At 39.3% G+C, this 60,948-nt stretch overlaps 4 protein-coding genes and 1 long non-coding RNA gene across 7 annotated transcripts; 2 read left to right on the forward strand and 3 right to left on the reverse strand.

The window, feature by feature from the left end:
- Positions 1-14,451: 14,451 nt before the first annotated feature.
- On the reverse strand, positions 14,452-15,800 carry LOC5578618. Of its 2 annotated transcripts, XR_002499987.1 has the most exons (3): positions 15,549-15,563; positions 14,887-15,390; positions 14,452-14,817 (listed from the first exon to the last, which is right to left on the reverse strand). It is a non-coding gene; the product is annotated as an uncharacterized LOC5578618 (long non-coding RNA). The 2 variants fall into 2 exon arrangements; XR_002499986.1 differs by having other exon boundaries at positions 14,887-15,800.
- Positions 15,801-22,247: 6,447 nt separating this feature from the next.
- On the reverse strand, positions 22,248-22,910 carry LOC5578619. The gene is made up of 2 exons (XM_001656984.2): positions 22,591-22,910; positions 22,248-22,524 (listed from the first exon to the last, which is right to left on the reverse strand). Exons 1-2 carry the CDS (start codon positions 22,861-22,863, stop codon positions 22,312-22,314), a joined length of 486 nt encoding a protein of 161 aa, XP_001657034.2. The 5' UTR covers positions 22,864-22,910; the 3' UTR covers positions 22,248-22,311.
- A 15,013-nt stretch (positions 22,911-37,923) lies between these two features.
- On the forward strand, positions 37,924-39,021 carry LOC5578605. Its single transcript, XM_001656983.2, has 2 exons — positions 37,924-38,297; positions 38,362-39,021. The coding sequence occupies exon 2, from the start codon at positions 38,396-38,398 to the stop codon at positions 38,918-38,920; it is 525 nt and encodes a 174-aa protein (XP_001657033.2). The 5' UTR covers positions 37,924-38,297; positions 38,362-38,395; the 3' UTR covers positions 38,921-39,021.
- Positions 39,022-46,182: 7,161 nt separating this feature from the next.
- Positions 46,183-58,997, forward strand: LOC5578604. 2 transcript variants are annotated; one of them, XM_021842232.1, is made up of 3 exons: positions 46,183-46,552; positions 46,610-46,918; positions 58,397-58,997. In XM_021842232.1, exons 1-3 carry the CDS (start codon positions 46,413-46,415, stop codon positions 58,926-58,928), a joined length of 981 nt encoding a protein of 326 aa, XP_021697924.1. In that variant the 5' UTR covers positions 46,183-46,412; the 3' UTR covers positions 58,929-58,997. The 2 variants fall into 2 exon arrangements, with proteins under 2 accessions (XP_021697924.1, XP_021697923.1); XM_021842231.1 differs by lacking the exons at positions 46,183-46,552; positions 46,610-46,918 and adding an exon at positions 57,653-58,023 and having other exon boundaries at positions 58,088-58,997.
- LOC110676001 lies at positions 54,390-55,734 on the reverse strand. The gene is made up of 2 exons (XM_021842233.1): positions 55,364-55,734; positions 54,390-55,299 (listed from the first exon to the last, which is right to left on the reverse strand). Exons 1-2 carry the CDS (start codon positions 55,501-55,503, stop codon positions 54,459-54,461), a joined length of 981 nt encoding a protein of 326 aa, XP_021697925.1. The 5' UTR covers positions 55,504-55,734; the 3' UTR covers positions 54,390-54,458.
- Positions 58,998-60,948: the final 1,951 nt, after the last annotated feature.

The raw sequence follows: 60,948 nt of genomic DNA on the forward strand, positions 1-60,948 counted from the left end.
CCCACCCCGTGAACCTGCATGATGTCCTAGGGCTCCTTGAACACGTTCAGGTTCACTGCTCTCCACGATGTCCAGAACCGCTAACTTAACCGTAGGTCTCCTGAAGACTCCGGATGTAGTGCGCACCAGCGCTTGCCGAACTCGTCCATCTCTTCCGGAAATAGCCTTTTCAATGCGTCCACGGACCCACTGGTTACGTGCAGTTCCACCTACCATCAATACCAGATCCCCAACTTTCAGGTCTCGTGTTTCCGCAAACCATTTGGTGCGACGAGCGATAACTGGGGCATACTCCTTCACCCATCTGCGCCAGAAGTCGTCGCAAATCGATTGCGCCAGCTTCCAATTACTTCGTAGAGCCCCTCGCTGTGGTATTGGCTTGGATGGCAGGATCTTCAAACCGCTCGAATTACCCAACAAAAAGTGGTTGGGTGTGAGTGATTCTTGATCGGCCGACTCAAGAGGAATATAGGTGAGAGGTCTTGAATTTATGGTGAACTCTGCCTCGACCAAGATAGTTTCCAGGGTTTCATCGTCCGGTTTTCGAGGGGCATCTGCAACTGCTCCAATGGCAACCTTTACCGATCGTACAAGTCGTTCCCAGGCACCACCCATGTGGGGCGCGGCTGGGGGAATGAACAGCCACTTTGTCTGGGCACTCGTAAAGGTCGTAGCTAAGGCTTTGTTAATTTTGCGCTGTCCCTCTAAGTCTCTACTTGCTCCCTGGAAACACGTCCCATTGTCACTGTAGATTTCAGCTGGAGGACCACGCCAAGCAACAAATCTGCGAACCGCCATAATGCACGATTCGGTGGATAGACTATACACCAGCTCGATATGCACCGCACGAATTGTGAGACAGGTGAATACTGCAACCCAGCGTTTCACTTGGCTCCTTCCAACCCTGACAAAAACTGGACCAAAGTAATCGACTCCAACATATGTAAATGGTCGAACAAACGCTTGAAGACGAGCCGGTGGGAGCCATAGGCGGTGGCTTTGGGTACGCTTTCTTCACACGACACAAGGCACATTCTCTGGACACTTTCTCAACGAGACTTCGGAGCTTTGCAATTTCAAGCCTCTGCCTTACCTCGTTCACAACGGTTTCCCTGTTAGCATGCCGAAAACGACGATGATACCAATCGACGATTAGCTTGGTAATTGGATGTTGGCGGGGTAATACAGCGGGATATTTGGCTTCAAATGGTGCGAATACTGCAGCGCCAATTCGGCTACGCATCCGAAGGATCCCTCGGTCGTCGAGATATGGCCATGCTTTGAAAATTGGACTGGACTTGGAAACGCAAGCATGTCGCGATTCCGGTGATCCTTGAGTAGAAGAAAGAATCGTGTACTCCTCTGGAAAGCTTTCCAACTGGGCAACTTTCCACAAGGTTTCCTCAGCCCGCTTTAAGTCGTTTTTATTCAGTAAACCTAACGGCAGACTTTCATCAGAACGCTTGCGAAGTAGTTTGTCAATGAAACGTAGGACGTAAGCCGCTGTTCGTAGCATCTTCTCGTATCTACTGAATCTTGTCGCATCGATCAAAGAAACTGCTGACCAATGCGTATGAACGGGTCGGAGCTCCTCCTGAGTAGAAATGTTCCGCCGACGTTCAGGCCAATGCTCTTCACCTTGATGCAGGAACGCTGGGCCACAGAACCATGAAGATTCGGCTTGTAATTCGGGGCCTTTGCCCCACTTTGTGGCTCTGTCTGCAACATTGATTTTTGTCGGGACCCATCTCCATTCTTGAGGGTCGCTCAAGGTCAAAATTTCCCCCACTCGTACAGCAACAAACTTCTGGAATCGTCGATGGTCTGACAAGATCCACGCTAGTACCGTAGTCGAATCGGTCCACAAATATCTCTGATGCACTGGAAATTCATGATTGTTCAGAACGAATTGAAGATATTGAGCACCTAGAACTGCAGCTTTTAGTTCCAACCGTGGAATCGAAAGAGTTTTCAGAGGAGCTACTTTGCTTTTAGAGCCGATTAGGGCTACCTCAACACAATCTGCCTTTATCAGACGGAAGTATACAACGCAGCAGTATGCAGTTTCGCTGGCATCAACGAAGACATGGGCTTCCAATCGATTTTCGGTACTGACATACGGCGTAGAGAAGTAACATCGAGGTATCCTTAGTTTGTCCAGCTGATCAAAACAGTTTACCCACTGTCGCCATTGTTTAAAGAGATTTTCATTGATCCGGTCGTCCCAGCCTGTGCCGGAAGCCCAAACTCCTTGGATGAGAACCTTTCCGTGTATGAGGAAGAATGAAATAAGGCCCAGCGGGTCAAAGAGGCTCATTACCACCTTAAGTATCTCCCGCTTCGTAGGAATATGGCTTTCCTCGAGGACAAGTTGCAGACCTGCATTTATGTTCACCGTGTAAGTGAAACAATCCACGCTGGGTATCCACTTCATCCCTAATACTGATTCCATATTTTCACTTCTCTGCAACGCCAGATCTTTCGTCATATCACCCGATACTTCGCCGATACCTTGAAGTACTTCTCCGGAATTAGAGAGGAAGTTCCTAAGTTCAAATCCGCCTCTAGAGTGGACCAGTTTCACCTCTTTCACGACCTCTACAGCTTCCTGGACTGTCTTGAAGCTGTCCAGGTAATCGTCCACATAGTGATGCCTCGTAACCGCAGTCGCGGCCCGTGGGTACTGAATGGACAGCTCTTCGGCATTGAGATTTTTGACGAACTGAGCTGATACGGGTGAACATGTGGATCCAAATGTCGCAACGTCCATCACAAATATTTGGATTTCATCGGATGGCCTATCCCGCCACAGAAAACACTGGGAGAGACGGTCTTGTTCCCTGATTTTGATTTGGTGGAACATCTCTCGGATGTCTCCACACACCGCCACCGGAAATTGACGGAAGGAGCTAAGCACGGCGACCAACGGAGTCAGTAAGTCAGGCCCCTTCAGTAGCTTGGAATTCAACGAGACGGAACCCACTGTTGCTTTAGCATCCCAAATTAGTCGTACCTTTTGCTTCCTGGGATGTTGTACAACTCCCAAAGGGAGAAACCATAGACGGCTGCGGTTAACGGAGTCCAGTTCTGCTTGAGTTGCTTTATGTGCGTAGCCTTTTTTCTCGTAGTCGTGAATTTGCTGTCGCACTTGATCTCCGAGCCATGGTTCCTTCGCGAACTTCTTCTCCAAACCTACGAGTCGTCTAGCAGCCATTGGGTAACTATCAGGAAACTCTGGATTGTCCGTCCGCCATAGGAGGCCTGTCTCAAAACTATCGCCAGTTCGTCGTGTTGTCTTTTCTAATATCATCTTCGCTCGTTTGTCCTCCTCAGAAACTAGATTTTCGCTGCGATTGGTGATTCCGTCGTTCTCTATCGTGAAATAATCACGCAACTGCGCATTCAGTAGATGATCTGCAGTGGAGGATTCGGCAGTGTGAAAGTTTACGATCGCTGCATTACTGCTCCTTTCACCGGTACATCCATATACGGTCCAACCCAGTCGACACTTCGCTGCTATTGGGTCATACGAACTACCTTCACGGAGTTTCAAAGGTACTCCTAAGCGAAGATTATCCAATCCTATTAGAAGTTTTGGTTGGATGGTTTCATAGCTATCCATTGGAAGCCCTCTGAGATGAAGGAAACGCTGTGCCAATTCTCCGTAGTCAAGTCGCTGGCTGGGCAGGAACAAACAGCTTACGGTCCTGGCATTTCGAAGATCGAACTTCCCTGAACCACTTTTTCCTGATATTCCCAAACTAACTTCCTGGGACTTGGATTCATTCCGCTTCACGTTGCCCGTCCACTGAAGAGTTAACGCCTTTACGGGACCTTTCACTCCTAGCTGCTTTGCGACGTTGTCTTCGAGTAGTGTTATTTCCGACCCTTCGTCGATAAAGGCGAACACGGAAACGCTTCTTCCTTCGTTGTATAAAATGACGGGTAGTATACGGAAGAGAGCTTTCGGAGAAGACGAGTGACTGGATGAGCAGTTGGCATGATGTGTCGGTGAAGGAGAATGCAGAAGAGTGTGATGCTTTAGGCGGCATCCTTCCACTGCGCAACCTTGCCATGATTTGCACGGCCATTTGCCATGGCTGTTCAAGCATGTCCTGCACAAACCCTTCTTTTGGACAGTCTTCCAACGCTCGTCGGCGTTCAACTCCATGAACTGAGGGCAATCGGCAGCTCTGTGACCCTCGCGAGTACAGACGCCACACACTTTTGTCGGTTTCCGATGTTGCTCTGTCAGATTCGGCTGTTTATCTCCTTGGCGGTCACCTTGGGAATGTGCATGTATACCTGCATTCTCCCGCATTTTATGTTTCTCGCTTTTATACGGCTTATCATGCAGTGGAAGCTCGAAGCTTACTGCGCTCGCTGCTGTTAGTTGCTTCTCCATGAAAAGCCCAAAAGTTTCCAGGTCCGCCAACGGATGTTGACTCTTGAAGGAAGCCCACTCCATTTTCATAGAGCCTGGAAGTTTATCAACCAGTTCCTGCATCATCATCGGATTTGAGAGATGTTGTTGCAGTTGCGCCGCCCGCAGATGATCGACGAAGTTCCCTACTGCCAATCCAAACTCGATCACCGTTTCTAGTTTGTCTTGTCTAGGACCCGGTGTGCGGCGAACCTTTTCTAACAGGGATTTGAGTAGCAGTTCCGGACGGCCGTAGCGAATTCTAAGTGTCTCGATGGCGTGAGGTACACTCTCTGGCAGTAGCAGTTTGCTGCAAACTGACTCTTTTGCGTGTACCGAGAGACACTGCTGTAGACGAATCAAATTTTCTGCATTCGTGTAACCACAAGCAGCCGTAGACTGTTCATAGCTACTAATGAACATTGGCCAGTCCATCGGGTTTCCGTCAAACCTGGGCAACTGTTTCCCAACTACCTGCCGGGCTGCAATCTGCTGCGATTGAAGAACGGTCGGCTCCGCAACCATTGTTGTCTGCTGAATCGGAACTTGCGGTGGTACAAACATCTGCCCTCGAGGGTTGGTCTGCCAATCTACTTGAGGATTGGCGACACCATGAAATTCTGGTGGATAAGCTTGACGATTTGGCACAGGGATCTCAGCGTGGTGCTGAATTGGCTGCTCGAACACTCTTTGAGATTGAGTTGCATCCATCCGAAAACAATTATCGTACTGTTGTTGTGGAAGGGGCTGGCATAACTGCGGCCGACCGGTTGTTTGATGCAATTGCCGATTTGGCAGCGGTTGATGTTGATGAACTAACGTTTGGATACGCTGTAACGGTAACCCATCCTCCGATTGGGATTGATGCAGTTGCTGCGCCATAGTGAAGTTCTCCTTCATGCTCTGCTGGGGACGAGGCTGAGAACTCGAAACGTACTGGTGAAATGGCTGCACAACAATTTCAGAACAAGCTTGTTGAAGTTTGATAGGTCCTCTCTTCTTCTCAAGGACCGATTGCGTGGCGAGTTGAGCAGCCCTATGTAGCGGAGGTGCCAGCTGGTATGGTAACGGGTCGTGGAAACCAGTAGGATGAAGGCCATTATTGCTTTCTCGCTCCTTCACCATCTTTCCCATCGAACTTCCGTTGGACTTTTGATCCGCCAGCCAACTTTTTACCTGGTCTTACAATTTTTGGTGAACCTTTGTAATGTCGAATCACTGTTTCCGCTCTTGTTTTACCGTCACTTCAAAGATCGTGCTGTATGTATAGAGTAGTTTTAAGGTTATAATATGGTTTTAATTGCTAAACGATTGTACTCACGATTAGTTTCAACTAGACTTATTCGTCTTCGAAGTTATTAGGTGACAAATGGTGGGCTTTAGGTTTAACTACACGTACACCTAGTTTAAGATCCAATTAATTAAACTAATTCATTTTCAACCGCATGATATGTTACCTGTGCACGTATAATTTATAATTTATAAGGCAATCAACAAATTATTTATAGTCAACAACTTTTACGCCCAGAGAGAAATCCAACATTTAAGTTCAAATATAAATTCACTTAGTTTTTTAGAATCTTTAGTAACTAATTGTATGCCACGATTTCAATTGTACTTTCTACATGCGAGAGCAATTCAATCCTTTTCGTTTTTGTTTACACCCGATTTTTTGGATATCGTTGTGATCGTTTGTAGTGTCGTTGTGCGGTCTTCGCGATGATCGTTTTCTACATCGACTGTAGAACGGGGGGTCTCATCGTGACAACGACTTTTGGCCAGCTAGATTCGTCAAACACCCCTTAGTGCGACGAGGTGAGGATGTAACACGGTAAAAAATAGGCACCATGCTATCAATAGTTCTGCACTTGGATTTGCACTACTGTTGAATCTTGACAAAATCAAGGTAACAGCACTTGAATTCAACGTTGCATGTTTTGATTTGAAATAAAAAAAAGTTAAAATAAACATTTCCGCCTGACCCAGATTTGAACCATCAACCTTCGGAGTACAAGTCCAGTGTCTTACCTCGACACTAACTCGCATCTGTTGAAATGGATAGAATTGATCTCAATCACTATCTACATCGAGCTGTCAATGTTTGCTCTCATACAAAAGACATGATGTTCAAAATCAACGACTTTTCACTTCAGAGTCTAGTTCTAGAGACAGTAGAGCAAATCCAAAGTTGAAACTCTTCAAATCATGGTGATTTGTGTTTTGAATTGAGTCAAGTGATCAATCTATTCAATCGAACGTGCTGATTTTTTACCGTGAAGTAATAGATCGTTTTACGCTTCTCAAAAATCACTTGAAACCGGAAAATTTCACCACCACCCACCAAACGCAAACGATTCAGACAAAAGCATGAATCCTAGAGCGAGAGAAGTCAATTTGCGCGAGAGACAAAACGTGAACCAACCGCGGCAACTCGCGGTGAGTGTGCCGTTGTATATTCATCATAATTTATTATGCTAATTTTGAGCAGGCCCGGAGAATACAAATGACTTCTTTTTATCGCGACGCGGGCTTATCAGGGCGACAGTTAATTCTCTCTGTATGGCAGTCAAATGATGTCAGTCTTGAGTCAGTCTGCTGGAACGGTTGGTCTTTATGGCGCTCAAGACATTGAGAATACTGTTCCTATAGGGCTGACTCGACGCTTGGGCGAGCAATTGCCGCGAATAAAATAGAAGCAACAAAGTAATTTCTACCCCCTATCCGGATAGGCTGCTGCCGCGTGGGTGGAAGTGCAATAAAAGATTTCTAATTGCTGAACTGTTTTGAGATAAGAGTTATTGGTAAAAATCAAAACGAATTTTGGCATAGAATACTACGTGGTACTACTTTTACTTTCCTAACAGAGATAGAGCTCAATATTCCGCTTAGTATTTAGGGGACCTAACAAAACGGGGAGAAACATTGATGAGAATGCCTCTCCTAGTAGACCCAGAACGTCCAGCTATTCAGCAAGACCAAGCTGAGGATCATGGGTTCAACCGCCACCGGTTGAGGATCTTTTCGGGTTGAAAATTCTCTCGACTATCCATAGGACATAGAGTATCTTCGTAACTGCCACACCTTATACTCATTCAAATATGGTAGATTGGCAAAGAAAGTGCTTAGTTAATAACCATGGAAGTGCACATAAGAACACTAAGCTGAAAAGCAGGCTCTGCCCCTATTGGGACGTAACGCCAGAAATCAGAAGAAGGCTCTTCTAGCAAGAAGCTTGAATTAAAATTTCCCGCTGGAATACTTTTAATGCATAAATGGTGCTTCTCTTTCGGGTCTTCAAGATGTTTCATTAGTGCCAGCTTACTTAGATTAGTTCAATCCTAGGACCGCCTTATATGGAAAAAGGCTGAAAAATAAACAAACCTGTACTAAAGCCAATTGTTGCAAAGACGTGGAAGGATAACTTTCGAATTAGGTCAAAAACTAAATATCCTCGCTTTTTAAAAGCCAATCACTTTAAATGTATTTTTTTTTTAATTTGCGCATCTGGAAAACCTAATGTTACCCCATATCAGCTGTAGAATGGGATGTTGAAAGATGAAAAACAGTTCAAGTTAAATTTAGAGCATCTTCTAAATATGATATTTCCCTAGCATTTCATCAAAATATGGTTGGTGCACATTTCTCTAAAAAGTTAAAATAAAATGTTCAAATTCACATGCATTCTTCAGAACTTCATCCAAGTTTTCACATCAGTTATTACAGTTATTGCTCCGATCACTCATAGACAGTTTATTTCAGGAATTCTTCCGATTTCATCAAATATTTTTTTTTTAAACGTCTTGTAGGACATTATTCAGAGATTGTAAGTTTATTACCAAGATATCTAGTAATTTATCAAGAAAATTCTAAGAAATTCTTTATCAACTATACTGCCGTTATACGCATAATTGTCCCATGTTCCAAAATGTGCAATCGAGAAAAACGTGTTTAAAGATTTTAACACATCTAGGCCTCGTATTGACCAGGTGTGTGGTAAATTAAATGAAAATCTTCACAATAGTATAAAGAATAGCGTCTTCATTAGAGTCAAGAGTTTGTATTATAGAAATAAAGTAAATTTAGCTACAAAATTCAAAGTGGGACTGTTATGCCTATAAATGCAGGGTTTTTGGTGAATTTCTACGCATAACAGTCCCACTGATAGTAGTGACCAATGATGTGGTAAGCATACTGCTGTAGATGACCGTTCATACGTATAGATTGTATCGAATGCAGAGGCTGTATATCCTCAAGACAATGTTAAGGCACCTAATGACGGCTCAAGTGACATGTGCCAAACGGAGCCACGTGTGGGGAAGTGAAGAAATACGATTTTATAGTTTAGGATGGAAAGCTAAGTTTTCTGTATGTGTGATAATGAGACAGTTAATGAGTTAGTGAAAAAAGAGTGGATGAGTTATTTAGAGAGTTTATAAGATGTTATGAACTCATATATCGACTCTTCCAGCTGCAGGCTAGACAGAAACTCATCTGCAAAGTCAAGGTAAAGGTTATTCTGCGGAGTAAATATTTAACTCAAAATTCACGAAACAAACCTTCACACGATTTGACATTTCTTTGGACTGGTTTGGCAAAATCTTGATATTCGATACATCGCAAATTAAGCTTCAGAACCACCAACATATTTGCCACTTGCACCGAAAAACCAATAATCCGGAATAACCCAGTATGTGGCCAGGTCATCCAAAACCTCTTAAACTATTCTTCTTTTGACTTTTTCTTGACTTTATCAAGTTTGATAAGTCGCAAGATAGGTCTCAGAACCGCCAATATAATAGCCACCTCCTCTGGAGAACAGGGTATCCAAAACAACCTGCTATCCAAGAACCTTTGAATTACCTTCTTTAGCCTGGATTTGGGAATTTATGTAGTTTGTTGTTGCCAGCTATGTTTCAGAACCGACGGTTTAGAAGCCATTTCCCCCAGAGAATCGGTATTCGGAACAACCCAGCATGTGGCCAAGTCATCCAAAAACGGTCGAACTGTTTTTATTTAGACTTGGTTTGCTAAATCATGAAGTTAATTAGTCGCAAGCCATGGACTCGAAATTAAAGTGGTTACATTTGCTTCAAGTGGTATTATTTCACTACTCCCTGTGATAAATCCAAAATAACGGTAAATTTTTAATCGATGACCGCGATTCCAAACACTAGAAGAATTTTGTGATCGACCCTGAAAATTCAACTGAAATTCCTTGAAAAACGGATGGGAAATAAAATTTTGATATTGAAAATTTCAATCAAATCTGACGTCAGGCTCGCATGAATGATGAATGCATCCCGATAATACAAACACATAAAACAGGTTGTGTTCCACATGGAATGTAAAGCCAACGTAAGAAGGTGTTCAAAACGATTTTCCCGAACACCAGCTAATTCAAAACTGCCTACTGACTATTTTGTTCTGGATCAGCGCAGCGAATTGTATAGTGTGACAGTTATGTGTAGAAATACAGTAGTGGGACAGTTATGCGTGGAAATTCAACAATGGGACAAATTGACTTGGCTTGCTTTTCATTGAGTTTCCGAACAAAGTTAATTTTCGGTGTGTGTTTTCTAAAACTATACGTAAAAATAAACTGTTTGATGACAAAAAGTCAAAATGCACAAAAAGTAACATGGGACAATTATGCGTATAACGGCAGTATATAGAAGTTCTTTCAGAGATCCTTGTAAACATTCATCAAGGTATACTTTTATCTCACACAAGTTGCATCTGAGATTACACTAGTATTTTCTTTCGATATTTATTGCTCCAAAAAAATTTGAATGATTTTCTCGTCATCTCCCTAGAGACATCCCTGTATCCATCCTGTTCTATGAAGGATTCTTTAAGTAATTTAAAAAAAATGGAATTTATGTCTTCTAAAAAATGGAATTGAATGTCTTCTAAACGAGAGTGTTCACACTTAATTTAGAATGCCGAATCTCAGCTAATTTTAACCGAGATCCGCACAGCTGAGTAGTCGGCAAACAAATTTCCTGGGATCTCAGGAAATTAAAGCCGAGTATCAGTTAATCATGCTTTGTTGCTAAGCAACCGGACAATTTGTTAGCTGAGTCTCGGTTAAAATCAGAAAACCGAGATTCGCACAGCCGAGCGCGTGAAAAAAATTTAAGTGTGTTCGAGGAAGTCCTAAAGAAATCATTGGAATATTTATTTGGAAAATATGAAATTTCATTGAAAAATGTCTGAAACGATCTTCGGAGGGATTCTGGATGGAATCTCCGAAGTTATTTCTGTGTACAATTCCAATTTGAGTTCAAGATATTGAACGATTTTTTTGGAAGGATTACTTAGGAATTTTTCTTATCTTTATAATCGAGACTTTCATCCGGAGGCTGGTTCGTCTCCACTTCAGATCATTAAATGATTAAATTTTGATAATCATTTTCTTTTTCTTGGAAAATAAATTAAAATCACCAATATTTTTTCATATTTTCCTATGTTGTTCACACGTTTAAGGACATTTGGGAAAGAATCCATGTCATGGCAGTCACAATGGCTACCTTACCCATACATACACTTCCCCCCAGCGATTCATGTTTTTCGCCTATTACTTCACTTACCTGCATTTGATCGTCACCATAATGCTAATGGAGATCCAGAATTTTGTTAGCTTTCCAATGAGATAACATTATTTATTGATTTGATTATAATTTGCACAAACCGTGCTCTTACTTAACAAGCGGAACGAAATTTTTCCCTGTGGTTTACTTTGGAATGAAGGAATGAAGGACACTTTTCATTGATTTTTTCCACTTACACTACACGAAGCTTCTCCAGGTCAATTTACTTTTACTTCACGCACAACAAACTACACAAACAAGCAAGTTTCCTGTGAAAATAATTTGGAATTTGGTAAAACGGTGCCAAAAACAATTACTCGATCACAAATTTCACTTTTTTTTTATTTTTCTAATTATAGTCGCCAGCCTACTGTTTCAGTGCTGCCAATGTTGTTAATTAGAACATTCTACATCAATTCAAATGTTTCAGTAGTAACGTGAAATCTTGTGAAATACCAATTTTACTGGAACAAGCTAAATTTCTGATAACAAATTGTTCGTATAGTTTGAATCTGAACATGAACACCTTGATGGTAGCTCATCGCTTAGTCAGTTCTTACAACAGTTCGTATTCATGGTGATATTTGTAGATTACCTACTGCATCTTGGTTATGTTTTCTTTGACCATGGTGGTATTCGGTACGACTTATTTTTTATTAAAATCGAGTAAGTTAGTGTATTATTCCTTAAAGTAGGCCCGTGCAGAGTGATATGAGAATGGTGAAGGTTGGGAGTTTCTTTAGGTAGGCACCTAAGCGCCGTAATAGTTCATTGCGAAAACTGTACTGGCAACCATGTACCATTTCACTAATACCTGTCCATAAGAGCATACCACTACATTTGTACGAAAATTTGTGGATCCAACGGAGTTTCACCTTAAAACAAAATAGATAGTTTTTTTTAAGGGAAAAATACATCGAAATTTATCGTAAGATATTTATTTTTTTCAAAGATGCCTATCTTTGAAAAGGAATTTTTAGTCATCTAAAATTAAATATTCGTCAATCGTTTATGTATTTTGGAGAATTTCTCAAACCTGGAATTATTTTTTAACCCTGAGAAAACCTGGAACTATCAGGGAATTTAATTTCTGTACATGAGTAGAGACCCTGCTTCGTACTTCTTCACTGAAGGATTTTATTTCAATCACAGGCCGTGATAGTTCTATAATTCACGCAATTTTCTGAAATTTCCTCGACGAGCGCGTAAAATTGAGAATGTAAACACAGTTCAATCCGTCGTAGGTACTGAGAAAAAAGCCTGTGCTTGATGCTCGGCGTAAAAAACGATTCCTTTGATTGTATTGTTTTCGCTGCACTGTGAGCAAATGTCATGATTGTTCGGTCAAAAGGAATTGTTTTTATATGTTCAAGCTGATTTTTGATAGCGTACAATGAGTTTTAAAAGGAAAATGATATATTTTATCATGCTGAAGGAATGGAGGGACCCCAAGATCTATGTATTCCAGAAATACATTTTATAATAGCGTTGATATGTTATATTTTGACCATTCACTACATCACAGTGAGCTGTGAGTTGCGAGACGAATCTGAAAACTGATTACGACAGAAATGAAAATGATACGACGAATTGAGAATACGGCAAGATGCAATGTCATTGTATTATTTCCAAAAAGATAATTAAGATTTATCAAAGTCATATTGTACGGCGTCATGCACAAATTACGTCACGCTCCAAGGAGGGGGGGGGGGGAGCCAAGCGTGACAAGCCTTACAAAGTTATCGAAGGACTCATACAAAAAACGTGACAAAGGGGGGGAGGGGTCGAAAAAGTCGAAATTTAGCGTGACATAATTTGTGTACCATCCCTACAATGTGAAAGCCGTTTTGGGAAAGAATTGTTTGTATCAGCATCATTCACTGCAATACTGAGAAAATGGTAGGTTCTCACTGATCAAAGCATAACCCAACAAACATTTTTGCTGAATAAAAGTTCAACAAATCACTGTTAAGCTTATTTCAATTTAATAAGCTATTGTCCAGCTACTAATGTTACTTGGGAATACAATGGATACTAGCACATCACCCTACTTGGTTTAAAAATATAAAACATAGCACATTCGCATTTTCAAATGAATTTTTCAAAAATATCGAAAAAATCTGATGAATGTTAACCCGGATTACGGTACCATCAAAGCACCAGTAGTAGCTCATACCCCTATTTCTACTCACTCGTGTAAATCTTTTGGTCTAAAATTATCAATAATTTCATTCCAATGTTTCAACATTGTATATTCTATGTAACACATTAATACTATACCAAGCTTCAGAATTAAGGGGGGTCCGTAGCTTTGAGGTTACGCTTTCGCTTCATAAGCGGAAGGTCATGGATTCAATTCCCAGCCCCTCCACACAAAAACCCGTCCAGCCACCAGAAGACACCGCACGGAGGAGCGTGCTTTGGGGAGCACATTCATCCTCCGTCAGTATCAGATGGTGACTGAGACAAACTGACCCTCTTCGCAGGCAGCTAGCCTCACTAACAGCAGAGCTCTCTCCTACCTGCTCGGTGTGAGAGTGAAAGAGTAGGAGAGAGTGAAAGTTGATGTAAATATAGATAAGTTAAAAATAGATCTGTATCGATAAAGAAGCTACAGATCAACTAATTTCGGCACAGTAGTGGCCACGAGCACGGAGTGCCTTAATAAAAAAAAAAAAAAAAAAAAAAAAAAAAAAAAAAAAAAAAAAAAAAAAAAAAAAAAAAAAAAAAGCTTCAGAATCATTTTCAAAATTTTATTTTGAATCATCTGCAGAGCTATTGTTGGTATTACAACAGCCATACCAATATGGCATACAACATGGCTGGCCTGAAAATTTGTTTGCAGATGAAAAGCTTTTTCTTAAGACAAAGTTTCCTGAGGTAACTCAATTGAGTCTGTTGCGAAAATATTGACCAACATAGGTCCCATAATGCTGCTTTCAGGAACACCACTGCCTATATTCTCACAACAGTCCCATGTTTATAGGATTTTCTGTAAACATGGGACCTTTATGCGCATTATGGGCAGACCAGCTCTTTCAGACTTGAAACCTGTAGTGTACGATTTGACAGATAATTTTGCATTGTTGGAAAATTGAAAGCTTTTAATTTTGCAATCAATCCTTCATGCCAAAAACTGTCGAATGCATGTGATGTGGAACTGTGAACTTTACACGAAATAACTCCGGCCGTCGGAAAAAAAATTGTCTACTTGTGCCAGCATACGATACAAGAAAAAAATCACAACAAAAGTATTACGGTGTCGTTTTGATTTAATCTTCCCTTTTTCCGAACATTTTTTTTAGAATGACCTTTTTATACCAATTTGTTGATTTCAATCTATTCCAGGTACTGCATATGATGGAGGTTGTTTTAAAATAATCATTAAAGTTGATGATTACAAATTTGGTGGGGAAATACAAAACCGTGACAAAACAGTAACACTGTAATATGTTTATATATTTATTGTACACAATCTCTAGATGTTATTGATTACAAAATTTCAACATAAATATATTTCTTCAGTTAATCTGTTAAAGCAATAATATACATCTGATTATTATAATGCACTAACAGTTACTAAAATTACCATTGAAGAGAATACATTTTCAATTTGTTGAAATTCATGCCTGAAAATTCTGCATAGGTACTTTAACCCATGTGAGATATCAATCACTGTTAATGTCAATAAGTATTTTGTGCTATATCCGCTTCAGGTGGGGGCAATTCTTAATGATCATTTATCGCCAAATGGATATCCTGGGGTGACTTGGTAGAGTGGTGTTCATCAGATTCGACCGATTCCTGCAATGATAAGTGAGATATTAGCCGAAATTCGTTTATAAACTTTACTAATTCGTGCTCCATACGTACATCAGAATGATCGCAATCTTCATGACTGAAATCATCTCCATCATGATGGTGATCATCGTGTTCATAAGAATGATCGTAATCAACTTCTTCCGATGTGAGGTTTACACCATCGCTAACTTCAACCTGCGCAGTAACGGTTTCATTTTGGTGAGCATGTACTTCAGTTATTGCTTCATCCAGTTGCTTCAAAAAATCACTATCGGTAGAAAAAGGATTGGGTTTTGCCAAAACCACGACACTGATCGAAACCAGACACAACAGTATGGCACTTTTCATTCTTGCGGGTGTTGATTGCGACTGCGGGAATAATCGAGAGTACTGCGGACGATATTTAATAACCAATGATATTTATACGGAGTGGAATTGTTTTGAGAGACATGTGTAAACAACTTGCGTGTTGTGATATTTTATAGGTTCTCACATATACAATAGGGATATTGAATACCGGTTCGGTACTTACGGTATAGTTACAAATTTCAACCCTCTATAGGCAATCCAAAGCATCTGAAATAAAATACTGGTTACTTTACTATGATCAAATGCTAATTATTGCTGTTAAATGGAAATTCGTTCAAACAACAACTAAAAAAATATTATTTGTACAATCAAAAACAAATAATGATCGTTGATTTCTTATTCGATATAATAATAAATAACCCTACCGTAGCTAAACTTTATGAATCATCCATGAGAGAAACCCCTTTTAAAACTAGTCCAACAGGTTGCAAATGCAAATGAGTAATGCGGTGGTGAAGCAGTTAGATCAATGCGTCGATGCTCGATGTGATGTGACAATTTCGATTAGATTCAATTGGTTGGCTGCCTATTTAGGTATTCTCGTCGTCGTGCAGTGAAACTACCACGTGCTGGTTAGCTTTTGCTTCGCAGTCAGCGAACTACGGAACAACAACAGATCAAAGTTACAGTTTTAATGCGTTTCTGTAAATATTAATATGCTGATTTAAAGTTTTTAAAATCATAATCACGTTACAAAAAGATTGACAACGTTAAGAAATTTTGGAGATTTGACAACTCCCTAATCTTCCCTCATAGTAAGGAATCGATTCGGAAACGATAATTTACCAACTTTATTTGAAGTTTAAAAGAATTCACAAAAAAACGAACAAAAACTGAAAATTTTGATTTTTTGCTAAGGAACGGTGGGGTTAGTGGATACAGAAAAATGAATGGTTAACTTAATCTGTGAATGATGTAATTCCAACTTTTTCCTGTGGATAATAAATGAGGGACTAATATACTTCAAATCGTTATTTGTTTTGTTTTTTTGATTGTCATGTACATATTGAGTATGAAGGACTTGAAAATTTGCGCCAAATGTTCCACTTGCCCCACCATGGTGTATGACGTTTACACATTACTACCATATGTTGGCCCGTTGGTCAAACATATTGATTTCAGCATTAGGTGTACATGACTGCATGACTAAGATTTTGATTGCGATTTGTTCTAAGTGCTACGTCTGTTTGTCTGTGAATAGTATTTAAGCATCTTCTCTGTGAATTTAAAAATACTCTAGCGAGGGAAGCGAAAGTTATCGTCATTTGAAGGTTTTGAGCTATTTTGGAACGGACTTTCAAAAGCTTCAAATTATTTCCCATCATTATTATTTTTGTTATCACCAGCTTTGCAGCAAACATTAAAAATATGTGATAACCAAGCATTTGTATATTTACCATTATTTCGAAGAAGTTCAAGTTATGGCTCATTTATATCCCTTTGTTATATTAATGGTCATTATTTACAAATTAAACTGTACATAGGCTTGACACCCTACATACAAAAGATATAATATTCAAGCATCTTCACAGTTAGTTTGAGAATACTCTATCGAAATACAACATAACTAGAATACTTGGACCTGTCATTAAGCTAGAAGTTTTAGTCCTGTCATTAAGATTTTTTAATTCAATCCACAATGGACCGAATCGACAATTTAGCCGGAAAAAAGTGTTTTCTCTGTTCTCGTCGATTTTAGACGTTCGATGTCTTCAGAGAAGTTATTCGTAATTGAGTTTTGCATTTTTTAAGAAAAAAGTTGAATAAGGTGGCCCTTGTTTAAGTTTAAATTTTGACTCAAACTTTTTTGTTTGGTGAAATTCGTGGCTGCACTCTACTGCAAACTTCTAGAAAATGTTATTTTGAACAACTTTGACGAACACACTTTTGATCTAACTCTTCATTTGAGCTAAGTAAATTGATTTTGAAAGTTTTAACTTAGGGTGGACCCAAAAAATCAGTTATTTTGGTCCAACTTTTTTATTTTCAGTTTTACGTGAATGTGGTCTTTAGAAGAGTTGCAGGGAAAGTAAAGATACACATTTTTGTTGTACATCGCAAGTTTGTAATTCTTGTGATTTTGAAGTTATAAGCAAATTTAAGTGAAAAACTATGAAATCTTTAGATGCCCATAACTCATGAAGTTGGTTCAATAAATTTTTTCTTTTAGTGGCATTCGAAAGGCCATACAATAGGCAACTTTTGCTGCAAAAACTGTGAGAACGTAGATTTTGTAAATTGAGAAAATTCACTTCAAAAATACACTTGAAAAACTCGAAATTCGCCTATAACTCACAAGATTTTTAAGTTAACGGCGTGCTGACTTTTTCTCCATAAAATTCGATATGAAAAAGTTGTAGATTTTGGTAAAACCTGTAGCTTTGCTCAAGGCATACAATTTATGCTCAAATGAAGAGTTAGATCAAAAGTGTCTTCGACCAAGTTGTTTAAAATAACATTTTCTAGAAGTTTGCAGAAGAGTGAAACCACGAATTTCATCAAACAAAAAAGTTTGAGTCAAAATTTTAACTTAAATAAGAGCCACCAAGTGCCTAACTTTTTACCAGTACCGGAATCCGGGGCATTAATGCCTATGCATTGATATGTTTTTTGGATGTTTCATGAATATTTTATTTGAAAAGGCAAATGTTGCATGTTTTATATTTTTAAAACAAGTACTACCATCCATAGCTCGGGGCTATATACTGTTTTTTGTTTTTTTAAAGATTTAACCATGTTTAAAAAAAAGCGATTTTTTTATTTAGCTGATATGTCGTGGCTGTAGTTCGATTCGCTATCGGGGATGCATTGCGGCGGCGACGGTGTTCGCGCCGCTGGCCGTCGGCCAAGCTTTGCTCTTCGAGGCTGCAACCATGACAATCGACTAAAATTCAAATGCAGAAAATCACTTGGCGTAGTCAACGTCATTTCTTGTACACAACCCCCTCTGATTATTATAAATAACCGCGATTTTTATGTGTATTCTCAAAAACAACTATATTTGGCATTGACAGGCGGGTAATTTTGTTTTGTACAAGGTCACCATGATTGTAATCATATTTTTGACGTTACGGCAATATTGTCTGTTTCATTCGCAACAAAACGCGCCGCCAACTTTCGAACAGACTGAAAAAAATCGTCGCCAGCAAAGCCAATCGAAGGAGGTGATTTGCCTTTGTGTTGGCAAGACTGGTGAAACGTTAAATGCCAGAAAAAAAATCAAAGGAGGTAATTTGCTATTGTGTTGGTAAGACTGGTGAAACGTCAAATACACAGCGGTTGCTTGCCTGACGACGATTTTGGCGACGGTTTCACGGGCGACGATTACAAATCGTCGCATCCGATAGGGTGCAAAATTTACAATATACTGGGTGTCAATTGAAAATCTAAAATAATGCGACCGTCACGAAATTATGTAAGATTTTGAATACTAATAATTCAGCCATTTACAGTCACCCCACAGTTATGGATAGCAACAGATATGGATCAAAGTTGGATTAAAACGGGAATATTTCATCAAATAGAGTTGATGAGTTGGATACCACGGTTATGAATCAAAGATAAGACGATTCCGAAATAAACGCCAAAACGTATGCTTTCACCAACACACCATTCGTTTACCTCGCAGGTAAATTGCTGTTATAGTGTTTTGATTCATAATATGAGCCAATTTGATCCACAATAAGGATCCTCCTCTCCCACTGATCCACATCTGTGGGGTGGACAATAGAGTGATGCAATTTTTGAAATTTTGGCTCCCCTATGCTTAAATGATTTTAATTATGGTAAATAGCATCCTCCCTTTGGGGCCCAGATAGCCGTAGCGGTAAACGCGCAGCTATTCAGCAAGACCATGCTGAGGGTCGTGGGTTCGAATCCCGCTGGTCGAGGATCTTTTCGTAAAGGAAATTTTCTCGATTCCCAGGGCATAGAGTATCTTCGTACCTGCCACACGATATATACATGCAAAAATGGTCAATCGGCAAAGAAAGCTCTCAGTTAATAACTGTGGAAGTGCTCATAAGAACACTAATCTGAGAAGCAGGCTCTGTCCCAGTGGGGACGTAACGCCAGAAAGAAGAAGCATCCTCCCAAAGTTTGAAGTGATTCGGAAGAAATTTGACTGTGCACACGCCATTTGAAGTTTATATGGAGATTACTATGGGAAACGCTAATCTTATGTGTTCAGCCCTCTATCTCTTCGTCATAATATTTTAGCGAAAAGTGAACAAACTCTTCTAATGTGAAATCTTCCCAGCTACAACTTTGCCGAAGACCACTTTTCGATTGGACGTCAGGATAAATTGTTATTCATCATCATAAAGTTGGTTTGCATTTCACATGCTTCATCAACTGGTCGGCGTTAAGTCAGAGTGGACCAAGTGACATTTTTGATATTTCGAGAAAAATGGGTATAAAGTCTAACGCTATGTAATTTTTAAAACTCGTTTAAATTTTGGTTCAATATTTCTGCACATCATTGTATTACTTTCAAACAATATAATGTGAAGTGATAATCATGAAAAATCATAATCCAAACCTCTGATAGAACGATTTTTTGATGGACTATGTGTGGAGAACTAAAGACCACCGTTCAGTGAGTTGGTTCACTCTGACTGAACAATTTCTAGGAAAATAAGAATCATTTAATGCTTGCATGGTCAAATGCATCCAGTTTGACCATGCATCTCTAAAATAATCAGATTATCAAGACCCTTCGACACCAGTATCGTAAATACTACAATAATCCATTCGTCAATACCAAACTTAGTGGCATTATGATAGCTTGAAAATAAAGGGTCAGGACATTGAAGACCAGAAAAATTCAAATATGTGTTCAGTCAGAGTGGACCAAGTGAAAATCTTGATACTGACCAAAATATACTGGTCCAATAAGCGGGTACTAGCACATTCCATACATACACCATAGAACTACCATAAACTTCTATCGGACCCTGAAATTGACTCAAAAAATGCAATAATCCATCAATTTATTGCTTTTCAATACTTGGTCCGCTCTGTCTGCACAGAAATTGTTGCAATTTCTGACCACCCATCCAAATATGGTAAATGGTCAAAAATCAAAATCAAATGCACCGAATTAAGTAATATTTATAAATTTCTATTGATGGATAAGTAGAAGAATCATTCGATGTTGAGAAATCTGACAAATCTCTTGAAATGTTTTTCATTTCCTCGCATTGCTCTGCGCGCTGATCATTTTCGCTATTATGGTAATAAGCACTTGTTCCACTCTGACTGCACACTTTTATCGGTTTTTATTGATCTTCCAAAGTAAATTTGTTACATATCTCTCGCAGTTTACAGCATTCATCAAATCTGGTCAAAGTGAAACGGAGGTAAGAAAATTTCGCATCTAATGAGAGAATAATCTAATTTTCCCAAGTTTTGTTTTTGGTCCCCTCTGACTTAACGCCGACCAACTGTTCGGCAAGCAACAGTGGTGCTCCTGGCGGGAAGAATAGATCAAAGTAATCCAGGCTACTATGTTCTACAGCAAAAAAGCAGTGTTGCTCTGAAAGTAATTGAATGATCATGTCAGCATGATAGGGTTCATTCAAATATTACGTAACGCAAAATTTACCAACTTTAGACCCCCTCTCTCCCCCACATAACAGCTTTTATATGGAAAATTTTAAATTTTTGTATGGACCGTAACACTATGTAAGACCCCCTCCCTCCCCTGTTGCGTTATGTAATATTTGAACGAGCCCATATAGACTTTGTTATCAACAACAACAAATTATCCTTACGTCCCATCAAAATGTGGTCTTCGGCAAAGTTGTAGCTGAGAAATTTTCACATGAGATGAGTGTGTTCACTCTTCCATAGATTATTATGACGAGCAGTTAGAGGACTGAACACAAAAGGTTTGCCTTTTCCATAGTAATTTCCATATAAACTTCAAATAGCGTGTGCACCACCAAATTTCTTCCGAATCACTTCAAATTTTGGGAGGATCATTTTCATCATAATTGACATCGTTTAAGCATAGGGGAGCAAAAACTACAAAATTTGCATCAGTCCAGTGGACATTGTTTGGAATTTTCATTGAAATCGACACTCTGTGGTAAATAACGGATTTGAAGCAGTATTCTCAAAAACAATCAAATTCTACAGTGTCAGGAAAGTAATCTGACTTCGTACAACGTCACCATGATTTTAAATCATATATTGTTCTGAAAAATTACCCTTACTTGATCCATAACTGTGGGGTGACTGTACCGGTAGATTTCCAATATTTTCCCACCAATCGATCGGAAATTTATACAACATTTTACTCAAATTAAGAAAACTTTTGATTTTTGACGATAGACTGTCGAAAATTGTGAAAATGTCGACCCCTTTCTTACGCAACCAAACACGTGGGTTGGGAAGCACACTATAAAAGCAGACCAATTTCTGCTTCTTCGCTCATTCTTCTTTTGACGTTAACTACGTCTTACGGCAATATACTGGGTGTCAATTGAAAATCTACAATGTTGCGACCGTTACGATATCATGTTAGAGTTTGAACTAAACGAAGGCTACAACTATGACAATCGACTAAAATTCAAATTCAGAAAATCACTTGGCGTAGTTAACATCATGCGGTCGTGCCTTGCACACAACCCCCTCTGATTTTTTTTTCCTAAAATGACCCTTAAAAATCAAAATTTCAGCAAAACTTTTTTTTAACATTTTTGAACCATTTTTTGTGTCTTTTACAAAGTTGTTTCACTACCAAAACTACATATTTTTGCTGAACATTGAAACTTGCTATATCTTATGGTAAAATAGTGGTGTTTAAATAATTGATTTTTATGGGACTTTTTTGGACTAATAGCATTAGCTTGAACGCGAATTGACGCACCAAAAATCACTATGCGTAGCTTTAAGTGCATTCAAATTCAATTTACATCAAATTACGTAAATGTAGAAAATAGCCCAAATAGAGGATTCAGTGTAATAAATTAACAATTATACAATGAACGATGAAATGCAAAAATCAATATGTGTAAATAGATCAATGGACAATGTCTATTGAAAAAAAAACAATTAACTGTATTATGAAATAGTGATTAGGTTTTAATTATCGGATTCGTTCACGTGTTTACATCATTGCTGCTAGCATATGACGCCCTTTGGACACTGGCACCACCAAGAAGGGACTGGCTGGAGCTTTTGACCAACATACAACGGAGGAAGAGCGCACAGTCTCAGTGGCCTGATCAGCAGTTTTTGCTTGGGATATGGATCCTCCAACGCCTCCGATGCTAGTGGTGATTGAGCATCTTGTACTGCTTCATCCTCTTCACCATCCTGTTCATTTTCGAAATCCTGTGAATGATTTGTCAATCAGCATTCAAGAGTTCAAAGCTAAATTGTACTTAAATCGAATATTACCAAAAGATCACCTAACACCACTAACACATCTTCGTTGACTTCCGGATTGTATTCATTGTCTAACGACGAGTCCGTTTCCACTTCATCACTTTCTACATTCTCCAACGGAATTAATTCACTTTCTGGTTGTTCTACAATATACGAATCAAAAGCTACATCTTCCACATTGTCATGTTCACCAGAATCCGTTTCTTCATCACTAATTACATCAATGGGATTGCCGAGTGCTAGTGTAGCGCATGCAACAATACAGTAGAAAAGCAACACCTTCATCGTAAGGTTTGACCAGTTTCTTCGAACTGAAAGAAGCCCACTGATGAGTGGCTCTCTTATAGTGATTGATAAGAAGTGTAAACTAATTTAAGTAGGTAGATGAGGTAATTCAATACACAGTACACTTTCTAGTATAATGTGAAAGTATTGTATCTTTCTGAAACGATAACAAAATCACCACAGAAAAACTGACATCATTTGCTATTCTTACCTGGTTAATAAAAATATTAATTAAATAGTAGTCAATTCCGTCTTGCTTTCTTAGTTTTAACTGTTCAAAATTATTCACGAAAAGAGGAAAATAATTTAATTTCTTTATTATTTTTATGGCTCTGATTCTTTCCCACTAACAAAAACTCCTCCCTGTGACAACCATAAAGATGAAGAGGTATACTCGGCCTTCGCTGTTCATATGTATGACATTAGTTGGACAAAGTCGTGAAATTGATAGAACAAATCACTTAGAATATTTTCATGTGATGAACTATTCTCAGCTTAGGTAGCATACCTATTCGTAATCATAAGCCTTCCCAACCCAAACCCAACAGATATCGAAAATCAACCTCCTCAAATAAACTGCATCCGCAGCCCGAAGCATTTTCCACGCCAAAACGGAAATATTTATTATTCCACTCTTGACCCCTTTTATTATTGAGTGAACTTCTTTTTGTATCTGTTCCATCGTCCCGAGCCAAAGCCAAAGCTGGGAAGCGATTATGAACCCGAAAACTGTGATTGTTAGGATATTCCACAACCCCTTCCGCTTTTGGTCTCTGACGATGGTCTTGTTGATCCTCTTTTCCACTTGTGAAAAGTCCTCCACTGCCTTATCCTGATTCCGGAATTTGTTCACCGGCCACGAGAGATATAAATTTGTCGCTCCTCCCATTGGTGGTGGATTGCATACGGTGATTTTCCTACTGACTACGGTAGGGGATTTCGGATAAAGGACCCAAGGCCCAGCAGCAGCCGGTTGTCAACAAGCAATGCAAATCGGCTTATTTTATATTTCCTATTATTGTGATTATATTGTAGCTTGGCATTCCAATAAAATTTATATCTCGTCGCAGCCACACGCACGCTTATAGATATAGACGACAGAGGCGAGGGCCCATCGTCTGTCGTACCGTCATTAGCACTTCAGCAGCATTAGGCGGGACTGCCGCCGGCCAACTCTGCTGGACGGTTCTGTGGCAGAAGGCGCTATGTGGTACGGTTTGGTACACCGTAGTGTCACTTTCCTGGTTTCATATGCTTTGGCTGGGGTTGGCGCAGTGAGGAAAATTCTGAATGAAATGACAAGGGGCCACGACCTGGAGTCATATTTTACGCTTTGCGAAACAGAATCTCAGCTTTCAAGAGGAGAAGCAGCATATTAATGATAGAATAAATAGAATTTAAAAAGTTTCAATGTTTCAACTGATGAATCTCATGTTGGAAATCATTGAAAAATTTGGATTATAATGAACAAAGCAAAATATAATCCACCTACGTTTCATTTTGATTTATTTAGTTTTAACAGATTATAATGAAGTGCTTGTAGGGGAGAGGCTGGCAACACTAGCCGAGTGTAGTTATCACATAATGTGCTCCGTAATATTTTTTCGATTTTAAGTAAGAAATTGCGCGTTTAAATGATTTTTGCTTTGTCGATCGATTGATTATAGTGATTCGCTTTGTTCACATGTGAAGTATTTATCGCGAAGTGTTGTAAACCGAAGAAAGTGCCATAAATGTTGCTGCAAATTTTGTTTTAATCATGGCTGCTCAACGTGCTCAACGCATCGGATTTGCCCCAAGGGAGTATTTTTCCATTTACTAGTGTGCATATAGTGGGTACTGATGGTGTGTGTAAGAGGAGTGCGCGAAAGAGTATCGTAAGAGAAATGGTCGTGGGATGCGTGTGTGTTGGTGATAACTCTGTTTGAGTGTGTTTTGTGGGATTCTGGCTAATGGAAGATTGATTTATCCACCGGTGAATCGAATTCGCTCGGTCCGGTAGATTTGACGCTTGAGCGGGGTCTGAACACGTGGGGAACATTCATAAGCGTGCCCCGCTCAGGTGTCGGAGTTCTTGGGCCGAGTGATTTCGATTCACTGGTGTATGAGTTGTTGATACGAATCACACGGAATACCGTATGTGTTTGTTTGCGTTTGCATAGTTTGTCTTTCAAGTTGCCTTTGACACTGCGATGACCATTTCGTGCGCTTGACTGTTTCACCTGGAGATCTGATATTTTGTATTCTGTTGCATTAGTGCTTTCCGATTACTGAATCAGTCGCTTACTCGTCTGCCGTATTGATTTATCCACCGATGGATTGAGTTCGTTCGGTCTGGAAATTGTGACGAATGACACGCTTCTAAACGCTTCCCATCATGTTTCGGTCCCATTCAGGTGTACGAGTTCCTGGATTGAGTGAGCTCAAACCGCCGATGTATGAGTCAATTTGATGAAAATGATCTCGTGCTAGTAGTAGTGGATTCATTCATGATTGTCAGCGTAAGTGAACTTGTAAATTCAGTAATTTGGCATTTCACGGCGAAATTCTCTCTTTCGCTCTTCAACAAAACTTGAAAACAATGGTGCCAGTACCTGTCAACTTTGAGAGGTACTGGCACCGTTGTTTTCAGATTTCCCGAAGGACAGAAAGAGAGCGAATTCATGATGACGGGCAATTCGGCGAGATTAGCCAGTCGAAAAGACAATCCAAAGAAAAGAAAACAGAAATTGAACGCACCCCGTGTTTATTGGGAATGAAATCCTCTTTTTGATGTTGCATCTAATAGGCCAGAAGAAGTGGATGAACTTGTCATTCATTTTTCTGTCAATTCTCATACAAAATCTACTTTTTCTCTGACAGAAATTTACTCTAGGTGAACCACTTCCCCTGGCCTATGGGTGAGACGAAATACTTTACGTATTGTCAATCGCGTGCTCCTATTTCGAAAAAAAAACGGAGTAATTCTTCCAAAACAGTAATGTTCCGTTTATATTCCTAATGCGTGCTTTCGTAGAACCTTAGGGTAATGGGGACATTAATTCTCGCGAAACATTGCTGAGGGACCTATGTGCAAATGAGAGATTCTCTCTTCTCTCGTTCTCTTTCGATTATAACAGTGGAATAATAAAGCTTTTGGGAAGTTTTTCACTACAGATCTAAAGGCAGTTGCCATGACTAGCGTTTCATACAAAAAACGCAACAGAAGAGATTAATGTGACTCAGTTATTGATCAAAGAGAAGGTAACCAAAGAGAGCCTCTCATTTGTACATGGGGCCTTCAGTGGTGTTTCGCGAGAATTATATTAGTAAATTTTTATCTTTAAACTTGCATCTTGAATAGGGAGTGGCTTATAGTTTGATAGATACAGCATTGTGAAGGGCGAACATGTTTTATCATTGCGTTTTTGGTAATTGTACGAATGTTGGCTTAGTGTGTTTTAGATGAGTGAATTTAATTATGTTGTTGTGAGCAGTGTGTAATCCCTTTTTAAAATGTATTGTGTGTTGCATGGGACCGATAATTGTGATGCCCTATATAATTGTGTGATAAGTATTGAAACGTTTTAATATGGGGTGTAAATAATTCGTGACGTAAGAAAATCAACCAAAACTACACTGAAAAATCAAAATTTGGTCGCTTGTTGTTGAACGTCATGAATTTATGCAATTAACGTTAAGATCCCAGATGCGATTAACCTTAAGATACCGTTGCATGCTCCTGTGGGGTGAGCGACGGAATCGGAATCAATCGTATCCGAGTCGCGTCAAGCGAGTGCGGAAAAGTATTCGTGAATTTCGTGCAGAGCTCGTTTCATGTTTATGATCATTAATTTATATAAAGGCAACGTTACGTTTACATATTTTTCAAACAGACTTCGAAACTACAAGTGTCGATATAAACCCCTATTCCTGTTTCATATACTATTGAGACACACATACCTTTTTTTTTAGCCATTTGTTATAATAAGTTTTGAATAAAAAAGTGCTGTAGTAGACCTTGACAAAGCAAGAAGCTGTTTTTTTCTGCGTCCTACAGTTTTTTCTCGTTTCAGAGAGAAAACTTTGAAGGAATTCAAGAATCAAGCAAAAGCGCTAATAGTTTTCAAGTTTCAAGATACCAGATATTTGCAAGTTGCTTGGATTTCACAAGATTTCTTGGTCATCGATTTTGTGTTACGGTTCCCTGTTTTTGCGTGTTGATGCCGAATTTATGATTTTCGTTGAGGACGGATTACCAACTGGTGAGTTCGTTCCATGTTTGTGAAAAAAAAAATTGTATCGTGGCAATGTTATTTATTTGCTTAATAAAATATGGATGGTTCGTCACTGTAGGTGTCGGCATAAGCTCTTATTACAGTTTCATAAATAAATTGAACTACGCGTACATATTCTTTTATTTGCTTATCGTAATTACTGAAAAATATCCTTTGAATGGTTCGATATTAAACTTGTCGACGCACTGATAGATATTTTATTTTGATTTGAGGCTACATGAATCGCATTACTTACCAAGGTGAATCCTGATCAAGTAGCTTATGATCCCTCCCTCCCACTAACAAAACTCCTTCCTGTGAAAACCATGGGGATGCAGAGGTGATCTCGGTCTCTAGTAGCAATGGATGTCACACTAACATTCCTTCCCTTCCCCGATGACCGTAAGGACGTGGCCGGCGCCGTTATTGACATAACAGAGTTTGGAGTCCTCAAAATTGTACATTGAAGATGGCATGCTACTCCCAAGCTACATCTGTTGGTTCCCTGTACAATTTTGATTATTCCAGTCAATCACGGAGTAGCAACTACGAATTGTACGGTCATCAATGCTTATGCTTATGCTTATGCTTATTATAATGAAGTGCTTGTAGGTCCTCGAACATCGTCTACGTTTCATTGCCGTACAGGACTACCGATCTTATAAGCGTCTTGTGCATCTCCGTCTATCGTAACACCACTATCTAGGCGTGTGAATTACCGATTTGTTTCGATAATTTTCTTTACCGAACGCGTATACTCTGAGTGTGTAGTAAAGGAGTTGTTCATAAACCACGATATTTCTGGAGAGATAGCTGGTGGATGGTAGAATCACTAAAATCGCTTATTTCAACCATTCATATCAAATATTCCATCATTTGCATTACTTTAAAAATGAGGAGGGTACAAAAAGGGGGGTAGGGGAGTCCATGCAAATCTCAATACAACTATTCATATTGAATTTCAAGTTAAAAACATAATATGGCACATAAATTCTGCTATCCTGAAAATAAAACACTGCACATTGGGGAAATCCGAACCCAAAGGTAGAAAAAAATGATAACTTTCTTAATACAAAGATTAAAAATAAGTTTTATAGCTCATTCGAAAGGAAATTTTCTCAAGAATGGATTGGTGATGGTTTCATGTACGTGGCACAGCTCTGAAATAGGCTATGGTACCCGTTTTGCCCCAATTCCTTGGAAAGATTAGATTTTCATGTTGTTTTGTATAAAACTGTTTTATTGTGGAGAATATTTTTCAAGAATTTCATCATTCCTGATCCATTGAACAATAAGAGAAGGTGAATAAAAGATGGAAATTTAGGGGATTATGGGGCCAAATGTACAATGGAATATTTTTAAAAAGGAATTTTTGTTTTAATTTTTTCAATTTGTTTTTTTTTTAAATAAATTCAAAAATAGTCAGATAGGGTCGGTGTTCCCTTAGTGGACAGTCCCCTATAGTCGCACTAGTGGCTTTTTACGGCCGTTTTGCTATACATCTTTTCAAAACATTTTTTGACATGAAGGTCAGGACCTATTTATCTAAGTACCATTGATACACAGCTTGATTTTGCTCAAAAAATGATCGAAATAATTAGTTTTGCTTAAAATTTGAGCTCCCTTGCGCCTATAGTAAACATATTGTTCCTATAGTAGCACTACTGAGAGAAACTATTTTTTTTATACGAAATAATTGCTGAATTAACAACTTTTTTTTACACCAAACGAAAGCTTTAGATCCACACTTTGTAGGAAAAATATAAAAGTTTTGTAAAAATACGGTTTTGATAATTATTTTGCCAACGCCGTGATGCTAGTGCTACTATAGGAACAGAAATTAGAAATAGTGCTACTATAGGCACATGTATTCCTATAGTGGCACACGCGATAATAAATACAAACATTTGAGTTTTCGTAAATTTCATATTTTTCCCACAAAACTAAAATAAAAAGCTATGAGATGATGTAAAAATAATGATGCTAGCATTATTTTTCGATTTTATACGAATTTTTGTTCTTAGCTATGCGGCTATTGGTACATCGACCCTAATCATGAATAAAGCTTGCAGAAACATGTTGTAGTAAAATTTGTACAAAATGTATGGTTATTAATTATTGTTTATGCAAAATATTGTGAATAATTTACTTTCTTATATCACAAATTCCAAACATTTTCAAACGATATGCTATAGTTTGAGTATACGATATTGATCTACATGATCGATTGCCGCTAGCCTCATTGATAGGAGGTAGTGGGAGCATATAGTTTTATGGCTATATTTGCCCGAATTCCCCTAAAAAAGATTTGTTTCTTTGTATATTTGCCCCAATTTCTCTAAAAACGATTTGTTTGCAAAACTTCGTACATAAAATTTCCTTTCGAATGAGCTATAAAACTTATTTTTAACCTTTCCATTAAGAAAGTTATCAATTTTTTCCACCTTTAGGTTCGGATTTCCCCAATGTGCACTGTGTCGGGTTATTGATTAGATTAGATTTTTACATAAAAAATGCAAAATGTTCAAGTATATTTTGAAAATAACCTGGGGCAGACACGAAAATTCTGAAAATGCCATTATTTTTGTTTATTTTTATACTTTCAAGCCCAATGTGTCCGGTCTCTGTGCATTCAGATCGACTTTTTTTTGTCGAACTGAATCGTTTGAAAAATGGCAGAGATATTGACAAAAATGATTTCCGTGCGGGCAAGATCAACCCAAACTTATGCACGATACATACATGATACACAGTTAAAAAAATCACCGACGTCGACGTCGGACTGACCTGCTAATAGTTGACAGTTTCCCCAAATAGATTGAAATCGAATGGATGAAGCAAGAAACAGATTGTAATGAAGTTTTGTAGAGACTAGCAGCATTTTTCGCTACATTTGGGCTGCCGGACGTGTTAGTATCGGACAAAGGTCTTCCCTTCAATTCTTGAGGGTTAAGTTCTCTTGAAAAACAAGTTATCAAAGTAATGAACAGCCCTCCTTATCATCCTTCTAGCAACGGGCAAGCTGAACGTTTGGTAAGAACAGTAAAGGAGATATTGAAAAAAATTCTGCTAGAATTCAAAATTTCAGTATTAGACCTGGAAGACCAGACAAATCTATGATAATAAATCTTCGAGCTGTTTAGTAGAATACCTATAAGTAGATGAAAAAACGAATTTAGTACTAAACCATTTAATTCCACTAGAGTTTGTATCCTATGACAGATACGCGTATATCGACCTCAACTGTAAGGCCGTCTTCAGTGTCGTGTACTAATCGCGTCTAGTACACGACACTGAGGACGGCCTTACAGTTGAGGTCGAAATACGCGTATCTATCATAGGATACAAACTCTAGTGGAGTTAAATGGTATATTACTAAATTCATTTTTTTTTTTCATCTACTCAGACAAATCTATTTTCAATTATGTTTAGAAACATCAATATAACAAGAGATGGACACTTTCCATCTGAAAGAATTTTTCTTTTAAACCAAAGACGCTATTGGGATTAGTAAATCCAAAAAATCATAACAAAAAGCAGCTCACTGTATCACAGCCAGAAAATTATATCATCCAGCAAGAGTTTGGCGAGAAACTCCCGAGGCAATCTTATGATGCACTGGATTGTGGGAGATGAAGTGTGGTATAGAACCAACAACCCCCAAAGTCAGGCAAGATGGGTTAAAGCAATTTTAGTAAAAAAAATTTCCACAATGTATTAAAGATACATGTTGGAAACGCAGGGCAGCGTAGGTTCAAACGATTAAGGCAGGCCAAACGAGATAAGAAATATAGCTACGAGTTCTGATTATGTTTCTGATACTTGTTCTATATTGAACAATCGAATTGTCTTGTTTCTAGTTTATTCTTGTTCGTGTTAAATTGGCTGAAGCCTAATCTGATTCATTAACTAAAAGGGGGAAGAATTGTTATACGCATAACGATCACGCGCACTCCCCTGCGCATTCGAAATTAAACGTCAACGTAATATTTCTACAGCGTAAATATCTCCGTGCCGTACTCTGGGAATAGTCCGCTGGTTATTCGTCCGCTTGAAACTAAGTCCGGTCGTTCTAAGTCTACCTTGAGGTAGTAAGGATAAAACTTGAAACTATGATGGTTTTAACGTGGTGACTTGAGCAGCTGTCGTTTTCGCATTTGAGCTGCGCGTAAAAAGCGTCTTTATTATCATCAGTGCTTCTGGAGTGAGGGCTGTGCACGTTCATTATGCTAAAGTTGTAGAACTGACCTTTGATCCTTCCAACCAGGGTTGACAATACTCCTCAACATCATCAGAGTTCGGTGACATACTCAAGAGCAGCGTGCTGCCTTTGTCTCTTTGCGAGGAAGCAAAAAATGCTAAGCAGAGAGGCAACGAAAATTGAGCGAGGAAGATGCAGCACAAAATACACCAGAGTGAAATTCCATTAAAAATAATGCTCTCACAACTCTCCGAGGACTGCCTTGTTCGGGCGGGACGCTCAAGAGTTCTTTTGAAGCGTGAGTAAAGGTGAGCATCGCAACAAGAGAGAGAGAGAATGAGAGAGTACCAGAAAAAATCCTCGCATTTTATTGCACTCTCACTCGAATCGCTCGAGGATCTGTGTTGAAAATTTTGAGTTCATTTTTTTCTCCACAGAAAAATGGCAAAATCGAGCCTGCTTCCAACACACTTCGTACAACGCTACGATGTCGAGCCCGCGATCCTTCAGCACATCGGCGAGTATGCGTATGCTCCCGATGAGGTTGTTCGTACCGAATTTCCTATCGCTAGTCTCTTTACGTCGCTGTGGTTTTCGCCGATTGTCCCGCTTCGTATTCTCTCATTGATTATTCGTTGCTTGATTTTTGCAGGGTCTGACACCAACCCCCTAGATTCCCCCTAAATATTCGGAGAGCCATAGTGCACAGTTTAGCTTAGAGTCCTTCTCTAGCACTTGGACGATCATCAGCCGCCCCTGATATGGGAAACAGACGCTGTTGTGAGCCGCTCCTAACATGCAGTACAACATTTAGCTTCCATGCGGCAATTTCAGTGTTTGGATTTTGATCCGAATAAGTCGAACGAACCATAATCGGAGAGTAACAGTTCGCGAACCATAGCAGTTCGTGGCACATCGCAATCGGAGAGCACTATGAATGTAATCATTCACTGTCTTGTTTGGTACGTAGCACGAGAGCGTTCAAGAGCAGCAACTCTCACAGACTGCAGCAGTATCGAGCCATTCAGGTGATTTATTTTTGCATAAAATTGGTAATAACTTTCATATTTTTTGATGATACAGCCTTTAACAACCTAATTATAATCTATTGGACCATTGAACACCCCTTTGGTTGCAAACGTAGCACAGAAAATGGAAAATATTCGCCTCTGTTTCTTGATCAGAATGAGAGTGGGTCAGCTGATGAATGGGATGAAATTATGGCTCGTGTGTCAATGATCGTTAAATTTTCCAAAGCCTGGGCAATTTTGAGTACCATGAGCCCACTATTGGTACCGACGACCCTCAATGGGATTGTGAGAATTTACTCCAGGTTTTTTTTTGGAAATGTTCCCATGTCACACGGATATCGAATATAAGTCTTGCTTTTTCTACAGCTTTAATATTATTTACTAGTGGTCCCGGCAAACTTCGTCTTGCCATCAAGTAGGCTGATGAAAACCGCTACGAATCGTCCCATACAAAATGATAGTTCCGTTCACTGTCGTTTTTCCGGCTTTCCCGGTGAATGTCCTGAAACTTTTATACACACAAACACGTCGGAACCCTTGACGAACAAAATGGAGAAAGAATCATCCAAAACCGCTAACCCGTTCGTAAGCCATTTCGTGACATACAAAAACCATTCCATTTTTATTTATATAGATTTGTTAAAGTGAACTAAATAATACTCTTTAAAAAAAGACCTTTTCGACGAATGTCAGATTGGGTTCTCTTTTTCTGGGAGAAATTCAAGTACATCATTTATTCAATTTTTGATCGCTTCGGGCAATTCACAAAAAAGATGTGACTTTACATCTTTTACTAGATTTATGTGAATTCTCCAAAAATATCGTACCGATCGTTACTTTTTCTAGACACTCTTCTACTAAAACAATGTGACGTAATTTTCGGACTTTCCCTTTATCAAGGGACTCTGAATATTGTTTGGGGCTATCCCGAGTTGCACAGTCGCGTGGTAAAGCTACTCAACCCAATCAAAGTTCAAACAAATGAATGAGTGCCTTACACAGCTCTATTGCAAACAAACAACAAGTACCTGAAAATCCAGGTTCTTGCATTTTATGCCCTCTCCAAATGATTTCAGAACAACGCAGTTCTCGTGTCCATCGGAGGGGAGGGGGTGGCTGAGTGATCCTTCAATGTTGGAGAGGTGGGGCACACGACAATGCCGTTTGAAACAATTTTCCACCTTTTGCTGCGTCTACCGGGGGGAATAATCCGGATTATTTTATGTGACAACAATGTTATGAATTTAATTTATTCTTGGTGTCGAAATTTCGGCCCGATCATAGCCCCACACAGTGTGTGGAGTAGGGTGGCCCATAATGATCAAAATCTTAAGTTACGCGCCTCAAGATTTGTTCATTTGGATCCTCAGAAGCTACTGTGAGAGTTTGAGCGGATCCCGTCAACTCCAAGGGGGAGCTAAACGAGCTTGAAGTTTGTATGGAGAAAATTGACCAAATATATTGGAAACATTGTTCCAACTACATTTTAGATCATAGAGTGCACTGTAGTCGATAAAATTGTTCTGTTGAAAATTCTCCCATCGACAGAGAAAAGACTGCAACAAACCGAAAGCCTTTTCATTGAGCTTCTGGGGTCCAAATGAACACATTCGGGGGGTGTAACTCTCATATAAAAATGGTCCACCTCAGTGCGGAGGGATGTGCATTTTGCACTTTTGTCAAACAACCTACCCGGAGATTATACAGGCTCTGAAAACCATCAGCCACATCCAGCTATCCCGAGAGGGTATGAATAAATCGCCGCCAGGAAATAGGGGGCAAATGAAAAACACACATTTAATTAACCGCCACTCGTATCAACACTTCCACTCGCTGCGTGCGCTGTCCCTTCAGCGAACCGGGCGGGAAGATATCACTTTCGAGTCACATATTTCTGGGATTGCGTGTTCTCGGTCGGAAAATATGAGGGGCGATTTTTTTTTGTGTGCTTCTTCGGTTCTGTTGGATTGAGCTGGTGATGCGACAGTAAGCTGAGGATGAAATATGATTTATAAACTGGGAAAAACTGCGGATGAGATGTATAGAGTAAGGTGGGGCGAAAATTCGACCTTAGGGGAATAATCAATATTTCCAGAAAAACTATAACTGCTGAAAGGTAATAAATACCACAAAGTGAAACTTCAACATTTTGGCTATAATTTTGCTGAACAAATTTAAGTCAAAATATCAACCTTTTTTGCTATTACAATTTTTAAATTGATTGTTTTAAACGAACTTTTGCCCCACCAGTAAGGCAAGAGTTTGATTCTAGTGTGGGAAGGAGCTGCCTGAAACACAAAATAATGTTACTTTGAGTTGAAGATAAATCGAAGCTATACTTCATTTTTTCAAGAGCACGGATCTGGAGAACCAAACTTCCGTTGAACCTGAAAACTTAATCGATTGGTCACCAGCTGGTGGTAACCAATCGATTAGGTTTTCAGCTTAAACGGATGTTTGGTTTTCCAAATCCGTGCTCTTGAAAAATTGAAGTTTGGCTTCGATTTATCTTCACCTTAATGACAGGTATAATTTATATGTTAATAGTCTTTATAGTTAGTAGTTTTTATCAAAAAGCTGCCAAAAACAGGGTTAATTGTGATATACTCAAAAACAGCAGTTTTTAGCAAAACTAAGTAATAACGGGAAATCTTAGTCACTTTTTCGCACATTCGGGCAAATTTCACTAAATTTAAAGATTATACATATGTGCGATTAAGGCATATTGATTTTTTTTCCGCGAGACTTTTGCCCCACTGATTCAAATGATGACATGACAAATCTAAAACGCTTTTAAAAAAATCAAATAAGGTTATATTTATTTTTTGTTCAATGCAATGAAAGTTTAATCGAAAATTACAAGTTTCTGATCTAAAACAACAAACAGTCATAACTTTTCCAAATCTCAATCGATTTCTCTAATACTGATTGTTTGGAACTGGTAAGAATTGCACTTCGATCCAAATGAATAAGGATGGGACTTTCCACGTATTCTCGAAGTGCACATTTCAGCAGATCTCATATTATAGATCAATAACGGCGCCGGCCAAGTCCTTACAGTCAGTACAAAAAGGTCATTATGCACAACCCTTTTTGCTTGAAACTTTAAACTTTGAAAGTCATCCTCCTTTTCCTTTCACAGTTAACAAAGTGTAGTTCGACACGTCTTGGTTCTATTTGTTGTCTGGTAATGGGTCCATTAACGCCTTAGAAAATCCGTGGTGAGCAATTCTCGCTGAAACCAGGCCGAAATCGGCACCCATCCAATAAAATTCCAATTTTATGTCACTGATCGCTAGTTTTCGATAAAACTTAAGGGTGGTCCTTTTGGTTTTCTCAAATTGGTGGACCCCTCGTACGCCAGCTAGCTGAACAGTTTGCGAAAAAGCCCATTTTTTTATGAATCTTGGGTATTTTTTCAAGTGATATGTCTCATATTTCGCTTGGAATTTTACCAAAATAAGAATGTTTAAGTAGGCTTAAATCGCGCTTATCCTTAGGGTGCTCATCTTGCCCCGCCTGACCCTACTCAGAATTGTGAAATATCAGAAAAACGAAATTTCGATGCCTACTAGCGCCGCTTGGAGTCAAAATTTCGCATCTCTATGACTACCGTATGTTAGCCCTTTATCTGCTGAACTTTATTATCCTCCATTATGATCACTTTCCATGACATTGATCATTTATAAAAAATGGTCGTTAATCTGAATTTCGGTCGTAAAAAAGTGGTCGTGAAAATGAACCGTTGTAAAAAGAACAATCCTAAGAAGTGATTGCCCAAGCAACCAAAAGTTCGGATAAAAGGGCATGTTGTGGCTTAATCAGCTTACTTTTTAAGTAATTAACCGGACTTTACAGTTTATATAAAGTTCGTTTAAGTTCGATTTTTACCTTCAAGTACCAAATAAGTTCAATTCGAACTTGTTCTGAACTTTCAAGTTGTTGATGAGTTCATGAGTTACTCTTCTGGGAATCAAGTTCATTTAATGTTCGCAGTGAACTCTTAATCAGCGAGAAAGTTTCACTGATACTAGATTCATACCAAAAGTGAACTACGGAGTTCACTGCTTAAGTACAATCCGAACTATTGGTTGCTTGGGTGTAGTGTAACGATATTTATATCGGTGGAACAATACTTTGATTCGATAATCGCATTGGGCCACTATAGGACAAATTTTTTTTCCAAACATGTATGTAAGAATTATTACACCTAAAAGCATCCTTAGTTACGCCCTTACATAAAAAATCGAATAGTATTTTATTTTCATTTGGTTCTATGCAATGAAACTTCGACCGAAAATTGCAATTTCCACATTTAACAACAACAAATAGCTACAACTGTCACCAATCTCATCTATTTTTCTATAATATTTGAAATTAAAGTCTTTTGCTTGAATCGCATTCGAATCACTATAACATTTACAACATTTGTTTCCAATTGACGTAGAAATAAAAAAAAAGTAAGTTTTGCCCCACCTTACTTTATGGGGACGCGTGGTGGATTTATTTCCGTCGTCGTCGGTGCGATTTGAGTTGAAAGTTGGATTTGTCTAGTTTTATTCCGGACCGGATGGTTCGGTCCTCGTCCTGCAGGGTGGGTGGATCGGTCAATGTTTTATCGTTTATAGATTTGTGCATTCAATTTGGGTTCGATACGAGTACGAAATCTAATTTTCTGTTGCTTTTAAAAAGATTGAAAAAAATGAAGCAGAAGGGAAAGTGCGAAAAAAGGTCAGCTAATAATGCGATTTGTGTTATTTTCCTGTCATTTTTATTGATATATGAAATTACAGTTCGATATTAGTTTCTTCAATTGAATTGCATGCAGTGATGTCTATTGCAAATGGACTGAAATCATAAATTGATGCTTTATTGGAAGAGCTCAAAACTTTCTGAGAAGGTATCGTTTATGAACTGCATAGGGTAAAGGGAAGTGTGTCAAGCTTTCCAAAATTCTCAGATGATCCATACAAAAGGGAAGCATAAGTGGGAGATGTATCATGTTTATAATATTAAAAGTTTCATGCAGTTGTAAAAATTCTTAAAAGCGCACCTACATCATCACACAGTCTAAATACGTTTTTGCCTAATCGAACTTAAGGTAACATTACTAGTTATAACGATAGAAAATGTCAATATTGGAAATAGTTTGATTTATTTTAATTATGAAAAGAACAACGGAATTGTGGTTATAGGAGTTTTCATGCAAAACATGTGATTTTTTTCGTTTATGAAACCACTATAAATAGTTACATTTCTCTCTGCAATAATAAACCATATATTTAGTCTTTCTTGAGGTATGATAACAAATTTCACTCGACCATTCAGTAATGTCAATCACAAAATCTACATTGCGCTTAAAAGGATTTCGGCCATTGTACATGACTCACCGATAATTTTGTTTCTCGGCTAGAATAAAGCAAAGATATGCACGCGTCAGTTCAGATAACAGAGATCGCGTTTGGTTATCGTTTCCTAAACAAACTCTCAGGCGATTGATGGGTTTCCCATGCTAATTGTTTCGAGCACCTTATTCTTATCATCATTGATATAAATACTCAAGAGGCTCTACTCATAAAATTAGTATCATTTGTTCCTCCTATCCGACAACCGAAAAATACATCCCTCAATATGAAACTATTATTTCTACTCTGCCTGATTTCGGCCGGTGCACTGGTTCTGGCCAAACCTCTCGTAACTTTTGATGTGGTTCAACCAACCGATGATTCAGATGTCATTGGCGATGTAGTAGCTTCTGATTCCGATTTGAATAAACCAGCGGAAGAGGACGCGGAAGTTGATGGTGCACTCGAGGAATCGGATGCGCAGAGCGATGACGAAGATCAAGTCCCAGAGGACGAGAATCCCAATGGAAACCAGGAAGCAGATGACCACGAGAACGATGCAGATCAAACTCTGGAAGATTCTAATGAAGATAGTGGCGAGGTAATGATTCCATGCGAATCTCATAAATTATTGTTTATTTAAACCCGTTGGATTGATTCAACAGGATTCGGTAGACGAACTCGAAGATCATCCACAAGATGACTCAGAGGAATCACACGGTCAAAATTCTGAAGAAGTTGATCAATCATCACAAGACGATGGAGAAACCGAAGATCACGACGATCATGAACAACGTCCTCCACAACACCCTGGACAAGATGATCATGGACCACATCCTCCTCAAAAACCACAGAACCCCGGACAAGATCATCATGGACAAGGTCCTCATCATGAACCACAAAAGCCAGGACAAGATCATCATCATCATCATCATCACCCTCAAGATCCTCAGGGACCTCCAAAGCCAGGACAAGGAGCTCATGGACAACATCCTCATCATGGACCACAAAAGCCAGGACATGATCATCATGGACAACATCCTGCTCATAGACCACAAAAGCCAGAGCAAGGACCCCATGGAGAACATCCTCATCATGGACCACAGAAGCCAGGACATGATCATCATGGACAATGTCCTCCTCAGGAACAGCAAAGCCCCGGACATAATAATGAACAAGAACATGGGGCTCCACAAGAAGTTGGATCAGTTCCACAAGTTGTAAACATTAGTATCAATATTGGTCAATAGAGACTGGTAAGAAAAGAACGGAAATACAGTCGAACTTCTCTAACGATGCAATAAAATAATTCTGTAAAAAATGAATGCTTTGTGTTGTTCACTTCAAGTTAGTCCTTAGTATTATACGAATGGAACGCTAATGATGACCATCCCGAGCAGAAGAAAATAACTTCTGAATACCAAACTAAGGTATTACCACCACTAGATAATTTCAAATACTTACAACCTAGATGAGGTATGAATGAGCCCTGCATAAGAGGTAAAATACCTCAAATAATAACTTCTGCATATTCTACAAACACCAAGCTGATAATTAGATCAGGTATTGTAATACGTAAATAACACTGTTCGACAAAAAAAAGTCGATCTGAATGCACAGAGACCGGACACCCCGGGCTTGAAAGTACAAAAATAAACAAAAATAATGGCTTTTTCAGAATGTTCGTGTCTGCCCCAGGTCATTTTTAAAATATACTTGAACTTTTTGCATTTTTTATTTAAAAATCTAATCTAATCAATAAACCGACACAGTGTTTTATATTCAGGACAGCGGAATTCATGTGCCATGTAATGTAATTCAACTTTAAATACAATATGAAGAGTTGTAATAAGATTTGCAGGGACCCTCCATCCTTTTTTTTTGTACCCTCCACATTTTTAAAGTATCGCAAATGATCGAATATTTGATATACAGGGGGTTGTCAAAATAACACACAGGCAAACACACAGGGACAGGCAAAAATTGGGCCAACTTTGAAATGCTGTAACTTTGACAAAAATTGACCGATTTCAATTTTTTAAGCAGTAATGGATGGGTCAACTAATCTAGTTTTGAGGTGCATTCATGGAGATGAACTATGACCACCGGATACTGGTGATAATCCGGATTTCCGGAAGCATGTCTAATGCAGTAAAATTATGACGTGTTTTTAGCAAAAGTCTCGGCTTAAAAATCAAAATTTTACTACACATGAAGATAGAAGATCAAATTCTGAAGCGATTGGTGCGCCAAGTATTAAGATCGGTCCAGAAACAACCAATATATGGCCATTTACCCGGCATCGGTGCCGGTAGTGGATCCGAATTGGGATCAAACAATTTATTCACTCAAAATATGTCGCACAATATTGTTTTCTCCCTAGCTTATCATAAAATACCCTATTATAAATTGAAAATGAGTCTTGTACAGATTTGGCCACTCATGGCGCCGCCAAGTGCCCCGGGGGAACCTTGTAGAGGGGACATTTCGATTTTGACACCAAAGCATATCATGCGACGGCTCATTCTTCATATCATGTCGTAAATAGGGCAACTGTAGACTCAAAATGTATAGTTGACTACAGTGACTACTTCCGGGACCACCGGATGTCCCCGAGGGAACCTGTAATTAGGGACAATTGAAATTGAACTCCAATACATATCGTGCGACGGTTTATTTTTCATGTCTCGTGCTAAATAGGGCTATTGTAGACCTTAAGTGGATATTTGACTACAGTGGCCACTCTTGGGACCACCGGAATTTCCCGGAGGAATCTGTCATTGGGGACATCACAGCCTCCCTGCAGGATATCCGGTGGTCCCAAAAGTGGCCATTGTAGTCAAATATCCACTTAAGGTCTACAATAGCCCTATTTAGCACGAGACATGAAAAATGAACCGTCGCACGATATGTATTGGAGTTCAATTTCAATTGTCCCTAATTAAAGATTCCCTCGGGAACATCCGGTGGTCTCAAATGTGGCCACAATATTTAAGTAAATGAGTCAACAGTTACCCTATTTACGACAAGACATGAAGAACAAACTGTCGCATGATATGTTTTGGTGTAAAAATCGAAATGTTCCAATGATAGGTTCCTTAGGGAACTATAAGAGATCCCCAAAGTAGCCATTCTAGTTAAATATCCTTTTTCGGTCTAAAGTTGACCTATTCATGACTAGACATGAAGAATGAGCCGTTGCACAATGAGTATTGGAGCTCAATTCCAATTGTCCCCAATCATAGGTTCCCTAGGGGACACCCGGTGGTCCCAAAAGTGGGCAATTCAATTAAATTCTCATTTTGAGTCTACAGTTACTTTATTTACGACAAGCCATGAAGAAAGAGCCGTCGCATGATATGTTTTGGTGTAAAAATCGAAATGTTCCAATGATAGGTTCCTTAGGGAACTATAAGAGATCCCCAAAGTAGCCATTCTAGTTAAATATCCTTTTTCGGTCTAAAGTTGACCTATTCATGACTAGACATGAAGAATGAGCCGTTGCACAATGAGTATTGGAGCTCAATTCCAATTGTCCCCAATCATAGGTTCCCTAGGGGACACCCGGTGGTCCCAAAAGTGGGCAATTCAATTAAATTCTCATTTTGAGTCTACAGTTACTTTATTTACGACAAGCCATGAAGAAAGAGCCGTCGCATGATATGTTTTGGTGTAAAAATAGAAATGTCCCCAATGACAGGTTCCTCCGGGAAATTCCGGTGGTTCCAAAAGTGGCCACTGTAGTGGCCATTGTAGTCAAATATCCACTTAAGGTCTACAATAGCCCTATTTAGCACGAGACATGAAAAATGAACCGTCGCACGATATGTATTGGAGTCCAATTTCATTTGTCCCTAATTACAGGTTCCCTCGGGAACATCCAGTGGTCCCGGAAGTAGTCACTGTAGTCAACTATACATTTTGAGTCTACAGTTGGCCTATTTACGTCAAAATATGAAGAATCCCAATTCGGATCCACTACCGGCACCGATGCCGGGTAAATGGCCGTATCTTGGTTGTTTCTTGACCGATCTTAATACTTGGTGCACCAATCGCTTCAGAATTTGATCTTCTATCTTCATGTGTAGTAAAATTTTGATTTTTTAGCCGAGACCTTTGCTAAAAACACGTCATAATTTTACTGCATAAGACATGCTTCCGGAAATCCGGATTATCACCTGTATCCAGCGGTCATAGTTCATCTCCATGGATGCACCTCAAATCTAGATTAGTTGACCCATCCATTACTTCTTAAAGAATTGAAATCGGTCAATTTTTGTCAAAGTTACAGCATTCCAAAGTTGGCCCAATTTTTGCCTGTCCCTGTGTGTTTGCCTGTGTGTTTGTTATTTTGACAACCCCCTGTATATCAAATATTCCATCATTTGCGATACTTCAAAAATAGGGAGGGTACAAAAAAGGGCGGAGAGCTCCCTGCAAATCTTATTACAACTCTTCATATTGTATTTAAAGTTGAAAACATTATATGGCACATGAATTCCGCTGTCCTGCATATACAACACTGTGTCGGTTTATTGATTAGATTAGATTTTTAAATAAAAAATGCAAAAAGTTCAAGTATATTTTAAAAATGACCTGGGGCAGACACGAACATTCTGAAAACGCCATTATTTTTGTTTATTTTTATACTTTCAAGCCCGGGGTGTCCGGTCTCTGTGCATTCAGATCGACTTTTTTTGTCGAACAGTGTAATACATGATGGATTTTCATATAAAAATGAAATTTTTCAATAGTAGATCAATACCTCCAGCAATTTATATATGTATATATAGGGAAAGTGTACCAGTTATGGCCATAGTAGTTCCCTATTTGGCCATATGTGAAATTTTGATAACTTTCACATTTAACATCTTTTTGGATGTTTTAACATCAAGATATATCTTAAATCTAAGTACTGCATCACACAAAAGTTTTCAAAACTTGAAAACATTTTAAGTTATCACTTATGGCGAAATAGGGAACCACTATGTCCATAACTGGTACACCTACCCTATATAATTTTTTTTTTTTTTTTTTGAATGCTCGTTCTTTGAATGGTAAAGAGGACGAGAGTTGTTACTGAAACTTATTTGAAATCAGTGGCGCGGGAAGCGGGTAGGACAGGTAGGACATGTACTACGCACAGCTGGGTAGGACAGTCAAAAGATTCTCCTACCCATAACTCAACAAAAAAACGCAGATCAGCAGAAACTATTTATCACCTGTTCAATATACATACAAATTCGATAAAGGTCGTACTTATTCTTATGGAGTATTGTTGACACGATAAGTTTTCATTGTTTTCTCATATCTCTAGTGAAATGATCTGTGCATGACCTCCAAAAGTTCTGACTCGTTTTAAGATCGATTGACAATAAGAATTGTTACAAGAAACATCTTTGACCGCTAGGAAAATAAGGAGCAATCCTCTATGGTATTTCTGAATGAAGCTTCTCAAGAATAACTTCCAGGAATCCTTAAGGCAATTTGTCCAAGAACATATACAGGGTAGTTCGTAGATTTTTTTTCAGAAACCATACATTTTTCTGAAAAAATCTACGACCTACCCTGTATATGTTCTGGGACAAATCGCCTTGAGGATTCCTGGAAGTTATTCTTAAGAAGCTTTTGGAACATCCATAGAAAATGATCAGATGATTCTTGAAAAGTATTTGGAAGAATTTATGGAGGAATCGACTGTATCGTATAATAGTGGGTTTCACGGCTACGCAGTCTTGGAATGATTCAAACGAGTTTTATTTCTAACTTTCACTGTCCCATGTCAGGAAATTCATTGATTCATAACTATTTGGAACTAATTTCACTTAACGTAAAATAAATAATAAGCAATAAAATCGAAAAATATCAAAATTCATCGGATTTGTTAAGAAAAATTGTGGAAATGTTAAGATTTTGATAAATATTTTTCAACTGCCCCCTCAAAATATCAAATCGGGCCCGAATGTTTTGAAAGGGGGGAAATCTTAGCAATTTATCAAGAAAATCCTAAGGAGAATTTCATCGCGAATCCAGGAGTAGAACTCACATACATTTTATCAGAGGTCATTCCTAGTTTCTCAAAAACAAAACTATATAGAAAAATGAAATTTTCTCTGGAGACATCCCTGGATTAATTACTGTAACAATTTTTTGACGACACTCTTTGGATTATTTTTTTCAAACAAATTAGGGACAATATTTTTAATTCTTGAAGTACGGGAATGTTGGAGGAACCCCTATGAAAATCAACGGAAAAATTTCAAAAAAAAAACTTCCATGGACGTCTTAAACGATCTTTGGATAAATTCTTCCGTAAAAATTTCTGTGACTAACCATAGAAAACATCCAAAAGTAATACATGTTGTAATGTCACAAGACACTCCAAAAAAGTCTACGAAATATTATTAGAGAAACGTCTGTTCAAATGAGGAATCAAACTCTCATGTCGTGGTTCTTGTTGTTAGGTTTATATTTGTATTCCTCCTGATAAAACCAATGAAATCATTTGCCAACGTTTGTCCTACCTATGTTTTCGAACGTGTATGCGCCTCTATTTAAAACCTTGATCAAACCTCAAAAGAGATCCTGACTTATTTGTTTATCGTAATGATCGACTTGATGGGGCATCTGGGGGAGTTGCAATCATCATTCATAAGCGTAGTTTTTGAAACTTTAGGTGTTTCTGTTAAAACACAGCTTGGTAAACATACTTTCATAGCTGCCTATTTGCCTTTTCAATGCTCAGGGCAGCATGCTAATTTGTCTATACTAATATGGACTAGCTGTTGTAATACCAGGAGAAAGCTCAGCAGAGGATTCAAAATAAAATTTTGAAAATGATTCTGAAGCTTCCTCCCTGGTATAGTACTAATGAGTTAGAATATCCAATGTTCAAACATTGGAACAAATATCAAATAAACTAATTAAAAAATTAGACAAAAGTCCCTGCAATCTTCTATTGCCACCATAAATGCATTATAAATTCACAAATTATGATGATAGTATTGTCTAACACAGAACACCTGATATAAGAAATGAATGTAATGTTTGAAATGATACTAATAGAGAATTAAAAAATGTGTATCTATTCCCAGGTAACCAATAAGCACTTGAAACAGCATCCTTTCTGCATTATATACGCCTACACGGCAGTGTATATAATGCTCATGAACCGTATAGCTGCATGGCGTGCTACCCAAAAGCAGGTTTTGGCGAAATAACGGGCTGCTTCAGTGCTATACCTTCAGGAACGTTTAATTTTACTGTCAAAAAAGCGTAACGCCTCCGAAAGGGCAAACCAAAACAAAAAAGTTTTCCACCTCCTCCTCCTTGTATCTCTCATCTCGCTGTTGTTGTTGGAATTTATTGGATACTTTTTAATGTTGCGGTGCATGTTTTTTGCCTCTCATTGCTGATTGCGAATTGAACTGGTGATCCGGTGATTGCTGATGCTGATAGGAGTGTCTCATGCTACAATGTATGCTACAGACGATGCAGTTCCAAGCACAGATTTTATACATTCATTAAGATACGTTCTGACCAAAGGTTCACTCAATTATTGAGCAGATAACTAATATCTTTGATATTCGATATGCGAGGTTGTGATTATTAGGTGCTAATGCGGGAACAAGTTCCAAGTTGTTCAATCAAGATTAAGTCAAATCATATTTATTCCCTAATACCACATCAGCCAGCGACATTTTTGATCGTGATACCAGCCAGCTCCCGAAAAAAAAAATTGGCGCCTTCAGGCTAGCTGATTTCTGCCTCGATAGATATTTTTTTGCTTAAAAAGTGTTTTACCTCACCCGTAATCGACTCCACCAAATGCCAAAACAAGGCACGGGTGTGAGCGAGACGAAATACAATGTCACACATGTAACATACTACCTGCGCCACTTTTTCATTGCATTCGAACAGCAACAAAAGAGCATTTCTATTGCTGAATGGCGAAAATATTCTTTGCAGTGGAAATGCCTGTTAACAACTAAAAGATTTTAATTGGCAAAGCTCATGCTGATTCAAGGCAGGTAAGCAATCCAACTGCTTGAACAGGGCAACAGGCAGATCAAATGCTGTAAGCAGTCTGTTGTGTGGCCTATTGGAATGCTTATTGGTTACCTGGGTTTTGACAACATCAAAATGGTCATTTATCTTGAATATCGTCCGGTTGTTGAACGAATTCTGAAAATCTCTTTGAAAACTACCATGGTGTGTCATATTTGGACTTCCGACTATTGAGGTGATGAGTTTGGTTGCACGGGTGTAAAGGTTCATGATGTTGTTTGCTTCATATAGGTATTACTCACTGGTAATTTTGCTCTTCGGCATAGAATAAAGCCAAACTATTCACGCGTCACTTTAGATAACAAAGATCACGTTTCACTACCGCTTCTCTTTCAAACTCTCAGACAGTGGGTTTTCCAAGCTAATTGTTTCGAGCACCCAATTCTTATCATCATTGATATAAATACTCAAGATGCTCTGCACATAATATCAGTATTATTCGATCATTCTATTCGACAGCCGATGAAAGCATCTTTCAATATGAAAATCTTACTTCTATTCTACCTTGTATCGACCGGTGCTCTGGTACTTGCCAAACCACTCGGAACTTTTGATGTGGTCCAACCAACCGGTTATTCAGATACCGTTGGCGATGTAGTAGCTTCAGATTCCGATTTGAGTAAACCAGCAGAAGTAGACGTGGAAGTTGATGGAGCACACGAGGATGCGCAAAGTGACGAGGAAGATCAAGTCCCAGAGGATGAAGATTCTAATCAAAATGAAGATGCAGATGACATGGATAACGATGCCGATGAAGCTTCGGAGGATTCTGATGGAGATAGCATCGAGGTGATTATTCTAAATAAATCTCATAAATTAATGTTTAATGTTTAATCAATTCAACAGGATTCGGAAAACGAACTCGAAGATTACCTTCCACGGGATGCACAATTACCACAAAATTCGGAGGAATTGCATGATCAACATCCTGAGGAAGATCATTCAGACAATGAGAGCGAACAAAATCATGATGTTCGACAATACGGAGAAGACCAACCATCACCGTCATATTACAGCAAGGAAGAACGTGATCAGTACAGAGATGATTCGCAACAGCACCATGGAGATAATGGAGAAATCGAAGACCACGACGAACTTGAACAACGTCCTCCACAAAATCCAGGACAAGAACACCATGGAGAACGTCCTCCTCAGGAATCACAAAATCATCATGGACAACGTCCTCCTCAGGATTCACAGAATCCCGAACAAGATCATCATGCACAAGCACCTTCTCAGGAGGCACAAAACGCAGGACATCGTCCTCTTCAAGAATCACAAAACCCAGGACAAGATAATCATGGACAACGCCCTCCTATGGAACCCCAGAACCCAGGACAAGTTCATCAAGGACAAGGACCATCTCATGAATCACAGAACGCAGGACAAGTTCATCATGGACAAGGTCCTTCTTACGAATCACATAACTCATTACCATATCATAATGGACAACGTCCTCACCAAGGCTCACAAAACCCAGAACAAGGACACCATGGGCAACGTCCTCCTCATGAATCACAAAACTCAGGACATGATCAACATGGTCAACGTCCTCCTCAGGAACAGCACAATCCCGGACAAGATAATGAACAAGAACATGGAGCTCCACAAGAAGCTGGATCAGATCTACGAGTTGTCAACATCAGTATCAATGTCAGGCAATGAAATCTGGTAAGGGAAAAATATCAGTTTGAATTGTCTGTTTCCGGTCATGAATGAATAAAATAATGCGAACCAAATGAAAGCTTTCCAATATTTCATGTTGCTCACATCAAGTTCTGTTTGGCATTCGATTGTATACGATATTATTAGTAGTCCTCCTTCTTCGACAATTCTCATAATTTTTCAAAACTGAGTAGTGTTTGATCCTTCGACCTTGTTGCTTGCTTCTGCGGGAGCGGGCGACGAGGGCAGGATCAAACATGTCGCGCGTCGTTTGCATACCACGGTGGAATAGTATCGCGGATCGCGTCAGTAGTGTTTGATCCTTTGATCTTGTCGCTTGCTCCTGTAGGGCGAGCGACGAACACTTGTTCGGCGTTCAATGCGTTTATCGAGTAATATCGCGAATCCGGTTAGGCGCATTCATTTCATATATTTATCTGAAGCTTAACCCAGCACTTTGAAATTGGAATAGTCGGCTCAGGGCCGATTAAATCATGCGATGCTCCATCGCGAGCTTGTTCATCAGCCAATTCATTTCCAGCGATGGAAGAATGGCCAGGTACCCATACAAGGTTTACAGAGTTGACTGAATTTAGTTCCTAAATTTGAGTTCGACATGCGGTAACAAGCTTCGACCTTGAGTTGGCCGAAGCAAGAGCTTTTATAGCAGCCTGACTATCTGAACAGAAGTATATGGCTTTACCAATTACGCGCTGTTGAAGAGCTGATTGCACTCCACACATAAGAGCAAATATTTCCGTCTGAAAAACGGTGCAGTTTCTACCAAGTGAGTAAAACTGACTAAGCCTTAGCTCACGAGAATTAACACCTGCACCAGCTCTACCTTCAAGAAGGGAGCCATCAGTGTAACATACTATATTATTTGATATACTTCTTTCCAAATAGCCAGACGTCCACTCTTCCCGTGAAGGGAATTGTGTGATAAATGTCCTGTAAGGAAAGTGACAAGCAATTGTGAGATCAGTGCTTCTTGGTTAAGATGTATGTGTAGTGGCGCAACGTCGAAAAGGGCCTCGAGCGCTACTGTGGGAGTTGTAGAGAACGCACCATACATCGCCATCAAACACGTCCTTTGGAGATGGCCCAATTTTGATTGAATTGTTCTCACTTCGCCCTTTTGCCACCACACAAGACATCCATATGCCAATATTGGTCGAACAACTGTTGTGTAAATTCATTTGATATACTTGGGTTTGAGGCCCCAAGTTTTACCAAAGGTTCGCCGGCATTGACCGAAGGCCATGTAAGCTTTTTTGACTCTGAAATCAATGTGAGGTGTCCATGAAAGTTCGGAATCTAGAATGACTCCGACATACTTTACTTGATCAGTCATATTAATCTCATTGCTGTTACTTTCACCTTACTAGAGAAGAATTGGAAGCATACCTTCAAATTGTATATTGCGGTCGTCGAGTTCAATATCTTTGCGATGAAAGCTTTTTTTTTAAATTTCTTCATTAGTATCATCCCAAACATTACATTCATTATTTCATATATTTAGGTGTTCTGTGTTATTAGATAACACTATCATCCTAATTTGGTAAAACAAATTTAAGATTTTATTAACATTTTATTAACAACATATTATATTTCATTTGCCGTAGCAGTTCAGATTTTTTACAGGGGAGTTGATTTCACCTGCTTATAAAAGAAAAAAAAACGTTTTCAATTTACTTAACCTAACTTAACCTAAACATATAACGCATTAATCGTGGCAATAGAAGATTGTAACGATTTTTGCCTGAAATTATTGATTATTTTATTTGACATTTGTTCCAATGTTTCAACATTGGATATTCTATGTAACGCATTGAATCATTTTCAAAATTTTATTTTGAATTCTCTGCAGAGCTTTCTTCCTGGTATTACAACAGCTAGTCCATATTGGTACAGCATACAACATGGCTGGCCTGAAAATTTGTTTGAATATCAAAAGCTTGTTCTTAAGACAAAGTTTTGATTTTCTATTAATAAGGGGATAGAGACATTTTACATATTTATTACATTTGGCTTGAATGCCCTCAATAAGATTTTTGAAAGATAAATTCTTATCTAGCATGAGCCCTAGATACTTAACTTCATCTGACCAATTTATTGGAACCCCTCTCATCGTGACAACATGTCTACTTGAAGGTTTCAAATAAAGAGCTTTTGGTTTATGTGGGAATATTATTAGTTGAGTTTTAGAAGCATTAGGAGAAATCTTCCATTTTTGCAAGTATAAAGAAAAAATATCCAAACTTTTTTGCAATCGACTACAGATGACACGCAAGCTTCGCCCTTTGGCAGAGAGGCCTGTGTCATCCGCAAACAAAGATTTTTGACATCCCTGAGGTAACTCAGGTAAGTCAGATGTGAAAATATTGTATAATATTGGTCCCAAAATGCTGCCTTGGGGAACACCAGCTCTTACAGGAAGTCTTTTAGATCTGGAGTTCTGATAATTAACCTGAAGTGTACGATTTGACAGATAACTTTGAATTATTCTAACAATGTATGTTGGAAAATTAAAGTTTTTCAATTTTACAATCAAACCTTCATGCCAAACACTGTCGAATGCTTTTTCTATGTCTAGAAGAGCAAGACCAGTAGAATAGCCTACAGATTTGTTGGAACGGATCAAATTTGTTACACGTAAAAGTTGATGAGTGGTCGAATGTCCATGGTGGAATCCGTACTGTTCATTGGCAAAAATTGAATTTTCGTTGATGTGGACCATCATTCTGTTAAAAATTACCTATTCAAAAAGATTACTGATGGAGGAAAGCAAACTGATTGGACGATAGCTAGAAGCTTCAGCAGGATTTTTGTCTGGTTTTGAAATTGGAACAACCTTATCATTTTTCCATTTGTCAGGAAATATGCTAACTGAAAACATTTGTTAAATATATCAACTAAAAATGATAAGCTACTTTCTGGAAGTTTCTTGATGAGAATGTAGAAAATTCCATTATCGCCAGGAGCTTTCATATTTTTGATTTTTTTAATAATAGTTTTCACTTCTTCCAAATCAGTCTCCCAGGCATTTTCGAAAACGTTCTCTTGATTGAGAATATTTTCGAAGTCCTGAGTAACTTGATTTTCAATTGGACTAGTAAGTCCTAAATTAAAATTGTGCGCACTTTCAAACTGCATAGCAAGTTTTTGAGCTTTTTCGCAATTAGTTAGTAATAATTTGTTTTCCTCTTTCAATGCCGGTATTGGCTTCTGAGGTTTTTTCAACATTTTAGATAATTTCCAAAAGGGCTTAGAGCCAGGGTCCAATTGAGAAATCTTATTTTCGAAAATTTTGTTTCTTAATCGTGCAAAATGTTTCTTGATTTCTTTCTGTAAATCCTGCCATATAACTTTCATTGTAGGATCGCGAGTGCGTTGAAATTGCCTTCTCCTCACGTTTTTAAGACGGATCAAGAGTTTAAGATCATCATCTATAATTACGGATTCAAATTTTACTTCACATTTTGGAATTGCAATGCTTCTGGCTTCAACAATGCAATTTGTTGAAGTTTCAAGAGCATTGTCAATATCAAGCTTTGTTTGTAAAGGAATATTAACATTAAGATAAGAGTCAATAACCAGGAGTAACAGGGGCATGATCAGAATCAAAATCAGCATGAGTAATCAGTTCGCTACAAAGATAACTAGAGTCGGTTAAGACCAAATCAATCGTAGATGGATTTCTAGAGGAGTAAAAACACGTAGGGCTATCAGGGTATTGAATTTAGAAATATCCTAAAGAGCACTCATCAAATAAAATTCTGCCGTTGGAATTACTTTGAGAATTATTCCATGACCGATGTCAAGTCAAGTCGATCATTACGATAAACAAAAAAAAATAGGATCTCTTTTGAGTTTAGATCCAGGTTTCCGTAGTTTGGGGCCCAGATAGCCGCTTTGAATATACTTAACCTAACTTAACAACCCAAGTATATCAAATGGATTTACACAACAGTTGGCGGGGCCCAGAAAGCCGTAGCGGTAAACGCGCAGCTATTCAGCATGACCATGCTGAGGGTCGTGGGTGCGAATCCCACTGGTCGAGGATCTTTTCGTAAAGGAAATTTTCTCGATTCCCAGGGCATACAAGTATCTTCGTACCTGCCACACGATATAAACATGCAAAAATGGTCAATCGGCAAAGAAAGCTCTCAGTTAATAACTGTGGAAGTGGTCATAAGAACACTAATCTGAGAAGCAGGCTATATGTCCCAGTTGGGACGTTAGCGTTAGCGTTAGCGTTAGTGTTAGCGTTAGCGTAGTTACGGTATACTTCGTAGATTGGATACTAGCTATATTCATGTTTTTATCTTTGATAGTCTCATCTAGACTGCTTTCTAGAACAACGCTTGGGAGTTAACCTTGATCTAATCTGAAACAAGAATACCAAAACCATGAATATCGCTATTCCCGGCCACGCCCATCTTTACCGTAACTTGGGATTGGGGAAGGAAATGTTGATGTAGCACTTACTAAACGAGAGGCCTCCGACTCAGTGACACCCTCATAAGTGCTACGGAGTTGGGGGTTGGGAAAGGTAGTAGGTCACTAGGATTCGCTTGAAAAGCTGGCGATGGACCCAGAGCATTTGATTTTTAATTGTTTTTAATTTAATCTTTTGAATATTCCGGCAATCAAAAGAAAGAAACAATGCTTTATTTACAGTTTGAACAATATTGTTTCCCGAGAGAAAAAAGAGATTAAAAAAACTGCGCTTTAACGATAGTGAAATTCTGCTCGATAAAAAGCAGAGTCGATCCCTCCAGGGTCATCGAAATGAACACAAAAAAAATAGGGGAGAAGAAATACGCACACGCCCGAGAAAAAAATGCATTTACGCGAAGTCATCTCTCGCTCCCTACGAGCAAGCAACCGAATTGAATAACCAAACACTACTGACGAACGTCACGATGTTTTTTTAGTAACCGTACAAAACGAAACCGAACACGATTGATCACGATTCCGTCTTCCGCTTCCCGTAGGAGCAAGCAACAGAATCCAATGGCGAAACACTACTCCAGGCGCGGATATCTTTGTTCCGTGATCGCAAACCGACAATACACAAAATTACAAAAAAAAAACAAACATCGAATCGTTCCGGTTATAGCTATCAAAATTCAACTGTTTCAATTGTAAACTGAATTCCGAATAATAAAATGGAACAAACTCACCAAATTCTCCAACTGGATACTTTCCGGTTCCAGTAAGGGTACTCATTTTACCACTAATAGCGAAACTTCGGACATTCGGCACGCAACACATTTCTTTTCCGACAATAGCTCTACTGCTCATCCACGTTTCAAACAAAATTTTTCACCAAAAACACCTTGCTAACGATTTTAGCTATAACCAGTCATAACATTTTTTCAGCAGAATCAAAAATTGACAAGCGCGAGGAAAATAATAGCAAGATTTTGTCATGGAACACTTAACCTGAAGCATTCTTCATAAAGTTAAAACAAAACGGTAGAGATAAAAATATCCGGTGCAGAAAAAAAACACCTAAACTTTATGCAGAATTCCGTTTTTCTAAACATTCCATGTTTTCACAAGCATTCACACTTCACACTTCACAAATCAACTTTCTTCGCATTAGGTATTTGCCGGGTGGCATAGCACCACCAGCCGATTCAATTTTCTTCCGGGCGAATTTGTATATGACCAAAAACAACATCAACGCGCGGAGGCGCGAAAACGAAAACACGAACGTTCTATATGTCCCAGTTGGGACGTAACGCCAGAAAGAAGAAGAAACAACAGTTGTTCGACCAATATTGGCATATGGATGTCTTGTGTGGTGGCAAAAGGGCGAGGTGAGAACAATTCAATCAAAATTGGGCCATCTCCAAAGGACGTGTTTGATGGCGATGTATGGTGTGTTCTCTACAACTCCCACAGCAGCGCTCGAGGCTCTTTTCGACGTTGCGCCATTACACATACATCTTAAACAAGAAGCACTTTTATGCTCTTACCGTTTATAGGTACTGGATCTACTGGAGAAAAATCCAGTGAATCGTAGATCTACACACACTTCGTTGTTTCCACTTTTGATGAATTGGGACAAAATTGTCCTTGCTCCAAGTGATCTCACAATTACTTGTCACTTTCCTTACAGGACATTTACCACACAATTCCCTTCACGGGAAGAGTGGCCGTCTGGCTATTTGGAAAGAAGTATATCAAACAATATAGTATGTTACACTGATGGCTCCCTTCTTGAAGGTAGAGCTGGTGCAGGAGTATATTCTCGTGAGCTAAGGCTGAGTCAGTTTTACTCACTTGGTAGAAACTGCACCGTTTTTCAGGCGGAAATATTTGCTCTTATGTGTGGAGTGCAATCAGCACTTCAACAGCGCGTAATTGGTAAAGTAATATACTTCTGTTCAGATAGTCAGGCTGCGATAAAAGCTCTTGCTTCGCCCAACTCAAGGTCGAAGCTTGTTATCGCATGTCGAACTCAAATTGAGGAACTAAATTCAGTCAACTCTGTAAACCTTGTATGGGTACCTGGCCATTCTTCCATCGCTGGAAATGAATTGGCTGATGAACAAGCTCGCGATGGAGCATCGCATGATTTAATCGGCCCTGAGCCGACTATTCCAATTTCAAAGTGCTGGGTTAAGCTTCAGATAAATATATGAAATGAATGCGCCTAACCGGATTCGCGATAAACGCATTGAACGCCGAACAAGTGTCAAAGGATCAAACACTACTGACGCGATCCGCGATACTATTCCACCGTGGTATGCAAACGACGCGCGACATGTTTGATCCTGCCCTCGTCGCCCGCTCCCGCAGAAACAAGCAACAAGGTCGAAGGATCAAACACTACTCAGTTTTGAAAAATTATGAGAATTGTCGAAGAAGGAGGGCTACTAAAACTATCGTATACAATCGAATGCCAAACAGAACTTGATGTCAGCAACATGAAATGTTGGAAAGCTTTCATTTGGTTCGCATTATTTTATTCATTCATGACCGGAAACAGACAATTCAAACTGATTTTCTTCCCTTACCAGATTTCATTGCCTGACATTGATACTGATGTTGACAACTCGTAGATCTGATCCAGCTTCTTGTGGAGCTCCATGTTCTTGTTCATTATCTTGTCCGGGATTGTGTTGTTCCTGAGGATGACGTTGACCATGTTGATAATGTCCTGAGTTTTGTGATTCATGAGGAGGACGTTGTCCATGGTGTCCTTGTTCTGGGTTTTGTGAGCCTTGGTGAGGACGTTGTCCATTATGATACGGTAATGAGTTATGTGATTCGTGAGAAGGACCTTGTCCATGATGAACTTGTTCTGCGTTCTGTGATTCATGAGATGGTCCTTGCCCATGATGAACTTGTCCTGGGTTCTGGGGTTCCATAGGAGGGCGTTGTCCATGATGATCTTGTCTTGGGTTTTGTGATTCTTGAAGAGGACGATGTCCTGCGTTTTGTGCCTCCTGAGAAGGTCCTTGTGCATGATGATCTTGTCCGGGATTCTGTGAATCCCGAGGAGGACGTTGTCCATGATGATTTTGTTGATGGTTTTGTGATTCCTGAGGAGGACGTTCTCCATGGTGTTCTTGTCCTGGATTTTGTGGAGGACGTTGTTCATGTTCGTCGTGGACTTCGATTTCTCCATTATCTCCATGGTGCTGTTGCGAATCATCTCTATACTGATCACGTTCTTCCGTGCTGTAATATAACGGTGATGGTTGGTCTTCTCCGTATTGTCGAACATCATGATTTTGTTCGCTCTCATTGTCTGAATGATCTTCCTCAGGATGTTGATCATGTAATTCCTCCGAATTTTGTGGTAATTGTGCATCCCGTGGAAGGTTCTCTTCGAGTTCGTTTTCCGAATCCTGTTGAATTGATTAAACATTTTCAGAATATCAAAAATTTATGAGATTTATTTAGAATAATCACCTCGATGCTATCTTCATCAGAATCCTCCGAAGCTTCATCGGCATCGATATCCATGCCATTTGCATCTTCATTTTGATTGGAATCTTCATCCTCTGGGACTTGATCTTCCTCGTCACTTTGCGCATCCTCGTGTACTCCATCAACTTCCACGTCCACTTCTGCTGGTTTACTCAAATCGGAACCTGAAGCTACTACATCGCCAACGGTATCTGAATAACCGGTTGGTTGGACCACATCAAAAGTTCCGAGTGGTTTAGCAAGTACCAGAGCACCGGTCGATACCAGGCAGAATAGAAGTAAGATTTTCATATTGAAAGATGCTTTCATCGGCTGTCGAATAGAATGATCAAATAATACTGATATGATGTGTAGAGCATCTTGAGTATTTATATCAATGATGATAAGAATTGGGTGCTCGAAACAATTAGCATGGAAAACCCATCGTCTGAGAGTTTGAAAGGGAAGCGGTAGTGAAACGTGAGCTTTGTTACCGTAAAATCGGGTGTTATTGATCTGAAGGGTGATATTGATCATCGTATCACACGATTTTATTTATTCGTTATGAAGCACAAATATCAATGTAAGCTGCAGTAAATGAACGTTGCTTGTCGTAACTATTGTAGAATTGTGTGTTGTGAAGTTTTTTGCGTTAAAGAATGTTTATTACTATGAAAATAACGTAAAATTTCAAAATCATGCACGGTGCAGTATTGACAAACAGCTATGAACTTCTATTTATAAGCAAGGATTTGAACATGGTATAAACCTGAATGTTTGTGAGGATGCTTGAGATATATCCCCAAACCAGATTTCATCACCAAAACTCGTACCAATTAGCTCATATGGTTGAAATAATTGAATTTCTGTTAGATATCATTGAATTCCTTAGGAAATTGCATACATTTAGGCATTTTCCGCGTAATTCTTGAAATTTAATTATTCGTTATTTATATAAACATAGCATTGTTAAGAATTTTACAAGCATATTCGGATTCAGGGAGCTCAAATTTATCATATAGAGTTGTTTTGGAAACTAACAATAATGGCATTGACAAGTGATCAATTTCACCCCGAAATGAGATCCTCTGATTTTTTATTTTAGAGGTATGTATTAACACTAAAATGACATTTGTAAGAAAATTTCGGTACATAAGTCGAGCCTCCTTCGTAAACTACAGTAAACAAGCAGTAATATCAATGAAATCCTTTGCCAACGTTTGCCCTACCTATGTTTTCGAACGTGTACGCGCCTCCGTTTATAACCTTGATCAAACTTCAAAAGAGATCCTGCCTTTTTTGTTTATCGTAATGATGACTTGATGGGGCATTTGGGGGAGTTGTAATCATCATTCATAGGCGTAGTTTTTTAAACTTTAGGTGTTTCTGTTGAAACACAGCTTGGTAAATATACTTTCATAGCTGCCTATTTGCTTTTTCAATGCTCAGGCAGCATGCTTCAATGCGTGTTTCAACATTGGATATTCTAACTCATTAGTACTATACCAGGGAGGAAGCTTCAGAATCATTTTCAAAATTTTATTTTGAATCCTCTGCTGAGCTTTCTCCTAATATTACAACAGCTAGTCCATAATGGTATAGACAAATATACCAATATGGACTAGCTGTTGTAATACCAGGAGAAAGCTCAGCAAAGGATTCAAAATACAATTTTGAAAATGATTCTGAAGCTTCCTCCCTGGTATAGTACTAATGAGTTAGAATATCCAATGTTGAAACATTGGAACAAATATCAAATAAACTAGTAAAAAAATAGACAAAAGTCCCTGCAATCTTCTATTGCTACCATAAATGCATTATAAATTCACAAATTATGATGATAGTGTTGTCTAACACAGAACACCTGATATAAGAAATGTATGTAATGTTTGAAATGATACTAATAAAGAATTTAGAAAAAATGTGTATAATTTAGAAGAAATGTGTGTCATTGATCTTGAATATCGTCCGGTTGTTGAACGAATTTTGAAAATCTCTTTGAAAACTACCATGGTGTGCATAGTCATATTTGGACTTCCGACTATTGAGATGTTGAGTTTGGTTGCACGGGTGTAAAGGTTCATGATGTTGTTTGCTTCTTATAGGTATTACTCACTGGTAATTTTGCTCTTCGGCATAGAATAAAGCCAAACTATTCACGCGTCACTTTAGATAACAAAGATCACGTTTCACTACCGCTTCCCTTTCAAACTCTCAGACGATGGGTTTTCCATGCTAATTGTTTCGAGCACCCAATTCTTATCATCATTGATATAAATACTCAAGATGCTCTGCACATAATATCAGTATTATTCGATCATTCTATTCGACAGCCGATGAAAGCATCTTTCAATATGAAAATCTTACTTCTATTCTGCCTGGTATCGACCGGTGCTCTGGTACTTGCTAAACCACTCGGAACTTTTGATGTGGTCCAACCAACCGGTTATTCAGATACCGTTGGCGATGTAGTAGCTTCAGGTTCCGATTTGAGTAAACCAGCAGAAGTGGACGTGGAAGTTGATGGAGCACACGAGGATGCGCAAAGTGACGAGGAAGATCAAGTCCCAGAGGATGAAGATTCCAATCAAAATGAAGATGCAGATGACATGGATATCGATGCCGATGAAGCTTCGGAGGATTCTGATGAAGATAGCATCGAGGTGATTATTCTAAATAAATCTCATAAATTTTTGATATTCTGAAAATGTTTAATCAATTCAACAGGATTCGGAAAACGAACTCGAAGATTACCTTCCACGGGATGCACAATTACCACAAAATTCGGAGGAATTGCATGATCAACATCCTGAGGAAGAACATTCAGACAATGAGAGCGAACAAAATCATGATGTTCGACAATACGGAGAAGACCAACCATCACCGTCATATTACAGCAAGGAAGAACGTGATCAGTACAGAGATGATTCGCAACAGCATCATGGAGATAATGGAGAAATCGAAGACCACGACGAACTTGAACAACGTCCTCCACAAAATCCAGGACAAGAACACCATGGAGAACGTCCTCCTCAGGAATCACAAAACCATCAACAAAATCATCATGGACAACGTCCTCCTCGGGATTCACAGAATCCCGGACAAGATCATCATGCACAAGGACCTTCTCAGGAGGCACAAAACGCAGGACATCGTCCTCTTCAAGAATCACAAAACCCAGGACAAGATCATCATGGACAACGCCCTCCTATGGAACCCCAGAACCCAGGACAAGTTCATCATGGGCAAGGACCATCTCATGAATCACAGAACGCAGGACAAGTTCATCATGGACAAGGTCCTTCTCACGAATCACATAACTCATTACCATATCATAATGGACAACGTCCTCACCAAGGCTCACAAAACCCAGAACAAGGACACCATGGGCAACGTCCTCCTCATGAATCACAAAACTCAGGACATGATCAACATGGTCAACGTCATCCTCAGGAACAACACAATCCCGGACAAGATAATGAACAAGAACATGGAGCTCCACAAGAAGCTGGATCAGATCTACGAGTTGTCAACATCAGTATCAATGTCAGGCAATGAAATCTGGTAATGGAAGAAAATCAGTTTGAATTGTCTGTTTCCGGTCATGAATGAATAAAATAATGCGAACCAAATGAAAGCTTTCCAATATTTCATGTTGCTGACATCAAGTTCTGTTTGGCATTCGATTGTATACGATAGTTTTAGTAGCCCTCCTTCTTCGACAATTCTCATAATTTTTCAAAACTGAGTAGTGTTTGATCCTTCGATCTTGTTGCTTGCTTCTGCGGGAGCGGGCGACGAGGGCAGGATCAAACATGTCGCGCGTCGTTGGCATACCACGGTGGAATAGTATCGCGGATCGCGTCAGTAGTGTTTGATCCTTTGATCTTGACGCTTGCTCCTGTGGGGCCTGCGCAAACACTTGTTCGGCGTTCAATGCGTTTATCGAGTAATATCGCGAATCCGGTTAGGCGTAGAGTTTTCAATCCCGGAAACATTGAGATTTCCCGGGATTCCCGTTTCCCGGGAAATGATTTCCTGTTTCCCGGGATTCCCGTATAATCCCGGGATTTCTGTATTTCCCGGGTATTAAAAATAGGCTTGTTTCGGCCAGGACGTCTTTCCCTACGTTGTGTCTTTTTACTTTGGACGGGCAACGAATCAAACGCACGAATAACTTTACACGCTACTGATTTATTGCCACCGAGAGGCAGCATGCCTACTCGGTGGGGAAACGAAATAAACTACAAATCAAGCGTTTGCTAGAATAAGGGCGTAAGTCGCATGATCGATTTCTCTTCATCGATCCTCTCTTCTGTGAATAAAGGTGACAAGAAGCGGGTTTGTTAACATTTTTTCACGCCAGGACGCTAGGCAGTGATACAATCTTGCGTACTGAGGTGAAAAAATGCTGACAAACCCGCATCTTGTCACCTTTATTCACAGAAGAGAGGATCGATGAAGAGAAATCGATCATGCGACTTACGCCCTTATTCTAGTACACGCTTGAAATCTTACATGCTAATGCGTGCGCCTTATATAGGCCCACAGTACGGATAGACAAAAAGCATTCATTTCCCGCTCATGCTTCCCTTCGCAGTTTGGCGCGATGTTGGATTGGCGCCAACTGAAGAAGCTGCACGCTGACTGGCAGTGGAATATTCCACTGCGCCGATGAATGGCACAATAGGTAGCGTCTCTCTCTCCACACGCTTCAATTGAGCGGCAACTAGCGATGACGCGTCTGTGATGAGCGCGAACATACTCCCGCCCGAAAACGAATGTTTTCAAATTTGTTGTAGAGTAGCTTGCTGTTGGTTGGGCAGGGGAGAATGATGATGATGGTAGACGACGATCGACGCTGACTCACTGTAGGTAGTGTTCTGGATGGTGAGCAGTTTGCTTTTGGTTTGCTTGCTTGGCGATGATGCGATTTGCTTGCTTTGATGGTTGGCTGTTTTTCGTAAAAACAGCAGGATGGAAACGATGCTATCGCCGGTCGGTGCTGGTAATTCTAGGTAGGACTTTGGTGATCGTGCGTGGTCCATGGATTGCTTGATTCCCTGGATGATTCACTTGAATGGTTGATTGGGTTTCGCTCACTCTAGGTAGTCCACGGGGTGCTTGTCTCGATCGTTCGCTTCAATGGGTTGGTGGCTTTCTCTGGTTGTCATCGTCACCCGGTTGAATGGATGATCGTGGCTTGCTTGGTTGGGTCACGGAATCGGACCATGTTGCTTGATGATGATTCGATTTGACGATTCGAGGTGATGATTCGAGGATGCACTTTTATACGGATGGGCGCTACGGCCCGGACGGTGGACGCTTCGGTCCGACGAATGGACACTTCGGTCCGACGGGTGGACGCTATGGTCCCTCGGGTGGACGCAGGGGTCCGACGGGTGGACGGCAAGGTCCGGCAGGTGGACGCTAGGGTCCCACAAATGGACGCAGGGGTCCGGTTGGACGGCAATGGTCCGGGATAGGAAGCTATGGTCCCTCGGGTGGACGCTACGGTCCGGATAGACGCCAATGGTCTTACAGGTGGACGCAGGGGTCCGGTTGAACGGCAGAGGTCCGGGGCATGG

This window comes from Aedes aegypti, chromosome 2, assembly GCF_002204515.2.
Source record: "Aedes aegypti strain LVP_AGWG chromosome 2, AaegL5.0 Primary Assembly, whole genome shotgun sequence".
NCBI classification, from domain to species: domain Eukaryota; kingdom Metazoa; phylum Arthropoda; class Insecta; order Diptera; family Culicidae; genus Aedes; species Aedes aegypti.

Coding starts and splice junctions, on each gene's coding strand:
- LOC110676001 (XM_021842233.1), bottom strand. CDS start 55,503: ATGGAGTACACGAGGATGCGCAAAGTGACGAGGAAGATCAAGTCCCAG. Junction 55,300..55,363: donor CTGATGAAGATAGCATCGAG/GTGATTATTCTA, acceptor TCAATTCAACAG/GATTCGGAAAACGAACTCGA.
- LOC5578619 (XM_001656984.2), bottom strand. CDS start 22,863: ATGAAGGTGTTGCTTTTCTACTGTATTGTTGCATGCGCTACACTAGCA. Junction 22,525..22,590: donor TGGTGTTAGGTGATCTTTTG/GTAATATTCGAT, acceptor AATCATTCACAG/GATTTCGAAAATGAACAGGA.
- LOC5578604 (XM_021842232.1), top strand. CDS start 46,413: ATGGAGCACACGAGGATGCGCAAAGTGACGAGGAAGATCAAGTCCCAG. Junction 46,553..46,609: donor CTGATGGAGATAGCATCGAG/GTGATTATTCTA, acceptor TCAATTCAACAG/GATTCGGAAAACGAACTCGA. Junction 46,919..58,396: donor ATGGAGAACGTCCTCCTCAG/GAATCACAAAAT, acceptor CGTCCTCCTCAG/GAATCACAAAACCATCAACA.
- LOC5578605 (XM_001656983.2), top strand. CDS start 38,396: ATGACTCAGAGGAATCACACGGTCAAAATTCTGAAGAAGTTGATCAAT.